Below are 70,493 nucleotides of genomic sequence, written 5' to 3' on the forward strand. Positions count from 1 at the left end.
GAAAACGCTTAGCACAGTTCCTAGCTTGATAAATGTGAGCTCCCTTTCCTAACCTCAAGCTCACCCGTTCCCTGGAGGGGATCTAAGCCTAGGAAAAATCCTGCTGAATCTAAGTTTCTAGTAGAGTCACCGGAGAGGGCCTCAGCCCAGAGCCTCCTGTTCCCCCGGGTCCCCTCTTACATGCACCTGTCTTCGTTCCATCTTCCCCCTGCCCGCCCCGCTGTGGCCATTCTTCTGGTGGGGCTATGGGGCGGGTGCGGCGATGGACCGGGCGGGCACAGAACAGGTGGGTGCAGGCTGGGTGTCCGGCGCTGGGACACAAGTGCTCTGTGTGTAGGGTGGGCGGAAGTCAGGGCGTTTGATCTGAATTCTAAAGGGCGTTGTTCAGAGCCCCACAAAGGTCCCATTGTGCAGACACTGGGTATAAAGCAGCATATGACTCCCCAGCACCGGGCGGTGATGAATTGGGACGCAGGCGCGGACCCAGGGACCACTCCCCCTGCACAGACATGAGACCATAGGGGACCTGTCTGGGTGGCCTCAGGGATAGGCGCTCCCCAAGGTAATGAGGCTTTGTTGGGTTTGCCCCAGGTCCAGACTTAAGGAGCTGGGGGAGGGGGAGCTAAAGAGGATGGGCCGACGACGGCAGAACAAGATGGGCCTGGCAACAAAGGGCAGGAGAGGAAAGAATGTTGGATAAAGGCGAAGAAGGGAGATGGGGCTCAGGGAGGTCAAGTCATCAAGTGAATGAGGGAGGAGGAGGAGAAGTAGGAGGAAGAGAAAGAGAAGGAGAGGCTAGCACGGGAGAGGGGGTGGTGAGGAAAGCTATGACTCTCCTTCTTCCTTTCTTGTCACTGGCTCTCGGAAGGGGTAAGGGGGTGTCAGGCAGTGTTATGGTGCCTGGCTCTCGGCCCCAGGTTCCTGACAGCTTGCTCTGTGGCTCATGTTTTGCAGGTGTGAATGAGGCAGGATGAATTGGACGGGTTTGTACACCTTGCTCAGTGGTGTGAACCGGCATTCTACTGCCATTGGCCGAGTGTGGCTCTCGGTCATCTTTATCTTCAGAATCATGGTGCTGGTGGTGGCTGCCGAGAGCGTGTGGGGTGACGAGAAGTCTTCCTTCATCTGCAACACCCTCCAGCCTGGCTGCAACAGCGTCTGCTACGACCACTTTTTCCCCATTTCCCATGTGCGTCTGTGGTCTCTGCAGCTCATCTTGGTTTCCACCCCAGCTCTCCTCGTGGCCATGCACGTGGCTCACCAGCAGCACATAGAAAAGAAAATGCTGCGACTTGAGGGCCACGGGGACCCCCTACACCTGGAGGAGGTGAAGAGGCACAAGGTCCACATCTCAGGGACACTGTGGTGGACCTATGTCATCAGCGTGGTCTTCCGGCTGCTGTTCGAAGCCGCCTTCATGTACGTCTTTTATCTGCTCTACCCTGGCTACGCCATGGTGCGGCTGGTCAAATGTGAGGCCTACCCCTGCCCCAACACAGTGGACTGCTTCGTGTCCCGCCCCACGGAGAAAACCGTCTTCACCGTCTTCATGCTGGCCGCCTCCGGCATCTGTATCATCCTCAACGTGGCCGAGGTGGTGTACCTCATCTTCCGGGCCTGCGCCCGCCGAGCCCAGCGCCGCTCCAATCCGCCCTCCCGCAAGGGCTCCGGGGGCTTCGGCCACCGCCTCTCACCTGAGTACAAGCAGAACGAGATCAACAAGCTGCTCAGCGAGCAGGACGGCTCCCTGAAAGACATACTGCGCCGCAGCCCCGGCACCGGGGCCGGGCTGGCCGAGAAGAGCGACCGCTGCTCAGCCTGCTGATGCCACAGACCAGGCAACCTCCCATCCCGTCCCCCACCCTGCACCGGCCTGCCCCTCCTTCTCCCCTGCCGGTGCACAGGCCTCAGACTGCTAGGGATTGCTCCATCAAAACCTCCCTTCTCTCCCAACTTCCCTTCCTCCCAGGGCCTTCTGCCTCAGGGGCTGAAGGGGTGGGGAACTGGAGGCCACCCACGCCAGCACTCAAGGCTACTGGGCGTGTGGGCCGCGCTCGTTGCCTGCACCCCTTCCACTTCCCTCTCCCTCTCCCTGGGACCACTGGGGACCAGAGGTAGGATGCTCTGACAACATCTCCAATTATGAAACTAATCTTAACCCCGTGCTGTCAGATACCCTATTTCTGGAGTCACATCAGTAGGGAGGGATGTGGGCAAGTGGAGTGGAGGGAGGGTGCTGTGGACGTGTGGGTGGAGAAGGGAGGGTAGCAAACGCAAGAAAAGGAGGAACAGTGCTTGCCGGCCCAAGGAAAAGGAGGACATGTCTGGGGTGGAGGAGGTAGGGAGGGAGAAACAGGCAGATAAGCTGGAGCGGGGGTTGGTCAGGGCTGCCTTTGCCTCTAGTCCCTAAGGCCTCTCTCTGCCTGAAATGTTACACATTAAACAGGATTTTACAGTAAACGAAGAGGTGGCTTGTGCGTTTGTGAAGTTCTTTCTCCTGCAACATCTGACCTCCCCCTGGATGAGCTGGCCTTGGCTTTTTGCTGATCAAGAAAGGAATGGGCAAAAGAGATAGTGACTTGAGTAGCTGAAACTGCCAAGGAGGGATCGCCACCCCCCAGGCCGGGCAAAACCAGGCCTGGGGCCATTCTCTCCTGTTTTTTGGTTTGGGGATCCCCCCCTCCCATTTTTTCATAACAGCTTTATTGGGCTCTAATTCACTTACCCCTTCCTCTGATGTGATTTTTTTCATCCATTTTAAGTATACAGTTTATTGAGTTTTGGTGATTGTGGGCGGTTTCGTAAACATGACCACGATCTATTATAAAACATCTACATTCCCTCAGAAAGTTTCCTTGGGCCCCTTCCTCTGATTTTAAAAAGATTAAAATGACAACTCCTCCTGGAAAGACAGGAAATGATAGAGAAAGTTCGCAAGTCGGAGAGGGTAGCCGGCATCCCCATGGCTCCACCCACATGTCCCCTGCACTCCTGGGAGAAATATGCCCTGCTCTTCCTCGAAACTCAGCGTTCACGGCTGACTGATGCCCCCAAGCCACCCATTGGATTGCACAGTGACTTGAACCCCTTTCCTCTGACATAGCCCCAGATTCTACCCTCCTCCCCAGTTTCTTTCCCTCAGGAATCAATGCCTCCCACCCCAGAGATGCCTCTAACACAGGTCAAACATTTCACAGCAGCGGCAGCAGTTTCCTTGCCAGCATCACTCGCCCAAGAAGCAGGTAGCCCCTCTCCCTCGGTCAGCTGTGGTAGGAAGAGCTCCAGGCTGGCACGTGATAAAGCTGGGTTCAACTCCTGGTTCTGTCACTTAGTAGCAAGGCATTCCCTTCCCCAAGCTTCAGCTTCCTTGTGAGCAGACAAGGGCTGGCCTAGCACATCTCTAAGCTCCCGTTAACGCTCTGGGCTCCTCGGATTCCCAAAGGACTCCCCCAGTTTCATGAGGGTTCCCCATCACAGAGTCACTGCCCTCACCAATGGCCCCTCGGAGTAAAAGTTTTCCCCACAGTCAGTTTCTCCCCTCAGCTTCCCTACCTCTTAATAGAAAAAATTATTTGCCACTCCCTCTCAGAGAATGCTGACTCCCTGTGGGCAATAGATCAGAAAGGAAGAGAAAATCGGGCATAATCTTATCAGAATTGTTCTCCAGAAACAGTCTTTTCCCTTCAGACAGAAAGCCTGGGAGGGCTCCTCATTCAAGGAGGTTTCTCCTTTAGAAAAGAAAGGAGAGAGTAAGTATTCCTTTCCCACACACTCAGCAATCCTGAGAGAGAGCTTCCCCCTCTCTTAAAAGAGAGACATTCCTTTCCTGCAAGAAATTTCCTTCCTCCTTAGAAACAGACGGCATACTCTGTCAGAGGAGAGGTCCCCACCCCCTCATGGTAGGGAGATTTCTTTTCTTATTGAAATCCACCCACCCACAACACAAACAACAGCATCTCCTCTCTGTCCAAAAGGCCATCGAGAGAAAGCTTTTCTTTTTAAAAATCCATCCTGGTTCAACAAAGGAACTTCATGCCCTTCTCACATTGAGAAATGTTAAATCCCTCACCTCAGACATCTAGTTTCTCTTCAGAAGATTCTACGAATCCCCCTTGGAAAGAGGTTCCATCTCCAGATCCAGGCTTTCCTCTCCAGGGGGCAGTGGTGGGACAATAAAGCTACCGGGCTGGGTGTTCCAGCCAAAAGGAGGACTCTCACTCTTGTTTGCTGTGAAGCAGGTGGGAGCAGGCCAAAGGAAGCTTGAGGGGAGCTGGTGTACACAAGATAGCAAGGAGGGTGTGGCAGGCTAACCCCAGGACTGACGTTTGTATTTGAGGCTCTGTCACAGTCGTGTAAGGGAGAAACAGGAGGCAAGCGGTGCTTAGTACTTGCCACACAGTAGACACTTGGAAGAGTGAGCGGGGTAGTGAAGGCGGCGATGGAATTCAGAAACCTGGCTCTCCATTCATTAGCTCTAGCCCCTTGGACACATCATACTTACCCTTTCTGAGTCTCAGCTTCCTCATCTGCAGTATAGGATTGATGATAACCTCTCTACCTCTTTCACAGAGCTTTTGTGAGAATCAAACAAGGTGTGTTCCAAAGCCGGTTACACACTGTAAAGTAAGGAATGATAGTATCACACGCACTGACGCCACAGCCTTAGGGCATGCTAGAACTCACAAAGAGCCAGAAAGGAGTGAGGCCGGTTCAGCTAGGCTGGAGATAGTGGAAGGAACTTGGCAACAGTAGGGTTGGCTCCCCGAGGGAATGGACAGCAGTCCAAACAGCAAAGTCCAGGAGATGTCGCAAACTTCTCTTGAGCATGATCCATTTAAGGGTCAATATTCAAGAGGTCTGATCTGGAGGTAGAAAAGGCCTGATAATAGGAGCTTCTTGCACTCTTTCTCATGGCACTGGTGCTTCTAGGGACATTTATGGTCTTTTAAAGGCATCTGTGCGCAGAGATACCAGGAGCTGGGGACAAAGGAACGGAGTCAGCTCCTGGATGAAGGGACTGGCCGAACTAGGAGAGTAGTCAAGGCCCCAGCCAACTGAGTTGGGATTTCAAAGCAGGCTGCAGTCTCCATAGAGAATTGGCATGGCAACCATGAACTGATTCAGATGCCCAATCAGACAGCCTGGGTGCACACAGTGGTGGCTAGAAGGGACTGCTTGCTCCATTTACTGATTCCACAGTACTTAAATGCCAGACCTGACCTGTGGGAGACAAGGGGCTATAAAAGCCCACCAAGCTGGGCTCTCTTTGATCCCTGGACTAGGCCAGTCTGAACCTGGCAGGTGGGGAAAGGACTGGGGCACTCTAGGGAGGGGGAATAAAGCAGGCAGAAACCACACAGATGTCTGAAAGTGTATGGTATTGTCTTCAGACTTAGACAAATAATCTGCTGCGCGGGACTTGAGGAGGGGAATGGCTAGAGGGGAGGTAGGACAGATAAACTATGACCATCGTATGATGGGCCTTGTACGTCACTATAAGGGGTTAAGACTGTCCTATGGCTGGTGGAAACCATTAAGGGTTTTGAGTAGGGGAGTGCCACCTTCAGAGTTGCGGTTGGGGAGATCACTCTGGCAGCTACAGACAGTGGATTGGGGGTTGGAAAAATAAGAGGCAGAATGGCCAGCTATGCAACTGGGGCAATAGCCCAAGTAGGGCCTGTGAGACTCATACAGTGGCAGGAGGAATAAGAGGAGACCAACGTAAGAGACACTTCGGATGTAGAATCGACACCAGGACTTGATGTCTGAGTGTGGGGAGATGGAGGAGCCAAAGATAACTCACCGGTTTCCTTCCCCTTCCTTGACTGGCAGACTCCTAATCATTCTAAGGCTCAGCTCAAAAGTCATTTCCTACGTGAAGCCCTCAACTCTCTTTTCCTCGCCCCCTCCCCCCACGTCCCTCAGGGAGAAGGAGTCCTCCCCCCATTCTGAATCCCCACAGGACGTTGTAGTAGTGTGGTTGAGTAGAGTGCTTGTCAAGCTGTGTGGTAATTACTTTAACAGCCCTAGCACACAATAGGTGCTTAGTCTGTTGAATTAAGGGCAGCAGGGAAGAGGATAGAGGCATATGCAAAGGCTCAGAGTCTTGAAGGAGTAGAGTGTGTTCTAGAGCAAAGAATGCCGGGCATGTGGGGTGGGGGGCGTCATAGGAGGTGAGACTGGCAAAGTAGGTTGGGGCCAGGTCATGAAGGGTCTCATATGCTGTGTGGAGAAACTTACACAGGAAATTGAACTCTCAGCTGTCGCAGGCAGGACCCTTCCTTTTTAAAAGTTAGGCCCCTACTAGACTTGTAGGCAATTCTGTACTCATCATGGTAGGCAGACTGTGGAGATCTTGAGGAGATCCAAGATCGATGCATTAAGGTTGACGGTGAACTGTGGAAGAAATGGCAGAGCGACTTGACAGTGGACTTCAATGGACTTCATAGAGAAAGGGTAATTTACTCAGGACGGTGACCGGATGACTTCCACGTCAGCTGAAGCCCCTGTGAAAAGTCGGTACGCCATAGTGACCTTCGCCAAGTCGCTTGGCCACTCTATGCCTCAGTTTCCTCTTCTGTAAAATAGAGATAATAATAGTACATATGTCAAAGGTCTGTAGTGAGGATCAAATGCATTCATTACATAAAAAGCACTTAGAATAGTGCCTAGTTGATAGTAAGCTCTATACAGGTGTGTATTTCTATTATTTCCTCTCACCATCTTTGCCACCCTCCAACGATTCACCAGCTCTTTGAAACACTGAACTAAACCCTTTGTCTCACCTAACGGTGCTTTCTTGACCGTCTAGTTGTCAATTGCCGTGTGTGTGCTGAAGTACGCAAGTCTGCATGTTTGCACACACGTAGTGGTACATATGGCCACATTCAGATATAAGTGGAAGGATGGCTGTCGGGGGGTGGTGGTCTTAATTCTTAATGTAGTTTTAACGAAAAGCATGTGTCTCAATCATAATAAAGTCTGAAACTTTATTCCCAGACTTACAAACAACTTAGGCGGATGAAAGGAAAGGAGGCTGCTTATGGAGCACCCAGTATGGACCAGATTTGGTGCCAAATTAAGCACTTACATACATCATCTCAGTAATGGCAACGTAGCTATTACTATACCTCATTGTAGATGAGGAAACGGAGGGTCAGAGAGGTTAAGTAATATGTCCAGCTGAAAACTGCAGCGCTAGAATGAACACTTAGGCCTATTCTAATCCAAAATCTGTGCTATCTCCTCTACACCAAAGTAACCACTCTAGGCTGCCTCAGGAAGGGTTTCATGATGGAGGGGTGAGGTGGGGGAAGCTCAGTACGATATGAAAATATTAAACTGCTGGAAAACAAGATGTGCTTTGTGGGGGCCCTAAGGTTAAGAGAGAGAAACGGTGAAAGCTGAGGAAGGGGCTGTCCTGTGTTCAGACGGGGAAGGGCAGTCTGGAGGGAGAGGGCGTCTTCTGAGATCTCTGCCTGGAGCAGGATGCAGAAACTGTCCATCCCTGGGAAGCAAGGCAATGTGGGGAGTGCAGCCAAGATGGGGCGAGAGAGTTATTCAGAACCCCTACCTTTCAACCCCCTAAATCAAGATAAGCTTTTGAAAATTCCACCATTTCTTTCCCTTAACCTTAGGGATCTCAAACACATGCTTGGTTTTCCAGCAGTTCCCTTGCCCCTTTCTCTTTCCCCTCCGCCTTCCCTTCAAGGTGACAAAGCCTTTCATTCCACAATTAGAGATAAAAGTCTTGAAAAGCAGATACTTTGGGGCATTAACGCCAACAAAAAAATCATTCATGCTAAAATATAATCAATCCACCAACGAAGAAAGTCTGGTAAGTCAGCTTCCCAAATCCTTCTCAAGTCCCTTTCCTCCTCAGCAGTCCCATCGTGCTGCTGCCTTCCTTCAGGCCTTGAAATGATCTCCTAACTGATAATGTGGACAATAAAAACTAATGTTTAGGGGGCTTCCCTAGTGGCGCAGTGGTTAAGAATCCGCCTGCCAATGCAGGGGACACGGGTTCGAGCCCTGGTCCGGGAAGATCCCACATGCCACGGAGCAACTAAGCCCATGCACCACAACTACTGAGCCTGCGCTCTAGAGCCCGGGAGCCACAACTACTGAGCCCGCGTGCCACAACTACTGAAGCCCGTGTGCCTAGAGTCTGTGCTCCGCAACAAGAGAAGCCACCACAATGAGAAGCCCGCGCTCCACAATGAAGAGTAGCCCCCACTCGCCGCAACTAGAGACAGCCCGTGGGCAGCAACGAAGACCCAACGCAGCCAAAATCAATCAATCAATAAATTAATTAATTTTTAAAAAAAGCTAACGTTTATTAAGTGCTTGCTGTGTGCTGGGCACTGTGCTAAACCGTATCTCCCTTAATCCTCACTATTCATGGAGGTAAGCACCATTATTGCCCCAATTTACAGATGAGGAAACAGGCCACGTAGTAACTTGGTCAGACCAAACATCTAGGAAAGAAAGGGCTGAGCCGGGGATCTGGAACTCATGTCTGCCAGAGGCCACAGGCAAAGCACGTACCCATTTCTGTGCAACTGGCTCCCTGTAACTGGCCTCCCAGGTTTCTTCAGCACCCAGTTCTCCTCCGCCCACCCAGACATGTTAGAGTCACCTTAAAACATGAAGCCTACCCTGCCAGTTCTTTGTGAAAATCCTTTAATGGCTTTCCACTGTTTTGAGGATAAGGTACGACTGTTTCAGTTTGCCAGGACAGGGTGGGGAGTTCCCGGGTTGCTGGGCTTTCATGGCTAAAACTGGGAAGGTCCTGGGCAAACTGAGATGGTTGGTCACCCTAGCAGGGCGTGGCATTGGATGCCTTTCACAACCCGATCCCTTCTTTCCCAGCAACAGCTCCCACCATTCCTCACCCCTTTTACTGTGCCCTCTCCACGTCCTCTGCAGCCCAACCACTCTTCCCTGAAGACACTCCGAGATCTTTTTTACCTCCATGCCTTTGTGCACACTGCACCTCTATGCTGCCTGATAAACTATCCACTCTTCATGAGAACCCAGCTCCCATAGCACCTCTGTGGTCTTTCTTGATTCCCTGCGACGGAATGAATAACAATTACCTTCTACCTTGACCATTTTATTGACATGTGAGTCTTCCCCAGGGTCAGACTAGGGTGAGGCAATCAAGGCACCTGGGGTGCAAGATTTAAGGAGGCATTCGCTCTCTGGGTTGCTCAAATGCCAACCCTATACTTGCCTGACCCCAGCAGTCAGTGCCTCCCTAAACTTTGCACCCTAAGTACCTTAATTGCCTCACCTTAGTCCCAGCCTTGGTCCTATCAGGCTGGGGAGTTCTCAAGAACAGACTCCAAGTTCTTACTCATCTTCATATCCCTAGTGATTAGCACAAGGGTGGGCACAGAGCGGAAATCTAGCTGCACAAATGACATCAAACCCTTCTCCGTTCCAGTAGGGGAAGGAGGTAGGAGAGCCAGATGGCTTTGGGCCCTGCTGAGGATGGAAGAAGGTGAAAGCAAATTAACAGACTTCATCCTGGCCTGGGGTATGAGGATAGCTTTTCATCAGGTGGTTTTACCCTTGGCACCTGGGAAATCTGGGGCTCTTCCTACTTCTCTGGTCTCTCCGTCTCAGTTCCTTCCGCCGGTTAACCGGAGATATTCTCCAAGGTACCATTTTTTTGTCCTTTTCTCTTCTCATTTTCCCCTGAATGATCCTGTCCACTCCCAGAGCTTCAGCTAGGAGCCCTTTGTAGATGACTTCTAAGTTGACACCTCATGCATTATGCTGAGTGAAACAAGTCGAGATAGAGAAAGACAAATACTGTGTGATATCGCTTATATGTGGAATCCAAAAAGCCAAACTCATAGAAACAGAGAGTAAAACGGTGGTTTGCAGGGGCCAGGGGGTGGAGGGGGGAGATGTTAGTCAAAGGGTATACACTTCCAGTTCTAATATGAGTAAGTTCTGGGGATCTAAGGTACGGCATGGTGACTATAGTTAACAACACTGTATCATATACTTGAAAGTTGCTATGAGAGACCTTAAAAGTTCTTACCACAAAAAAGAAACGGTAACTACATGACAGGATGGAGGTGTTGGCTAACACTATGGTGGTAATCATTTTGCAATATATAAGTGCATCAAATCAACACACTGTACACTTCAAACTTATACAATGAAATGTTATATGCCAACAACATCTCAATAAAGCTGGAAAAAAACAGACAACTCATCTCTCTTTTAAGCCTCAGACCCACATTTCCAACTGCCTAGTTTATATGGTAATATCTAGCATCAATATTGCTTTCATATCCATTTTCTCACCCGACCCTTGCAACAATTCTGTGAGAAAGTCAGGGCAGAATATGAACGTATTTTTTAGGGGAGACACAGAAATGTAGGTTTGCTCAAGTTTTAGTGGCAGAGCTATGATTAAAAACTCAAGTTTGGGTGTTCTTTCTGTTATGCCATGTTGCAGAGCCCACCACATGGATGTTTCAATGGAGTCTCAAACCCAACGTGATCAAAACCTCAACTTGGGGCTTCCCTGGTGGTGCAGTGGTTGAGAGTCCGCCTGCCGATGCAGGGGACACGGGTTTGTGCCCCGGTCCGGGAAGATCCCACATGCCGCGGAGCGGCTGGGCCCGTGAGCCATGGCCGCTGAGCCTGCGCGTCCGGAGCCTGTGCCCCGCAATGGGAGAGGCCACAGCGGTGAGAGGCCCGCGTACCGGAATAAAAAAAAAAAAAAATCTCAACTTGTTACCAACCTCCTCCTACCCCTACTCCCCTGAAAAAACAAACAAACCCAAAAAACAAAACAACGAAACCCTGCCTCTAATGTTTCCCAACTTGGTTAAAGGTGTCTCACCTTCGCTGTTTCAGGCATCTTGGAGCCTGTGGAGGCCTGCTGGGAACAGGACTTCTAAAACGACAAATATGTCTCGAAGGTTGTGGCCCAAGGCCACTTTTGCTGGCCATAAGCGGTGTCTCCAAAACCAGAGGGAGCCTACAGCTCTTCTTAAAATTGAAGGTGTTTATGCTCGAGATGAAACTGAATTCTATCTAGGCAAGAGATGTGCTTAGGTGTACAAAGCAAAGAACAACACAGCAACTCCTGGTGGAAAACCTAACAAAACCAGAGTAATCTGGGGAAACGTAACTCGCACTCATGGAAACAGTGGCACGGTTCGTGCCAAATTCCGAAGGAACCTTCATGCTAAGGCCATCGGACACAGAATCCGTGTGACGCCGTACCCTTCAAGGATTTAAACTTACTGAAAAGTAAATAAAGTGTGGATTTGTTTTCTTGTTTTTTAAAAAAAGTATCTCACTTTCCCAATCATCAAGGCTAGAAACCTTGGTTTCATGCTCGATTCCTCCCTCTCCTCCATAGCCTGCAGACTTGACCTTCACAATGTCTGAAACTCATTTTGAATTCATCCTCTCTTTTGCTTCTCTATCCCCATCGAGGCTCACAGAATCTCTTAGCCACACACCTTTCACTGCTGTCCTGGCCTTCAGCTCTACCCCACCCCCGATCCTTCATATTGTCCTAGGGATCTCCTCCCTAAAGCAACAGATCTGATCCTGTCCCTCCCGGGTTAGAAAATCGCAGCCTTTGATGGTGCTGGTCCCCCAACCCCTCCTACCTACTCTTGGAGGCCCGGGTCAAATGCCACCTCCCTTCGTGAACTTGCACACAACCCCCCTGTAAACTTGAAATGAGTTCCTTATTCCTCTGCTTTCCCATAGCACTAGGTATTTATTTCATTCTGCCCGTCTTGCAACTAACTGTGCACCGTTCTGTCTCCCCTCTAGCCCGAGAGCCTGCTGGGGATAGGATCCGGGTCTAGTTAATCTCTGTCTTCGCCGAAACATGGAATCTAGGTCCTTAAACATAGTAGGTTCTTAATAGACAGCGGCTGAATAAATTTTTCCCTTAAGTGTTTGGAAACTTGTTATAACGAGGCCCATACTCCTAGTGGGTCCATTCAGTGAGCTGGGTAAAAATGATTCTCAACCTGTGGTGGGACACCTCACTTCTTTATACCTTGAGAGATCTGAAGTGGTCCAGCATTGCTCCTCTATATCCCTCACCTCTCCATACACTGCTCTCCCTCCCCCAGTGAAGGCAAAAGACAATTTTAACTCTTTATTTGAAACAAACAATTCCAGAGACAGAAGGTTAGTCGTGACAACAGCTTCTCACTACAACACAAGGGCGGGCATGGCTCACTGAAGGGACAGGCCAGGCGCCTCAGAACAATATATACAATTTAAACAGTGGCTAAACTGGTGACAGTTATAAAAACACAAAAAGGAGGCGGGGGAACAGCAAAGCCAACAGGGAAAGAACTGGGTACCCCCTTTGCCAGATGCTAAGAGTTTTCTGGAACTACAGAGGCAAGATGGGGAAGAGAGGAGATGGAGGCAGTGGGGGCAGGACCCACGCCCACAGCTCCTCACCTATCCTTTGACTACAGATCCCATCCTGCATGACCCAGGGCCCACACAGGCTTGGCCTGGCTCTCACGATGGGGGAAGAACAAGAGTGGGGAACCCAGCCCCAACCCAAGTCACAAGGTAGTTTTTGCCTTGGGAACTCTGTCCACTGAACTAAAGGGAAGCAGTTACAGAAGGGGGCTAAGCATGTTGACACCATGGCTCATGCCAACCTAAGATGGCAGAGAGAGACAAAGACATAAACCAAGGGGACAGGAGTCTGCTCCCCGTACTTAAGAGTCATTCTCTGCCTTTGAGGGAAAGCATTTGGAAGAATTTTTTTTTTTTTTTTTTTTTTTTTGCGGTACGCGGGCCTCTCACTGTTGTGGCCTCTCCCGTTGCGGAGCACAGGCTCCGGACGCACAGGCTCAGCAGCCATGGCTCACGGGCCCAGCCGCTCCGCAGCATGTGGGATCTTCCCGGACTGGGGCACGAACCTGTGTCCCCTGCATCAGCAGGCGGACTCTCAACCACTGCGTCACCAGGGAAGCCCTGGAAGATTTTTTTTTAATTGCAGCACCAAGGGTTGATGCTTGCAGGGGTGGAGAGGGGGAACAAGGTGGCGAGGAGGTTCCAACCACCAGTTACCTCATGGGAGGGGAAGAGTGCCTAAGCTCTGTGTTTTAGGTAAATGGTCCCCTCGTTACTTTCATGGTTTCTCTCGTATCTTTCATACAAGACCCTTTAGCTTGGTACCGGGGAAGAGTAGAGAAGGGAGTGGGCGCAGGGCAGAGAAGGCAGCTGGGTTCTTCCCTTGGCCAAACCTAGGAACAAGGGCCTTTACCTTTGTGGGATGGGTCAGGAAACCCAAAGCCAACAGGATCACCAGAGCCATTAATACTCCACCCAGAGTCTGGCCCCAGGAGAAGGGGTTTACTCTGAAACATAAAGAAAATGGCCTAGCTGGTTTTTGCCCATCACTGGGAGACCAGTCCCTCAGTACAGAGAACTGGGGCCCTGTGGTTGTCAAGTGGTTTGGGAGAAGACAAAAGCCAGGGATTCCTAGGGAAGGCAGGGAATGGATGAGTAGAAAAGGGCAGTCAGGGCCCTTCAGAATGAGTAGCATTGGTTCCTGGGCCAATCGCCCTGTGGGACGTGGCCACGGGACAGACATTGGTGTGAAAGATGGATCCGGGCAGCACGTGGGCTTAGTCCAGGTCTTCCTCCCCGGGACGACCCAGCTCCTCATAAATCTCACGCACAGCCAGAATGCGATTGAGCATGCTCTCCAACATGCTGCGGTCCATGGGGATCACAGAATACCAGAGAGGTGACTCGGCGATGCAGGACCGCTCGGGTTGCAGGTAGAACACATCGTTGCGAGTCCGGAGGCTTTCAGGACTGCAATGGTGGGGGTGGGGGTGGGGGTGGGGCGGGAGGACAGAGATCAGTTCCTGGGCGAAGTAGAGCCTGTGGGTCCCCCCCACAACGCCATTCCTGCGAACCTGCCAACTCACCATTTTGAGAGATAGAATTCATAGAACTTGACAGGGCAGCGGAGGGGATTCATGCGGTTCTCACGCTGCTCTAAGATGGGGGCTTCGTCTTCTCTCTTCCGTTTCCCAGGACCAGTGTCTGTGGAGGAGACGAATGAACCAGACTCCTTAAAAGTGCAGTCCCAACGAGGCACTTCCAAGAGCACAGTCCAGGGCACGGGGGGGAAGGCCTCAGGACACAAAACAGTCTCGTGGAGAAATAAAGGCAGAAGAAGAGTCTGTCAGTCTCTCTGTACCAACCCAACGCTCTGCAGGGTGTTGCTCTGCAGTGTACCCTGGTTCTCACTGCTAAAGTCTCCATCATCTTCCCCAAGTTGATTTCCTGAAGAGGTGATCTCAGAAGTTACATGGAAAAACTGACAAAACAGACCCTACTGCAAGATTGGGGTTGCCTTCTGGGATAAACGGCGATGGCCCCAGCCCCTGGCACATTAGTCCTGCTAGAGGCTCAGGTTCAGAAGGGACCTTGGGAACTGATTCCAGGGCCAGAATGGAAACCAAGGTGCTGTGGCAGTTATGCTCACTAGCAAAGAGCGATGGAGAGGCTGTCATTCACTCCTGTCAACTCTTCCCCTCAGCCAAACACACCCAACAGTTTCCCAACTGTCCAACCGCCCCCCCAGCCCCAAAAGTAAACTGCCCTGAAATGAGGAAAAGTGGGAAACAGGCAGCTGGGTGACCTCCTATTTATGCAATAGCCACTGCCCATCAGATTGTTTTCATCTTTTCTGCAAACCCAGGAACGGAAGGATAGAGAAGCTGGGGGCAATGGAGAGGGCCAACCTGGTGGCACGGTGGGGCACGGAAGGGGAAAGCAGAGAGGGGGGAAAAGCAAAGGAGGGGGCAGCTTCGTACCTCGCCCTTTCCTCTGGCGGACAGGGGCGTAGTAGCGGATGCTCACCACCTTGGTGGTGCCCCGAGGGGTGGTACACTTGCGGGACTGCCGCACCACGTTGGTGAAGGAGAGCTGCATGTGTTCCTCAGCCGTCTGCAGCCCAAAAAACTTAGTGTTGAAGAACATGAGGGTGTTGAGAAGGACAAAGGGTGAGTAGACCCCCAGCTGCTTACACTCCCAGAGGTGCTCTTCCTCCACTCGGGAGAATACCGTATCTGCAACGGGCAAGGGGGAGAGGCTGGTCAGGAGGGACTGACTACACAAACCCAACCGCTTCTGCTCCCACATGTCCGGCTCACAAGCACTGGGCACGCCAGACTCATTCGGTGAGGGACCATTGCACGTAAAACCCTGATGCCTCGCTATACTGCACAGGAGGGCTGGATTTTGCGGTTTGTTTTGGTTCGGTTTTGGGTGGGGTTTTTTGGGGGGGGATATTTTTTTTAACAGTTTCCACCTGCATTCAGAGCTTCGCTCACCATCCTCAAGTTACAGGCAGGTCGACGTAAACCTTGAGGAGTCCCACAACTTCTTCCTTTTTTTCCCTTCACTTACCACTCAAACCCTGGTCACCATTTTGGGTCCCAGAGATAGCTCTTCAGACCTAAGTCCTGATCCCCTCCTTATGTTCAAGGACAGGGGCTCTGGCTCCTCTAGCTCTTAACCCTGAGGCACCCCACTACACACGTCTATGCTCAGTCCCTTCTGTGAAGAGTGGCAGACCCAAGAGCCCTGGGCTCGGAATGGTGCACTGGAAGAAAGGAGGAAAGGGCGGAGGGGTTGCTAAGTCCCTGTCCCTTACTGTTGGGGAGGAGTGTGGGCTGCCAGGTACTCAGAGACTTGTTGAGTTCTTGAACAAAAGTCAGGTAGTAAAGGTCCGTGAAAATGTTCACCATTCGGTTATTTTCCAACAAGTACTGGAAAAAGAAAAACAGACACACATAGAGCTAGACTCTGGGCCCTAGAGGAAAGACGATGAGGCCAAAGGCCCCACGCATGGCGACCTTGATGGTTAGGAGCCCGTGGGAAACAGTTGCTGGATTTAGTGATCCAGAGTGGTTTTCCCCAGGTATACCTACAGCTCTGAGGAGCTGAGGCCTTGCTGGAAGAGGAGGAAGCCTGGAAGAGATGTGTCACAGCCGCTTCTTCACAAGCCCAGACCCCCTTGTCAGCTGAGGCACGGCTGACGTCTCCCAGTGGGAACCAAACATTACCCCACCACTCAGGGAACCCAGCTCTGCCCATCCCTCCCCTCCTAAAGTGGGTTTCAGGATGACAAAGGGGCCCGCAGAGCAATGAAGACTGCTCCTTGGTCAAAAGTCCTGGAACACAGCTTTGATTTTAGAAGAGTATTCTCATTTCTTGTCGTGTCTAGAGTAGGAGATGAAAGGCAGGCTGCCTGCTCAAGGCAGGAAACAAGGTGAGGAACAGGGAGTGGGACAGGATCACTTCTGGTGGGACCCTGCCTGCTGTGTTAAGTGACGGCAAGTGAGGCAGGGTGCAAGGGGTACCTGTTGGATGCCAAGACACAGATAGTAGATACTGTCAGGTTCGTATCGTTCACCGTTGGGTCGAGTGATTTCTCTCACAAACTGGGCCAGACCGTAGTTGAGCTCAGCAGCTGAGCAGGCCAGAATATCCTCTTTGATACGCATAGGTTTGGCTGCAGTGATACACAGTGGAGGTGGCTGGCATTAAGACAACTGCACATTAAGAATTTCCTTTAGCTCCACCGTTAACCCCTCCACCCCTTAGTCACGTCCAGCTCCAGAACAAACCCACCAATTACACAAAGAGCCCTCAGCCTTGAAACCTAGATGGCATCTCCCCTTACTCTGCAACTCCTCCTCATCTTCACAGGATACCCTTAAGTGATCACAGCCTTATCACTTGTAGACATCTACAGCTGAATCACAGCCCTGCCCCTGCTCCCGCTCCCCTCCTCCTCCCCTGGGTACTTACGGCCAAAGCGCAGCTCATCACCCTTGCTGGTTTCTCCATTGGCGTATTTTGACTGCACCCAGCACTTCCAAGCATTGACACCATATGAATAGTTGAGTCCAGTACAGCTAGGCTGGCTGCTCATGGAGTCCCGGGAACAGCTCTCTGAAAGCACCAGCCGCTTTTGACCCTGGAGGGGAAGAGAAAGGAGGGAGTGGTGGAGGTAAGGCCAGGGCACCATGGAAGCTAGTCAGGACAGTGTTCACCACCAAGGGAGGTGGGGATTGATGAAAGAACACAGCAAGCTTCCACAGCGCAGAACCCCAGGAACAGCTCTTATAACCTCTGATGAACTGGGGAGAGAGCAGAGTTTGGCTGTACCTTAGCACTCACAGTGGTGGAGAAAGGAGGCTAGGGAAGGTGAAACTAAGGCTGCTGACTTGGCTACGAAAAGCCACCCCCCACCTCGCCCTTTGAGCCTCCATCCCTCTTCTGTGGATACAGCAGCCCCAGCCCTCACCTTCCTCATGGTTCGGGGAAGGTCTTGTTCAGTAGACACGTCCTCAGGCCCTACCAGGCCACAGTCAAACAGGAAATCTACGCTGGGGTTAATATCCAAAGGATCTAGAGGGGAAAGGAAGAAGAAATCAATTTTCTAAGACCTCAACCCTGTAGTCCTCACACCCCACCCTTGCTACTTGTTCACCTGACTCGAGATGAGCCTCCCAGGCAGCTTCATCGTAGTCACCAGGACAAAGCTATCTACTGAGGACGTGCTCAGAGGCACATACACACAAAAACTCACAACAATGGGAACGTTCCTAGCACTACTGAACCGTAAACTTTTAAACATGGTTAAGATGGTAAATTTTATGTTATGTGTTTCACCACAATTCAAAAACAACAACAGGGCTTCCCTGGTGGCGCAGTGGTCGAGAGTCCGCCTGCCGATGCAGGGGACGCGGGTTCGTGCCCCGGTCTGAGCCTGCGCGTCCGGAGCCCGGTCCGGGAAGATCCCACATGCCGCAGAGCGGCTGGGCCCGTGAGCCATGGCCGCTAAGCCTGCGCGTCCGGAGCCTGTGCTCCGCAACGGGAGAGGCCACAACAGTGAGAGGCCCGCGTACCGCAAAAAACAAACAAACAAACAAACAAAAACAACAACAAGATTCAAGCATAGAATAGTCTGCCTGTCCCGGTATCTCTGGTACCGCTCGTTGTGACGGTCTCCTGTTTAGGGTCATGCTTCGGGTAACAAGGAACACTCCTTTCCTGATGGCTCAAATGCTACTGTACACAGCGGGCACGCCCTGAATCCTACTCACTCTTGGGGAAGTCCGCCTCCAAGTCTTGCCCAGGCTCATCCAACACATTGGCCATCTTGACGGCCATGGCCAGGACATCATCCCGAGCTGGCCCAAACAGGTCGCAGTCTTCCAGAAGTCCCTCTGCACTCTGGTTGCTCACGAGATCTGGGAGGCAGAGAGGTTGGCTTAGTCCCTGCAGCTCCTACTTGGCGCCCTCAACTGGCTTTCAGGGGCTGATCCCAACTATTCCCCCAACCCGCCAGGCACCGAGATCACCACTCTCCGCCCCCTTAGGCAGAGACAGACTGGCAGCACCCTGTCTCCCTCACCGCCGCTGTCCATGGCATACCACAAAGGTCAGATGAGGCCTTGTCTAACTCCTCGGCCTCTGCAATCATTTCTGCCATAGCCAGGATGTCGGCCTCCAAGGGGTTAGAAGGGATCTTCACCTTCAGCTCCTCGATGGTCTCCACAATCTTGTCTGTGCTCTCCAAGGTAGTGGGCAGGAACATGGGCACAGGCACCTGGAGGCACGAATCCCAACTAAACGCCAAGAACCACACCAGCAGATGAGAGGAACGGCTGGTGAGAGGGAGGGGGCAGGGTGGGTCTCAAGCCTGGGAGGGTAAAGGAGGCCCCCACCAGGAAGGGCAGGAAAACTTACCGGGATAGGCATTGAGAAAGGCACCGGGACTTTCTGGCAGTACAGATGCATAGGCACTGGCACAAAGATGGGCACTGGGATGGGCAGCACGATCACCTGTGGCTTCCACTCTTCTGCTGACAAAAAAGGGGTCTTCTCAGAGCGCCTGCCAGATGGGTCACATCTGACCCAGGACCTGGTGCTTGTCACCCCCCCAAAGCTCTAACATGCGCTCAGTGTCACAAAACTGCCCTTGAACCAAATGTTGAGAGACAACTCTGGGATTCTAGGACGACAATATGCAGGACGCTTCGGCCACCTAAGAAACCCCGTTGTCCAGTTCCCAGGCACAGGGCTGGAGGCTCAAGACCATGGAGTACAGCCTGTGGCATCTCAGCACCCTCACTCACCTGTCTGACTCCCTTTGGACTTCATTTCCACCTTGCAGGAGACCCCCCGATTCTGCATCAGTGGTTTACACATGGCAGCTTTGTTTTTGCGGGGTGTTGCTGGGGGCGGTGGGGGTGGGGGAGGGGTGGGAGCAGCGGGGGCTGTTCGGATCTTCACAGGGATCTGCAGAGACAAAGGAATTTTAGTGCTGCTGACTACGGTGCCCTCCTCTGAGACCATCCTACCCCCTGGCTTTTGCCCTGACCTTGCCCAGATTCCCATTTTCCTCTGAGGTCTTTACAGTGTTGCTGTTCTCCACTTTGGTTTGAGAGGGTGTCTGGGGCTTCGCCTCAGAAGACTGACCTGTAGATCAAAGCAAACGAAAGCTCTCATCTCATCATAGAGCACTAGCTCTCCGTTTTCCTCACCCCTGCTCCAGGAGAGCTTCATTAAGAGAACACCAAATACGAATGGGAAGTCTCAAATTTTCCCTCCACCCCCACCCCCAGGTCTAGTCTTCTCTAGGTCCCAGCAATAGTGGCCAAAAAGATTCTTTGCTCATGGCTGCCAAGGATGAAAAACAGTGTGCCCCCAATGACCCATAATTTAAGGCCTTCCATTTAGATGGCCCTCAGGAGTTTAGTGCCCCTGGAGTGCGGAGGGGCCGGGGTAACATTCTAGAAACAACAGCCTTCACTCTCACTAAAGGCAGAGCTTATGCCAACACTTCCTTCTCTCTTAAAACTAACCACAGCCCCCATATGCCCCACCCTACCTGGGCAGGTACCCATTCCCTACAGTAAATCCCTTATAGAAAATCAGTGGGATCTAACTCTCAGAACCTTTAAACGAGACTCCTCTAGTACCTCTACAGTCCAAAAGCTGAAAGAGAATGCAGTACCAGGACATCTGGCCAGGGATGAGGTGAAAGCGGGAGAGGAAGAAGAAAGGGGCCAGGCCCAGGATCAGAAGAGTCCAGGCCAGTTCTAACAGACTGTGCCCCCTGCCCGGGACTCACTGTTCAGGAGGCTCTCGGGCCCACTCTGGGTATCCAGGTTGGGTTGGTTCTGCTGGCTGTAGAAACGCAGCAGACACTGTTGGTTGCAGAAATGACGGATCTGCCCACGCCAGTGGATGGTCTCCAGCAGCTTCCCCTGGCGCTTACAGGCATGGCACCGGGCAGCCTGCGGGTGTCAACAGGATGGTCAGACCTGCCTCCTTAAAATGTGCTGGGCCCTTTGCCCTGGGACAAGCCGTGCTGCTCCCCTCGGGGGCTGGGTAAGCCGGAGCCCCCTCCCTGGAGATCGGCCCACACCCTGATGGCAGCACAAGAGCCCGTGCTCCCTGCCACCTTTTCCCTCCTTTGTAACGTGCTGCCCCCCCTTACCTTGCAGTACCACAGCAGGTACTTGCTCTTACAGTCCTCGCTGCAGAAGTCCCAGGTGCTGCCATCCAGCTGCTCGGTGACTCCGCGCTGGCAGGTCTGGGAGCAGTAAGTACAAGTGATGCAACACAATCCCAGCTTCTTAGTGAAGTCCTGTTTGTACAGCAGCACACAGCCTGGAAAGGGGGTGAGAGGGAAGAGTCCAGAGACGCAGAAATCTCCATGGCCGTGAGACCCAACCTTTGCAAGGCGGTGCACCTGAAACCTCTAACCACCTCCCGTGCCCAAAGCCCGGGGACAGACGGGGTAGAGCGTCCTGAGCAGAAGGCCCCGGCCCCGCGGGCCACGCTGCGAGCTCTCCTCGCTTCATCTGCGCTTCTGCCCAGCCGTGAGGTCCAGAGCCCTCTGCCCCTTCCCCGTCTCCTTACCTTCGCTGCAGAAGCTCTTCTCCACCCCACTGAATCGGAGCTTCTCGTGCAGGAGTTTCTCCTGCCGGCAGTGCTCACACTGGGACACCACACCCCGAAGGCGCTTGAAGTCCTCACAGCAATCACGGCAGCAGAACTGGAACACCTGGTCCTGGGACGGGGGCACAGGGTGGGGAGGACAGGGCTGTGACATCTGGACCTGGCGAGAGCCAAGTGGAAGGACCCCTTCGGACAGACGTCTCTGTGTAGCAAGATGTGGGTGGGGGTGGGGATCTTACCTGCCAGTCCAAGACCTCAGGCTTGCCACTGAAGAGGCTGTGGCAGTAGTGACAGCTCAGGTGAATGCCCCCCTCAGGGCTTGTGCGCTGGAGGGAAGGAAGACAAGTAAGGGAGGGGCAAGATGTGTGTGGTGGGCGGGTAGGGGTAGGGGAAGTCAGGCTTTTTCTTTGCTCTGCCCAGGCCTACCTACCCCAAATCTCATACCCTCTCTACGTCGCCACACCCTTTATCCCTGGTCCAGGGTTTGGAGTACCTGGAACTTGGTCCAGCAGCTGGGGCTGCAGAACTGGTAGACTGTGCGATCAACCTTGTTGTAGTAACAGGGGTCAGAGAGGCTGCGGCGGCAGAAGCTGCAGGGTCGGGGAGGGCCTGGGGCATAGAGAGAAAAGGAGAGAGAGAAAGAGAGAGAGAGAGAAAGAGAGAGAGAGAGAGAAAGAAAGAGAGAGAGCACACACAGAAGGTGTAAGGCAGTGCAGAGATGGAACAGGAAACCCACGGGAAGATGTGGTTGGGGCTGAAGTCGGGCAGCAGGGGTTACTTTAGAAGAAGGGAGTATGGGAGGTGGAAGGAAGGCCAGCAGGGGTCTCAGAGAAGAGGGCTTTGCACCTACCAGTGAGCCCTGCCTGCTTCACTTTGTAAGAGGTGGTACAGCACAGGGAACAGAACAAGCTGGTCTTGCCATTACGGTCCACATGGGATAGCATCTCAAAGTTCTTACACAGGGTCTTGCACCAGACACATGGGTACACCCGTGTGTTTTTCTGTGAGGATGGGGAAGGAGAGGCTGAGGCTGGATTTGTCCCTTCACTTTTATTTTTTAAAATTTTTAAAACATGAAATATTTCAGGCATACAAAAAAAGTATAGATGATGAGATAACAAAGACCTGTGTATCCACCAGCCAGCTTCAAAAATAAAACATAACAGATACAATGGAAACCCCCTTTATTTGTTTTATTTCTCCCAGCCCTCGACCCGTCAGGCACCTTTATTTCTCACCCAAGGACCGCACCCCCTTCCACAGCCCTCTAATGCACTACTCCCTCGGCCCCACCTTCTTGTACGCCCCCAAGCAGGTTGTGTTGCAGAACCGCTTTTGTTGGCCCTCGTGGAAGAGGAGCTCGGGGCCAGGGCTCCCGGTCTTGGCGTAGATGTAAGCCCCACACTGGTCACAACAGTTGGTTTTCAGTCCCTTGTTGGCCCGGAATTTGGAGAAGCAAGAGTCGCTGCAGAGCCGGTGCACCACGCTGCCATTGCTGACCTCGTGCAGGACCTGCCACATACACACACACACACACCCTGAGCTGGGGCCTGGCCACCACCACCCACCCTAGTGCAAGGATGGCCCGCCCCGCCTCACCCTAGACCTTCACAGCAGACAGTGGGCCCAGGGACCCCCCAACCTGCACATCGGGCTGCCGACTTGATGGTGAGGTCCTGGGAGGCAAGGAAGGCCAGCTGCACACATCCTGGAGAAGCTCTATCCTTGAATACGCTCCCTCACGATGGCTGCTTCCCCTCCCCACTCCCCTCTTCCACAGGGCCTGGCCCCTGCAGCCCCAGGATTGCAGGGGCAGCTCAGGGCTGGCCAGGCTCTGTAAATTAGCCCCCATCGAGCTTCCTCACCTCTCCAGTCTTCTGGCATATACTGCAGCGAGTGGCATCGGCGGGATCCCCAGACTGGGGGATAGGGCGCTGCTGCTGGGCCTCATACAGAGAGAGACAGACAGACGTGCAGAACTCATGGAAGGAGCCTCCTGAACCAGTCTGCGCCACAACTGAGTCCTTGGTGTTCCAGATCTCCCTGGAGGTGGGGACAGGTTTGCACATCCACTCAGTACCACCCTCTCATTTCCTCAGCCTCCACCCCGCCTCCTCTGGGATCAAGGACAACAGAACCAAAATACTCTCGGACGCCCTCCCTAAATCACCTCTCTCCCAGTTCCACTTCGCTAGGTCCTTGCCAACAGAGTCTCTGTCTCACCCTTTACTCCAAGCCCGATCCCTGCCCTCCCCACAGCCCGGGACCCTCACGTACTTCTTGCAGAAGGTACACGTCTTTTTGCCGGAGGGCTTCTTGGAGAAGGTGGTGAGACAGGATGAAGAGCAGAAGAGCTGTGGCAGCCCCTTGCGCTGGTAGGCTGTCTGGCCCTTCTGCAGTGGTGTCCGGCAGTGGGCACAAGTCATCTTGGTGCCTACCGCTGAGCGCCCAGCCCTCTGTGCCACGCTCGAGCGTAGGGACATGCGAGGAGAGCGCCGGGGCCGGAACGGCACAAAGTCCTCATCGTTGGGGTCATCTACCATGGCATCAGAATCCTCATCTGACACTGGAACTGAGGAAGGGGGGGAGGGGCGGGGAGAAAAGGCTGAGGGACCAGGCCGCCAGCCATCACCTGACCAACAGGTAGCTCAGCTGATCCTGGGATCCCCAATCCCTGTAGTTCTTGGCTTTATACCCCGCCCCTATTACATTGGAATCTCAAGCCACCCGGTGTCACTCTCCCTTAGTTACTCTGTAACCTCCCAGGGAGGGGAAGGAAGGGATCCAAGTGAGAATATTCAGGGACAGGGATGGCAGAGCTGAAACAGGAAACTCCATTCTCACTGCTCTTGCTTTCAATTTCCCCCACTGCCCCTGGTTCCCATGCCAACCCAGAGCAGAGACAGGCGCTTTGCACTCTGCAGAGTGCAGCGCTCCGGGAGCCCTGAGATCCCTGGCCCGCCACATCCCACTGGGTCACACTTCCTCAAGGCCTACTCACTGCTCTCGGTGGAATCCACAACCTCAGGTTTTGGAGGCTCTACTCTTCTAACGCGCTCGCTTCTCTTCTGCACCTTGGAAACATGGGGAGGGGAGGAAAGCTGACACCAGGGGCAGGCTAAAGGGCCAGCTGCACTAGTACAGGGTTTGGGGGGGGCACAGAAATAGGAGGGGGAAGGGAGAGTAGGGACCCTTGGCCCTGCGCTTAGGAGGAGGGGAGAAAAGGAGGCTGGACTTTCTCCTTAAGAAGCAATAGACACAAGCGCTCCCTCCCTCCTCCTAACTCTCCTCACACACACCCTCCACAGAGCAACATCTGGGAGGGAAAATGAAGGGTCTGTCCTTCCCAGAGCTCCAGGGGGAACCAGACTCCTTCCAATCCCCTCCCCCCCTCACCCTCTCAGGCGGCTTCTCACTCGCCTTCCCAGTCAGGCCATCTCCTGCAAAGGAAGCAGAAAGCAACCTAAATCTTGAGCCTGCCTTCACCACCCCCTCCCTGGCCCAACCTCCGCCTCCATTCCTGGGGAAGAACTTACTCAAAACTGAAAGGGAAAACTCGAGTGCCTGTGGCTTCTTGGGGCCCCTCTCAGGGTTACCTTGAGCTCTGCACTAAGCGGGGGGGGGTGGGGGTGGGGGTGGGGGTGGGCGGCACGCAGCTATTCTCCATGAAAAAAATCCTACCTTCCCACCAGCTTTCTGTCCCAATCATTGGGAGTTAAGGCAATACAAGTAACACACCTTTCATCAAGCATTTATAGTTTATCAACAAAAACAAATGCAACCACCCAAAGGCAGCAAGGGAAAAAGGAAGCATTAATGTATGGGGAGGTTCCCCTGATCTCAGGTGGTTATATAAGCCCTAAGACCCTGGTCACAGCCTGGGAGAGGCACAACACTAGGCAGAATTGGGGAGAAATGCGAGCCTCTCAAGTCTAGGCTGGCCCTCCCCTATCAGAGACACAATCCTAGGCCCTGCATGTCTACCATTCCTCTGAAATCACTATGCACTTGGTGGCTCCAGAGCCTAGTTATCATTCATCAAACCCAGAAACCCCAGTCTCATCTAGAACAAAACAGCTAGAAAGATCTTAGAACCAAGAAGCCTGGGGTCCTCCCCAAATCCCGAAGGAAGGAGGACCCTGGTACCAAAAGCCCACTGGGGGAAGAAAAAGGGAACCTCTGCCACCGAACCCAGTCTTCTCAACCCACCCCCTGAAACCTCACCCCTATTTCTCCTCCACAGCCACTGAGCTCCCCCTACCCCTACTTTCCTTAACCTTCCTCACCACACCCCCACTCCTCCTTCCAAACTCCCAACTCCTCCATACATATCCCTACTCCTATCTCTCCACCCTCCTCCCACAACTTCTTCCCCAAACACACAGCCACCCTCCTTACCCCCACCCTCTCCCCATCCTTGATCTTCCAGCTGATCAGGCAACCTACCTGGCAAGGAAGGGTGTGCAGGGGGGCTAGGGCCCCCAGGTTTAGTCTGAGAACTGTTGATTCCATCCCCCAGAGTCTCTCCCACTGAAGGGCTGGGGGGGCCATTTGGGCTCTGTGGCTGCCCTTGGGGAAGCTCCTCCTCCTGCCCAGGGGAGCCCCTTCGCCCTGTAGCTATGGAGGTGGTCTCCTCCTCTTCAATATGTGGGGACTGCAAGGTTATTGGAGAATCTGGAGCCAAAGGCTCTAGTAGCCCCTCAGGTGAAGAGGGGTTTGCCCCAGCCCCTGGGTCAGGTGGCACCACCTCAGGGGTCTGGCCCCCTGGTCCAGGCTCTAGGGTCTGATCTCCTGCATCCCATGCAAGGGTCCCCTCAGGACCATGGTCCACCTCTGGGGGGGAGGGGGCTTTATAGAGCAGCCCCCCCAGCCCCAGCAGCTCAGTGGCTCCATCCAGGACTCCAGGGTCTTTTTCCAGGCCAGCAGGGGTATCAAGCAGGTCCAGGGCTCCTGAGGATGGAGAAGGGCCAGGGGGGGCCCATCCTCGAGTTGGGGCAGTCTGGGATTCCAGTAGATCCTCTCCAAATTCCATGTCTACTGGAAGGTCTCCAGCCAGGGGCTTCTCTGGCAGGGTCAATGGGTCAAACGGACTGGGGAAATCACTGGGGTCCATGAGGATGACTGGATATGGGCTGTAGGTTAGGGGTAGAAAAGAGGACAGAAGAGGTGGTCTTCGCCAGAATTCCTTCTTATATAGGCTCTGGGACACACCCCATCATCCACTTGGATTTCTCCTGAATCGCCCCCACCACAACCGACAAGCATTTCCACAGGCTTTACTGCAAATGACCACTCCCCCCACCAACATACAGCGCCCCCTGTGGGGAGAGGCGTTCCCCGCCCTGGCCCTGTGCCCCACTCGCCAGGCAGTCCGTCGTTCCACCCGCCCGCCTAGCCCCCGCCACCCCACTGCAACTCCCAGTTCCCCTCCCCCCTCACCTTTCACTCCCCCCCACAACTCGGGCTGAACGCCCCCTTAGAGTCTCCCAGGGCCGCTGCCAACAGAAGCCTTTCCCGCCCCCGCGATCTCAGTTTCTATCCCCTCCCCTCTCTCCTAGAGCCCCCCAGTTCCCCAGTCTTTACCCACCCTGTCTGGCCCCACCCCCCCTCCCCGCGTTGCATGGTCCTCCCTCAGCCCTTCCCTCGCCCCCACAAACTGCCCTTCCTAACCCCTCCCCCCCAGTTACCTTTCAGGGTCGCCCACTTCCTCAGCCCAGTCCCCCTTTCCTATTGCTCCCCCAGTCCTCCTTCTCCTGTTGCCCACCCCCCACCTCAGGCATTTACAGGAAGACATTTTGGAGCTACGATCTCTCCTTAGACCCCCCTCCCGGCTACTGCGAGAACCCGCCTGCAGGTTCGGTTCGGCTCGATCAGGCTCGACCCCTACCTGCGGCAGGGTTAGTGTAACGGCTACAAGCCTAGAACTGCAGACAGCGACGGCCCCGCGCTCCTTCTCCACCTCCCTCCCTAGCAGCCGGGACAGGGGTCGCGGCCCCTTTAAATGGCAGCGCCGCTCACAGCGCCCAGCGCTCTGCACCAGGCGGGCGGGCGGCGCCAGCAACCAACCCCATTGGCTGGCTCGAGGAGGGGGCTCGCGAGACAGCGCCGGCCCCCGGCGCGAGACTCCCAGCCCAGTGGACGCCTGGAAATTGTGGAGTGGAACGTCGGCACTGGAGATGGAGCTTGAGCCCCCGCCCGGGGCCCCGTTAGTTGAGGAGGAAAAGCTAGCCTCCGGAGCTTGGAAGCCCGCCCCCGGGGAAGGCGGCACCCCCTCTCCACCAAAGGGCCGAGTACACTGACCCACAAAAACCAGATCTACGCACCTGCTTCCCTTACCTGGCTTGAGAGTCTGGCCCCCGTCAACACCCGTGCCCGCCCTACCTCCTGGAGCCCACTCTACCCGTGATCCCCTCCTCTCATTCAAATGGTTCCCGGTCCCCTCCCCCTCCCCGTGTCTCTCTCCGCTTCCCACTCGTGTTCAACCCCCCGGCGTCCGCCCCCCTCAACAGTCCCTACCTACGCCATGCCGCAGGCGCCTGCCAAGATTACCCTCCCCCCCCAACCCCACCTCTTCGGGGCCCGCCCCCTGGGCGACTGTTGGGGTAATGAGTGACAGCGAAGGGTGGGGGGAGGCAGTGACCCAACCCTCACGTGCCCCTCCTCCCCTTGTCTGCAGCCTCGGGCCCCCCTAACCATTCTGAGACTCAGAGTTGTGGGGTGTCTTAAGCCTGGTCTCCAGCCACCCAGGGCGAGTTAAATGGCTCTGGCTCAGTGACAACGCCTATGCAGTAACCGTTACTGCCTGATGACCCCAAAACCAGGTCCTGCAAAGACACTCCCCCACTCCTTCCACGGTCTTAGGGTAAGTTCTGAGATCTTCTCCCTGAGTCTTCGCGCAGGAGCCCCCCAGCGTTATCTCCTCAGTAGTTTTCCTCACCGAGGCCGACAGCTCTCCTTCCTCCTTTCTCTGTCTCTCTGTCTCTGTCTCCCTCCCTCCCTCTTTCTGTCCTTGTCCCTCTCTCTCTCTTCCCCCCCGCACTCTGGCGCGCACTCTCTCTCTCCCGGTCTCTTTTTGTCTCGTCTGTCTCTCAGGCTCTCTTAGGCACGAGCACGCACGCGCGCGCGCACACACACACTCCCCCTCCTGGATGGTCCTTAGCGTGTGGGTGTGGCTGGGGTTGAAGCTAGGGAAGTGGGGTAGGGGGAGGGGGCCATTAGCATTAGGCCTACTGGCTTTAAAAAATGTGTGCCAGGATCCATTCTCAGTCCCCATTAGAGTTAGAGCACTTTACAATCCCCGCTCTCTTCACTTTCCCCCTCCGACCCCTAAGTGCTGGAGAGTATTTAGTATCTGAGATACTAGAGGAGGCTCAGGCTGGAAGGGAGTCCCATCACATTTTTAGGTTTGGTGTCCAGTGCCTGCTCTGGCCTGCCTCTTTGCCCTGGGCCTTTCTTCCTTCCCACACTAAGCCTCTCCTAGCCTTGTAGTCCTCCGGAGTTTTATCCTCCCTTGTCTCATTCACTTTCTCAGAAACCTTATCCTTCCTGGCTCCCCCCCCACCCGTGGCCTTGAGGTTATCTTTGCTCTCTCCCATATACAGAGATAAAAGCAAGAGTTTTCCCCTTTAGGTTTCCCAAACGCAGCTTTCTCTTTATCTTGACCAGTATACTGTGTACCCATCTCACAACTTCTGCTTATTTCTGTGTCCCTGTACCTCCTTTTGCATTTTCAATTTGTTCCATCTCAGTTGGGTCACGTCGTTCTTTTGTATTGCCTGCCCTTCTCGACACATGCTTGGATCCTTGACTGCTCTGGTTGTGGAGAATGCCTGGTTTCAAACTGAGGGGAGACAATCTAAAGGGGGCTGATGGTGTATTCAGAGGCAATGTGTGTGAGTTCTGGAGACAGATAGACCAGAATTCTAATCTCAACTCTGCCTGCTTTTTAACCAGTTGACTTTGTCTCTTGTCAAGTCACCAGGTCTTATTTTTCTCATCTTTAAAACAGAAGATAAGAAAACTATCTAAATGTACAATAGAAAATTGGTCAAATCAATTTTGGTTATATTCATACAATGGATGTAGTAATTAACAACCATTACTACAAATTACTATTTTGCTGCAAACCTAAAACTACTCTAAAAAATAAAGTCTATTAAAAAAGCAAATGAGACATGAAAACGCTCCAGATATAATGTTACATTTTTTTTACAGGAGTTAAAATATGATACCAACTTTGTAGAGCAATTCTATATACATGTATACTTAGAAAAAGACTGGAAAGAAATACTGGGGATAATGATACCGCATAGCAATACTACTAAGATTGAGGTGTGCACTTGCCTGACATATAGCAGGTGTTCAGTAGATACTTGTTACTATTATAAGAGAAATAGAGCTGACTTATGAAAGGTTTGGGACTTCACACCCTGGAACCTTCATGTCCTTAAAATAAATATCTACTTTTTCTCTTTGAGTAAGCCAAGAGTGCCCATAGTTGATAGATTTGAGTATGTATCAGCCACAGATGAAAAGCTCTAACAGAAATGGGCTGATGGGGGACGACAGGGAAGGTGTTGAGTAAGAGTGTGGCCTGCAATTCAACACTCTCATTTTCAATTCTGTTACTTGTTATTCACCATTTATAAAGCACTCCTAAAGCTCTGTAAATACTATAAGACAGGTAAAAACTCAGTCCCTGTCTTCATGAGAGTTCTTTCATTTTAATTATATATAGACTTTTCTGATTACAAAAATATAAATGTTCACTGTAAAATTTTTGGAAAGCATAGAAGGTCTGAAGAAGAAAGCAATGATCACTTTTATCCTATCCATCATGCCTGGAGATAACCACTACTCTTTCTGATGTATATCCTTCCAGTCCTTTGTTTTCTTTTTGCATACTTTTTTTTTTTTTTACAAAATTGGAATTATCTTGTACAATATGTTCTACAACATAATTGTAATGGCTGTATATTATTCCATCATTTGCATGTGCCATGCTTTACTTAACTACGCTGGGTGTCAAACTTTTATTATTTTTTATGACAGGCAAGGCTGCGTGTAACTTGATCAAACAATTGGAGATACTATTTGGCAGCCATTTGATTAGAGTGAAGTTCACCCTTTAGAACCAACTCTGGAAACATATGGATTCTTATTTAATGTCTTATACCATTCTAAAGTACCATGGAATGAAGAAAAGGAAATATGCATTTAGAGAGACTTTGGGGAAATGCTAGACTGTGAGCTCCTCAACAATAGGGACCAGTTCTTACTCATCTCTATCTCCAGCATCTAGCATAGTCCCTGATACGTTTGTTGGATGAATTGGTGGACGAATGAATAAGGGAGAGAGAGGGGAAAAAAGCCTCAATGAACTCAAATTGTAGTAATATTTCTATAATATAAGGAAAGAGGTAAGAGTGAAGCAAGAGGGGAGCAAAGGCAGGCAGGCAAAGATAAGGAATCTTCATCTTTATCTTTAAAAAGAATACTACTCAGCCATAAAAAAGAATGAAATAATGCCATTTGCAGCAACATGGGTGGACCTAGAGATGGTAATACTAAGTGAAGTAAGTCAGAAAGAGAAAGACAAATGCCACACGGTATCACTTATATGTGGAATCTAAAATATGATGCAAACAAACCTATCTATGAAACAGAAACAGACTCACAGACATAAAGAACAGACTTGTGGTTGCCAAGGGGGAGGGGGTTGGGGGAGGAAAGGAGTGGGAGTTTGGGGTTAGCGGATGCAAACTATTATATATAGAATAGATAAACAAGAAGGTCCTACTTACTGTACAGCACAGGGAATTGTATTCAATATCTTGTGATAAACCATCATGGAAAAGAATATAGGGACTTCCCTGGTGGCACAGTGGTTAAGAATCCACCTGCCAATGCTGGGGACATGGGTTCCATCCCTGGTCTGGGAAGATCCCACATGCCTCGGAGCAACTACGCCCGCGAGCCACAGCTACTGAAGCCCTCGTGCTCTAGGGCCTGCGTGCCACAACTACTGAGCCCGTGTGCTGCAATTACTGAAGCCCGCGTGCCTAGAGCCCATGCTCCACAACAAGAAAAGCCACCGCAATGAGAAGCCCGCGCACCGCAACGAAGAGTAGCCCCCTCTCACCGCAACTAGAGAAAGCCCGCGCACAGCAACAAAGACCCAACGCAGCCAAAAATAAATAAAAATAATTTTAAAAAGAATGTAAAAAAGTGTGTATATATGTATAACTGCATCACTTTGCTGTACAGCAGAAATCAATACAACATTGTAAATCAACTATACTTCAATAAAAAAATTAAACAGAGAGTCAATAACACTGCTTCAGTGAAAATTATCAAACGAATATTCTATTGAGAGCAAAATTCTTTTTGTATTGCTAAGAAATTTTTAAAACACAATATTATTTGAAACTTAAAAAAAAGGAAGAAAAATGAGTGAAATGTAGCGAAAGCGCGCCTATTCCTCCTTATCAGCAAGTCCAATGGTGGCAGTCTGATTTAGTGTGATTCTGACTACACGCCACTCTTTAACATTCACTCTCTCCTGTCCAAACATCTCTCCCAATTTGGGAGGCAACATATCCTAATTTACTCCACAGGAGGTCAACTGACTTTATGAGACACACACCCTAGGGTCTATATGGGTTCCAGGATCTCTACAGGACTTTCTGCTATGGTGCTGTCCCTTGGGAAATCAACTTAGGTTATTGTTACTTCTTTAGGTCCCACTTATACTTTCTTTTTTTTTTAAATAAGAGCTTTATTGAGATAGAATTCATATACTATACAATTTGCCCATTTAAAGTGTACAACTTAATGGATTTTAGTATATTCACGGATATGTGCAACCATTAATGACCACAGTCGATTTTACATTTTCATCATTTTAAAAAGAAACCTTGTACCCTTTAGCTATCTTCCCCCATCTCTCCATCTCCCAAAGCCTTATGCAAGCACTGTTCTACTGCTTTTCTCCATAGATTCCCCTATTCTGAACATTTCATATACATAGAATCATATAATATGTGGTCTTTTGTGACTGGCTTTTTCCACTTAGCATGTTTTCAAGATTCATCCATGTTGTAGCATGTATCAGAACTTCATTACTTTTTTATGACTGAATAATATCCCATTGTACGGATATACCGTATTTGCTTAACCATTCATCAGTTGATGTACCTTTTGGCTATTATGAATAACGCTGCTGTAAACATTCACTTTTACAAGCTTTTATGTGAACACGTTTTCAGTTCTCTTGGGTAGGTAACTGGGAATTGGGACTTCCCTGGTGGTTCAGTGGTTAAGAATCTGCCTGCCAATGCAGGGGACACGGGTTTGAGCCCTGGTCCGGGAAGATCCTACGTGCCGTGGCGCAACTAAGCCCGTGCACCCTAGAGCCCTGCGTGCTGCAACTATGGAGCCCATGCGCCTAGAGCCCATGCTCCGCAACAAGAGAAGCCACTGCAGTGAGAAGCCCACGCACCTCAACGAAGAGTAGCCCCCACTCGTCGCAACTAGAGAAGACCCACGTGCAGCAACGAATGCAGCCAAAAAAAAAAAAAAAAAGATAACTGGGAGTGGCATTTCTGGATCATATGGTAACTTTATGTTTAATTGTTTGAGGAACTGCCAAATTGTCTTCCAAAGTAGCTGTACTATTTTATATTCCCACCAGCAGAGTTCCAGTTTCTCCACATCCTTGCTAACACTTATTTGATTAAAGTCCATTTATTTAGATCTTCTTTAATTTCTTCCAACAATGTTTTATAGTTTTCAGAGTGTATTTTTGCATTCTTTTGTTAAATTTGTCCCTAAGCATTTTATTCTTTTTCATGTTATTGTAAATAGAATTGTTTCTTAATTTCATTTTCAAATTGTTCGTTGCAAGTAAATAGGAATTCAATTGACATTTGTATATTGATCTTGTATCCTGCAACCCTGCTGAACTCATTTATTAGTTCTAATCTTTTTTTAGTGGATTCCTTAGGATTTTCTGTATACAAGATCATGTCATCTACAAGTACAGATAGTTTTACTTCTTCCTTTCCATTTTGGATACCTTTTATTGCTTTTTCTTGCCAATTACCCTGGCTAGAACCTCTAGTACAATGTTGAATACAGGTGGCATCCACTTATAGTTCTTGTACACTAGGCCATTCCGTTTTTCTTTTTTTTTTTTTGATTGATGTTACCTGTTTATCTAGTTACTTGGTAATTTATTGAGGACAGAAGTCCTCCTTAGTACTGAAAAACCCCATATTATTATGTTCAGTATCTTGAAAATATTCAATAAGTATTATGTGATTGATAATGATAATTAGAAAAAAAATGACCTCTCAGAGCCTTGATTTGAACCTTTTCATCTGTTGCTTGGCTGGCTCCTCTCACCTTAAACCAAAATGCACTGATTGACTTACCCTCTGCCTCTATTTCCTACCCTGGTTATAACCAGACAACCAGGCACCCAAACCAGAAACCTTCAAATCATTCTAGTCTTCTACTCCTTACCTCCTACGTTTAATTGATTAAGTCCCCTTAATCCTACCTTCTAATTATTTAGATTTGGTTTCCTCTTCTGTATCCCTACAACCACTGTCTTAGTTCAGGCCTTCCCCACCTTTCACCTGAAATTATTATTATTATTATTTATTTATTTATTTATTTATTATAAATTTATTTAGTTTTTAGTTTTTGTTGCTTTGGGTCTTCATTGCTGCGTGCGGGCTTTCTCTACCTGTGGCGAGTGGGGGCTACTCTTTGTTGTGGTGCACGAGCTTCTCATTGTGGTGGCTTCTCTGGTTGCAGAGCATGGGCTCTAGGCGCGTGGGCTTCAGTAGTTGTGGCGCGTGGGCTCAGTAGTTGTGGCTCGCTGGCTCTAGAGCACAGGCTCAGTAGTTGTGGCACACGGGCTTAGTTGCTCCGTGGCATGTGGGATCTTCCCGGACCAGGGCTCAAACCCATGTCCCCTGCATTGGCAGGCTGATTCTTAACCACTGCGCCACCAGGGAAGTCCCTCACCTCAAATTATGATTGTATTCTAGCCAGTGCCCTTATCTTCTAGCTTATCTCCTCCAATCTTTTCTATATACTGTTGCCAGGGTGATCGTGGTAAGCTGAGTAATGCTCACCCCCCCCCAAAAAAGAAAAGATATCCATGTCCTAATTCCTAGAGCCTGTGAATGTTACCTTATACGGCAAAAAAGTAGGACTTTGCAGATGTGATTAGGTTAAGGATCTTTTTTTAAAAAATATTTATCTTTTGGCCGCACCGGGTCTTAGTTGTGGCATGTGGGCTCTTCATTGCCACATGCGGGATCTTTAGTTGTGGCATGCAGGATCTAGTTCCCTGACCAGGGATTGAACTCAGGTCCCCTGCACTGAGCACGGAGTCTTAACTGCTGGACCACCAGGGTGGTCCCAGGTTGAGGATCTTAAGATGGGGAGATTTTCCAGGTGGTCCCTAAATGTAATGACAAGTGTTGTTATAAGAGAGAGGCAGGACTTCCCTGGTGGCACAGTGGTTAAGAATCCGCCTGCCAATGCAGGGGACACGGATTCAATCCCTGGTCCGGGAAGATCCCACATGCCATGGAGCGACTAAGTCCGTGCGCCACAACTACAGAGCCTGTGCTCTAGAGCCCGCGAGCCACAGCTACTGAGCCCACGTGCCACAACACTGAAGCCCATGTGCCTAGAGCCCGTTCTCCGCAGCAAGAGAAGCCACCGCAATGAGAAGCCCACTCACTGCAACGAAGAGTAGCCCCCGCTCACCACAACTAGAGAAAGCCCAGGCACAGCAACAAAGACCCAATGCAGCCAAAAATAAATAAATACACTTATTTAAAAAAGAGAGAGGCAGAGGAAGATTTGACATACAGAGAGGAAAAGGCCGTGTGACTACAGAGGGAGAAATTGTAGTGATGCAGCCACAAGCCAGGGCATGCCAGCAGCTACCGAAGCTGGAAGAGTCAAGAAACACACTTCCCTAGAGCTTCCTGAGGGATCATGGCCCTGCGGACACCTTGATTTCATCCCAGTGATATTGATTTCAGACTTCCGGCTTCCAGAACTGTGAGAGGATAAATTTCTGCTGGGTTTTTTTTGTTTGTTTGTTTTTTGTTTTTTTGCGGTACACGGACGTCTCATTGCTGTGGCCTCCCCCGTTGCGGAGCACAGGCTCCGGATGCGCAGGCTCAGCGGCCATGGCTCACAGGCCCAGCCGCTCCCCGGCATGTGGGATCCTCCCGGACCAGGGCACGAACCCGTGTCCCCTGCATCGGCAGGCGGACTGTCAACCACTGCGCCACCAGGTAAGCCCTAAATTGTAACTTATTGTGTGGTGATTGATGTAAATGAAACGTATTATGGTAATCATTTTGCAATATATATTTATATCAAATCATTAAGTTGTACACCTAAAAGGAATACAATGTTATGTCAATTATAGCTCAAATAAAAAATAAAACTTAGGGGCTTCTCTGGTGGCACAGTGGTTAAGAATTCGCCTGCCAATGCCGGGGATACAGGTTCAAGCCCTGGGCCGGTAAGATCCCACATGCCGCGGAGCAACTAAGCCCGTGCACCACGACTACTGAGCCTGCGCTCTAGAGCCCGCGAGCCACAACTACTGAGCCCATGTGCCACAACTACTGAAGCCCGCGTGCCTAGAGCCCGTGCTCCACAACAAGAGAAGCCACCACAATGAGAAGCCCCCGCACCGCAATGAAGAGTAGCCTCCGCTCGCCACAACTAGAGAAAATTGACAGGCAGCAACGAAGACCCAAGGCAGCCAAAAATAAATAAATAAATAAATAAATTTATTTTAAAAAATAAAAATAAAACTTAAAAAAAGGAGACGAAAGGGCTTCCCTGCTGGCGCAGTGGTTGAGAGTCCGCCTGCCGATGCAGGGGACACGGGTTCGTGCCCCGGTCCGGGAAGATCCCACATGCCGCGGAGCGGCTGGGCCTGTGAGCCATGGCCGCTGAGACTGCACGTCCGGAGCCTGTGCTCCGCAACGGGAGAGGCCACAGCAGTGAGAGGCCCGCGTACCGCAAAAAAAAAAAAAAAAAAAAAAAAAGGAGACAAAAAAGCAATCTGTTTCATGAAATCATATGATTTTTTTTAACATCTCTGTTGGAGTATAATTGCTTTACAGTGGTATGTTGGTTTCTGCTGTATAACAAAGTGAATCAGCTATACATATACATGTATCCCCATATCTCCTCCCTCTTGCGTCTCCCTCCCACCCTCCCTATCCCACCCCTCAAGGTGGCCACAAAGCATATGATTTTAAACAGAGGTAATTTACCAGTGATAAAATATGAGACCTATAAATGTCTTTTAATTCATTCCCTTTACCAATCTATTCATCCTCAACATGAACAATATGCTTCAGTATACTGAGTAGTAATGAAAAGAAAAACCGTAAGTATGAGTATATTATTCTCAGCTGACTTCCTCAATGCATTTTCCAGTGGTATCTTTTTTTTTCCTAGCATAGATTAGCAATGAATCCACGCCAGGCAAAGGATCTTCTTGTGCATAACATAAAGTGTGCTTTTGGTGGGGGGACACACAGCATCAGTGAAAGCCTCATAAAATAAGGGCTTGCTATTCTTTGGGATTTCAGTCAGTGCACATTAAAAAAGTATCTGTAGTTGCTAGCACTTTTATAGCCTCTCAGTGGAAGTTAACAGTGGCCAGAAGGGACTAACTTTATTTTGCTTTTAAAAGAAGGCATGAAAACACGTCCACCAAAACTCATGGACCACATCTATAGAGCTGATAAGGGACTAGTTTAAAAAAAAATTCAACACCTTGTTGACAAGGCTCTCAGGGAATTTAACCAGGAAGTTATTCTCTTTTTCTTAACCACTGTGCCACCAGGGAAGCCCAATATACTTCTGTGTATTTTTGAATGTTTCCTTCAATAAGTATATATTACTTTTAAAATCAGAAAAAAACGCATTATTTTTACAAAACCCTCCATCATCTACAGATTAAAGTAAAAAATTTTAAGCATGGCACAGGCCCTTAATTGTTTGGCCTATGTCTATCTCTCTAGCCTAATTTCCTGTCACTCAGCCTCCCCACTTCTCTTCAGCCATGACAAATTACATAAAACATAGGTCATTCTGTCTCTGACCCTTTCCACACTGATCTCTCTGACTTCAACCTCTTAGTTAAGACCCAATTCAAAGGTGCTCTTTTCTATGAAGGCATTCGTGATCCACTCAAGCAGAGCTACCTTTACCTCTAATATGATACTATTATTTTATTTGCCTACAGTATTGAAGTTATTTGTTTACATTAACATTTCTCTGCTTATGTTGTTATTGCCTTGAGGAGCTAATACAACAATTTTTCTTTTCATTTGTTATTTTAGTTTTTCAATGGTGTAAACAGCTGTCGTGATTAGCAAAGTATAAGTTCATTAAAATGGTATTGAATCCATAGTAGCTTTATTTATTTATTTATTTATTTATTTATTTATTTATTTATTTATGGCTGCATTCGGTCTCCGTTGCTGCACACAGGCTTTCTCCAGTTGCGGCGAGCAGGGTCTACTCTTTGTTGCGGTGCGCAGGCTTCTCATTGCAGTGGCTTCTCTTGTTGCTGAGCATGGGCTCTGTGCATGCAGGCTTCAGTAGTTGTGGCGTGTGGGCTTCAGTAGTTGTGGCATGCAGGCTCAGTAGTTGTGGCTCATGGGCTCTAGAGCGAAGGCTCAGTAGTTGTGGCACACAGGCTTAGTTGCTCCACGGCATGTGGGATCTTCCCGGACCAGGGCACAAACCCGTGTCCCCTGCATTGGCAGGCAGATTCTTAACCACTGTGCCACCAGGGAAGTCCCATAGTATCTTTTTTGTAGCTATGTATTTTTTCACTTAACAGATACTAGAAACCATCATGTTGGAGTCTCTAAAATATTAGATATGAAAAGTCCTCATAGATCTTTATGCATTTATATGGAAAGATAGCTAAAGTGTTTTAAGTGAGAAAGTCATGGCTCAGAAAAGTATGTATAGCTTAATCCTACATGTATAAAAAGGTATGGTTTTCCCTTTCACCAGGACAGTACAAACATAGAAAATAGAAATGCAATAATGTCATAATTGTAATCACTGGGATGAATAGAAGGAGAGACTTTTCTCTTTTTACTCTTGGATATTGTTTGATTTTTTTTTCTGTAAGCAAGAAAAAATGGCTTTTTCAGAATAGAGGAATTCTTTTTTCATAATAGAGGTGTTATTTATTCTCAAAAATAACAATTCCATTGGTCTAGATATGTCCAGTATGGTAGACACTAGCCATATGTGACTACTTAATTTTAGCTAATTAAAATGAAATGGAATTAACAATTCAGTTCCTCACTTGCACTCGTCATATTTCAAGCCCTCAATGGCCACATATGGCCAGTAGCTACTGTATTGAACAGAGCAGATATAGAACATTTCTGTCATTGCAGAAGGTTCTAGACAGACTCTAGATCACTGTGTCCCCACATAAGGTGGCACCAGTCGGAACATCCTGAAACCTTGAGTGTGAATTAGTTAATTAGTGGGAATTAACTACAAACACCTATCACTTGAGTGTCGTAGCCCTTGATTAACCACAGGGCTAGTTAGGCGTTACTGAAAAATGAAGGTGATTACCTAATTGGCATCCTTTGGAATATAGGATCAGTCTGATCTGGAGGCCTACAATGTATCCATGGCAATGATGACACCTGTTGAGTCTCTCTGTAAATCATGGGAATAGTGATGTTTGGACTGCTGGGTTCCCTGGTTACCATGGAAATGAGGGTACTGGTTACAGTTCTTTGTAATCACACAGAGACTAAAGTATCGATCCCCCCTCCCCCATCCCTTTCTATAACCATAGCCATAGTGATGACTATTTCAGCTGGGCTTTAGGAGTAAACCTGGCAGCAGGAAAAGCAACTAGAAAATCAGATTAAGTAAGGAGTGTCAGAGTGCAAGCCCTAATGAGGAAGTGTGAAAAAAGAAACATGGCGGGGCATTTTTGCAGTAGGAAAAGTCTAGATATACTACACTGAATACAATGACATTGTTACTCTAGCTGCTTATACAGGCGCAGTGCAGGAATTCTCAGAGCACGCCTACGCGCACATTTTCTCCCCTTCTGTTTCACTCTCTTTCCACTTTCCTCTCTCTCCCTTTTTTCCCCTCTCCTTTCCCCCTCCCATCACTTGGTCTTTCGGTCTTTCAGTCAGTCCGTTGATGTCTCTCCTTCCAACCCTTTATCCCCCTCCCCCCTTCCTTTTCCGCCTCTAGCGGACGCAACTTGCGCATGCGCACTCGGTACAAAGCCTCGCTCTTTGTCCCCATCTGTCGTTCACACGAACTCAAGTCTTTCGCATTCGGCAGCCAATAAGATCGAAGAAATCGTGGAAAACCGATTCCGCCTCTGGAGATAAACGTTGATTGGCAGGTCAGATAACCAATAGAGAACGCCACTTTGTAGCCCTTGGGAGCCACCGAGCTCCGTCGTCTGGTTTCCGGCGGTCGCGCGCTCTTTTCTCGGGACGGTAGAGGCCGTGTAGCGTCGCCTTTACTCTGAGGAGAAAACTGTCGGTAGAGGGTGAGTTTGGGGACGACTTAGTTCTTGTTCGAGAGGGGAGTAGGATTTTTCGCGACAGTGGTGAAGACAGAGGCGAGAGCGAGGCTGGGTTTGGAGGGAGTTGGGCCGTTCGTTCCGAGGCCTCTTGAGGCCTTGTCCCCGCCGCCACACGGCCTCCTCAGCCCACCCGCGGGGGCCCATCGCTCTCCCCTCGCCTCACCTTCGGCTTTAACCTGGTTCCCGTTTCCCTTCCCGCCTCTTTTCTTTGTGCGACACATCTTGGAATCTGAGCCCTGTCAGTAAGTTCCCCGGCCCTTGAGCCGACCTGGGCCTGAGGGTGTGGGGTCTATTATCCGAGAGCCCTGAAGTCGCGGCTGCAGGAGGAGGCGCTTTGTCGGGTGCTCCTCCTCTCGACCTCTTGAGGCCATTAATTCCGGAGGAGAAAGCGCCCCCCCTCCCAGCGATGTTTTTTTTGGCGAAACTCTTAGCTGGGAAGTTCATCTGCTAGTCCAAACCTCGCCGCTTTCCTAGGCAGGTTCCTGGAGGCTTTTTTTTTTTTTTTTTTGGTCTTGTTGCCTGGCTACTCGACCCATCTATGGCATCACTTTTGAAAATGAAAATGAATGTTATGGATTTTCTATCGGGTATTTTACATTTGGAAAAATTATTGTCGTAAGTTGATGCTTTTCTTTGTGTTCTTAACAGAGAAGTCGAGGTTAGAGAGGACTGGGAGGCACTTTGCTATCTTCAGTGGAAGTTGAGGTAGGTGTAGGGGGTAGAGTTGCCAGATGAAATATAGGACACCCCGTTAGATTTGAATTTCACGTAGGCAACAGATTATTTTTTAGTATACGTTGCATGGGACTTATACTAAAAATCATTCATTTTTTAACATCTGAAATTCAAATTTAACTGTAGCGTGTTTTTATTTGATACGTCTGGCAACTCTAATGGGAGAGTACTGGTTGCACTTACATTGCTTCTTTGTCTGACTTCCTTATTACTAAAGGTCCTAAGAGACTCTTAGGAAAGGACCTTACCATGCCAGTGCCTCCTACAGCTTTCAGGCTGGTCCACATCCAGGCAGCCATCTCCGTCTGGTAGATTTTTACTAGATTTACCCCCACAGTTTCCACTTAAAAAGTTGATCCTTTTCCTGAAAATTAAGGGGACATTTATTTAGATTTCAGCTATATGTGATGTAATGTATGGTCCTGTACCTGAACAACATTTGTGCAGTTGTGTTGCAAATAGCACCAGTTTTTCTAACATAGATATGTGTTTTCTCTCAAGAAAGTCCATCAGGGTTAGACTTAAGGGCAGATAAGTAGACAGAAATCCTTACTGCTGACCTTTATGCTTTGTTCTTTTCTCAGAGGCCCAGTGGTTAGGGGGCAGTGAATTTATTACCAAGATACCTGCACATACTTTCAAATTATATTGGTGGTCATCATCAGAAGTACATTATAGGGACAACACTTACTGAGTACTTGCTACTTTGTGGGCACTGTTTTAGGTGATTTATACAATATTTAGTGTTCACCGTTGAATGCCTGCTTGGGAAATAAAAAACTGAAGGGAAAGATTATAAAGATTGGCATTATGGAGACATTTATTCAACACAGAGGTAGGCAGTTTGGTTGTAAAAATAATTTTTGCTAGAATGCAGAAGAGCAGGGGAAGAATGTAATTGATGACATTTGTCTAACTGGAGCACCCACCATATGTAGAAATAGGGGTAGTGGTTGCCAGCAGGAACAAGTGACTGCTGTGTTACGTGACCTCATTTAGTCAAAATAACCAGCCCTGTGAGATAGATGTTACAGGTGAGGAAACTGAGGCTCAGAGGTTAAGTGATATTTTAGTAAGTTTTTTGGATTCTGAACTCTAAAATCAAGGTGAGCTTGATTACACAGTTTGTAGCATAGGGATGAGTATGAGCTTTAGAGGTCAACAGACCTGAGTTCTACTCCATGCTCCATCACATTTTTGTGTGACCTTGGATGTGCATCAGTTTTCTTATTCAGAAGAATGATAGTTAGGAGCATTAAATGAGATAATACGGACTTAGCACAGTGCCTGACATATAGTGGTCAATAAATATCTGGTATTATCATCTTAACTACCAGGCTACACTTCCTAAAACCAAAAATAACCTCCCTTAGAGTAATTCTAAATGGTTTAGGACATCCCAGTGCTCAAGATCATTTCTACTAAGTTGTAAAATGGCCTTTTTTGAAATGGAGTGGTGAGGTGTGGTTAGGATGTAAATATAGAGTTTTTAATATTTCAGTTTTGAGTGGCTCTCTATAAGGATTTCTGTTAACATATACATTGTGGGTTCCTGAATGGGATGCAGGGTATTGAGGCTGGGGCCACTGACTCTTAAATTAAAGGCTGGAGGGAAAAAAAAGAGCCTCCTTGGATTCTAGCCAGAGGTAAGAAGAACTAGTTGGAGAAATGGCTGTGGATAATTCAGGTTTCTGCTGTAGGCCACTTTGGGGTCAGGGGAAGGGAGGTGTTTGATTCATGGGACTCAAATAGGAAAAGATCTGATTCTAATGCCCACTTACCTGTCCTCACCTGTAGCTGGGGTAGACTTTAAATTTTGTGTTTTAATTTCCTACTTTTATATCTTGTTTTTAAAAAGCATTTTTTAAGGTATCCCATTTGCTGTGGAACTGGTACACTTATTCATGGTGTTTAAAGTTGTTACACTATGTGGCAAGAGTCACAAAGGCATTTAATTACTCTGTTTTTAAGAATTTATCCTAAGGAAATAAACAAAGCTATAAGCAAGAAGGTATTTATTTCAGCATTGTAATAGGAAAAAGCTGAAAACAGCCTAAATGTCTCATAGGGAGTAGTTTAGTAAATTAGTGTACATCCAATTGGACTTTATGTAGCCATTAACAAGTATAATTAAGTTGACACTATAGAAATGGGGAAACGGTGAATATACAACAATGCATTTATGATTGCAGTTTTGAAATGACAGTGTATGTTTTGAAGGTAAATAAGCAAAAATGGAAATTGTGGGAGGAATATATAGTCATGGAGGTGCCCCAAGATTTAGCTGTGAGCATTGTTTATAATGGTGAAAAGTTAGAAACAGCCCAAGTGTCCCAACACAATAGGGGCTTGGTTGACAGCTGAATACTTTGTCCGCTAACAGTAAATGTAGAAGATTTAGTGACATGCAATATACCATTTAGAATACATACAAATGTATAAATCAGTGACTGAAAGGGTATACCAAAATGTTAACAGTGACTTTTGTAGTGGTGGGTCTTTGGGGTTTTCTTTATTTTTGTTTTTATTTCTACGTTTTCTATGTTCAAGATGTATTTTGGACCTTATTAATGAGAAACAAAAGATTGATGAAATGATACAAATGAGAATTCAAGTCTTGGCTTAAATGTCAGGTTTCTAGTGAGGCTAACCTCACAGGTCTATTTAAAATTGCAATCTTCCCCCTTCCACTCCCTGTCCATTTTTCCCCCCTCCGCCCCCTTTTCTTTATTTTCCCCTACACTTAACCTCTTCTTAAGTACTGTGTAATTTAATTATGTATATTGTTTTCTCTCACTGGAAGGTTATCACTGCTGAAGGCAAGAATCTGCTTTTGTTCATTGAGGCATCCCAAGCACCTAGAATAGTGCCTAGCAAATAATAAGCATTCAATGAATATTTGTTGAATGAATTAGTTTAAAAATTAGTAAAAAAATTATCAACTTACAACCAGGACAGATTTCATTTTTGCCCACCTTCTGTTTCTTATCTACAGTCATGCATTTATAAAAACACTTCCCCTCTTAAAGCATCAAACATTTTTTCATGTTTACATGGTCTTTATAATTTTTAATGCTGTGTAACATTCCATTGTATAGATGTAGCACAATTTATTAAAAACACTGCCCCTAATTTTGGGTACCTAAGTCATTTTTATCACTTTTGTTACCAGAAAGCCCATTACAGTGAGTATTTCGTGGATGTAGTTTTAAACTTTAAAATGATATTCTTAGGATAAATTACTGGAAGTAGAATTCCTGAGTTAAAAGGATAGGAACATCTTGATAGCTCTTGTTACCTATTGTCTTATGAAACAACTTTTGGATACAGAACTTAATTGCAGATAGTGGGAAGCAGCGGCATAGCACAGGGAGATCAGCTCTGTGCTTTGTGACCGCCTGGAGGGGTGGGATAGGGAGGGTGGGAGGGAGGGAGACGCAAGAGGGAAGGGATATGGGAACAGATGTATATGTATAACTGATTCACTTTGTTATAAAGCAGAAACTAATTTAAAAAAAAGGAACTTAATTGCACTGATGTTTTCAGTTTTGGTGGGATATGATATGTATTAGAAAGTTTTTATACACATAGAAGTATTCTTATATACCCATAATCCAAAATCAACAGTTATTAAGCCTTTGTCACATTTTTTTTGTCTGAGGAATATAATTTATTTTAAAGGAATCGTGATGTTAATAATGGAGTATTCAGGGAAAAGGTCCTTTTCTGCATCTTTCCTTCAGTTAAATTTGACTGGAGGGTCCTGTGTTGAGGGGAAAAGATTCAGGATTGATTTTGCCCTTTAATTTACTGAAGAACTGCCTTTGGATGAGGAAGATGGTCCTCACTTTGTTAACCTGATCCATTAGGAAATTTCCATTTTAAAACCATCAACTTTTGTATTCAGTCTGGATTTTACCAGGAGTTTTCATTTAATGTTATGCTGATTTGATTTTTTTTTTTTTTTTTTTGGCCACACGGTGTGGCTTATGGGATCTCAGTTCTCCAACCAGGGATTTAACTCAGGACACAGTAGTGAAAGCCCAGAATCCTAACCACTAGGCCACCAGGGAACTCCCTTATGTTGATTTTTAAATGACAGAATTCAAGATTTTATGATTGTATAATTTTGTATTTGCTGCTTTTATTGCTTTGGTAGTCGTTAATTTTTCCATTGTGATTAATAGCAGTATTTACCAAGTGTTTACTATACGCCAGTACAGAACTAGTGTTTTCACATACTCATTAATCTTTATAGCTACTTTGAGAGGTAGGTATTTTTATTATTCCTTTTATAACAGCTTAAGAAACTGGTGCAGAAGTAATTTACTAGGTAGTACATGGCTAGTAAGTAAGTATTAGGACCATGCTTCAAATCTAAGTATATCTAACTCCACAGCCCATACTTTGCCTGCTGTTCATTCCACAGTATCTACTGTAGGCTAGGACTGCAAGGTACCAGAGAAGAACAAGACTTATAATTAGTCCTTGTGATAACTAGAATCTGTTTCAGTCATTGTGTTTTAAAGTGTGCTTTAATATTATGATAAGGCCAATTTTTAGGGAGTAGATTCTTTTGGGAAAGTAGTTTCCTATTAATGCATATAGTTATTGAACTGTAAGTTTCCTCAAGTCATTCTAGTGCAAGCTGTTCTTATCTAGTACTTGTCTAGTTTCTATGTACAACATAACTGCTAGTGCTGGTGGTTTTTAGATCTTTGAATTGTAGTCCTTTGCCATACTTGTTAAAAATAATACCAAAGGTGATTAATGACATACAAGTCATCAGGAAGATGGCTGATTGTGTTCTTAGCACTGAATGTATTTGACCTTCTACCGTTTCTTTTTAGGGTGCAAAAATGCAGAGCAATAAAACTTTTAACTTGGAGAAACAAAACCACACTCCAAGGAAACATCATCAGCATCACCATCAGCAGCACCACCAGCAGCAACAGCAGCAGCCACCACCTCCACCAATACCTGCAAATGGGCAGCAAGCCAGCAGCCAAAGTGAGTACATGCTAAGTAATGGGGTAGAAATAGGTCCCTTCTTGGGAATAGTTTCTTGATTTTTAGATTAGATTCTTGGGATTATAAAGTAATGGGCCTTTGTAGCACACCTTTGTTGTTCTTTTCTCTATTTATCTCTTAATACTTAGGATAGAAAAAGGCTGATTCTCTGAAATAAGGAGCAGACATGTAGGATAGCAGTTGAGTACAGGTTGCTTTGCTGCATTGGCACATTCTGTTGCTAAACAGATGGCTGCATATTTTACCTCAGAGCTTGGTTCTTAGAGGTAATCATCAGATGACTAGTACATAGAGAAGATATAGAAAAGGTCTTTAAGACTTAATGGAGAAGAAGTCTGGTGTTAAGTATTATACTTTTATCTTAGGGTCTGTGCCACCACATTTGTAAAAAAAATATTTATTTATCTGTTTGGTTGCACCGGGTCTTAGTTGCGGCAGGCAGGCTTCCCAGTTGTGGCATGCGAACTCCCAGCCTCAGCATGCATGTGGGATCTAGTTCCCTGACCAGGGGTCAAACCCGAGCCCCCTGCATTGGGAGCCCGGAGTCCCATACACTGCGCCACCTGGGAAGTCCCTGTGCCACCCCATTTTTAATCAGAGTAAAAGGTCTTTAAAGGTATGTTTCCATCCATTCAGCAAATTTTGAGCACCTGTTGTGTGCCTCTAAGACTACAACCAACCTCAACCCTCTTTATTTCCAGAGATTCCTACAAAGAATACTCTTCCCTAACTCATTCTTTTCATTCCATTACCCCAAGCCTGAAAGAATGGGAACTGTTAAGGTTATGAAGATTAGTGAGGGATTGGGAAATGGAACAATTATGTTTTAAATGTAAAAATCTGATCCCTTCTGACCTAGGGCTCCTTGACTTGCTTAATTTTCTCTTTCTGTCTCTGAGTTAGTCCAGGGTGGCTCCTGGCCCATAGTAGAGTTGTTGAGAAGTCTCCCCAGATCTCTGCCTACTGCTTTCACATTCTAAGGTGCAATTTACTGATAAGTGGTTAGTGGATAGATTCCATTATTGGGAAATGGTGTTTGACTTCTCTACAGCAATTATATTGCCCATCTAGCAGCAGTTGTAACTCTTTGAGAATGTGACTGTGTGTCTTCTCTCAGATGAAGGCTTGACTATTGACCTGAAGAATTTTAGGAAACCAGGAGAGAAGACCTTCACCCAGCGTAGCCGGCTCTTTGTGGGCAATCTTCCTCCTGACATCACTGAGGAGGAAATGAGGAAACTATTTGAGAAATATGGGAAGGCAGGCGAAGTCTTCATTCATAAGGACAAGGGCTTTGGCTTTATCCGCTTGGTGAGCAACTGTGGGCTTTTAGAGTATGTGCTCTAAAAGGTGGGGAAGCTGGGGAATGATGGATATGGAAAGTTAGGCAGTAGAAATAATCCTCAGATGACATTAAAAGCTTATAGTTACAGTTGGCGGAACAGGACAAAAATGCAGATTTTATTTTTTCCTCATAGGTTTTTGTTTTGTTTCAAGGACAACATAGGTTTATTTGCCTAGGACTCTGGGGCTAAAGTATGCCCTTTGGAACTTCTTTTGTTTTAACTTGGAAATTTCAAACATATAGAAGTGGAGAGAATAGTATAATGAACCTGCACTTACTTGTTACCCAGCTTCAGTAACTATCAACTCATAGTTAATTTTGTTTTATCTCTACCCTTCTATTTACTGCCCCCCACAAATATTTTAATAAATTAGATTTTTTTCCAAAAAATGAAAAAAGGTTTTTATTTTAGTAATGATCAAGGTTTATATAATTTATTTCCAAAGCCCTTACACGTTATCTCACTTAAGATTCGTCAAAACCTTGAGGGAACAGTTTTATTTGTATGTATTTTTAAAAAAAAATTTAAGTGTAGATCTTTTTTTTAAAAAATCTGACTTGATTTAGGAAATGTGTTTAAGTGCATGGGGGAAACGTTTCTGGGCATTATCTATCTCCATAAATGAGGGACATAATGTGCTAGCAAGATCACTGGATGTTATGGTCAGAACTAGTCTTCATTCCAGATCTACCACTAACTATATAGGCAAGTCGTTTTTTCTAGGGCTCAGCTTCCTCTTCAGTAATGTGGAGGGTCCCATCAAGGTCTGTGGTTCTAAAGAGGCCTCTTGTAGGGCATAGTGATTCTGGTTAAACTTGTATGTAGCTAGCAAAAATTAAAATAATTCTGGCTGCTCTACTGTAAGGGTAGGCTTTATGATGGTCATTCTTGTCCAGATGATCTGTTAACACTTCAGAGAATAGCCTATGATACCAGTGACCATGTAAGTGGTATTAACTCTAGAATTTCCAGTTGATATATTGCAAGGCCATCAGAGCAATTAGGCTAACCAAAGAGTTATCTGAAACACCTGACTCCATTCTTCCAGTTCTATCCATGTTTCTTTGTATGCTTGTTGCCAAGGGGTTTTTTTTGGGTTTTTTGGAGACATTGAGCTATTCTTCTTGAGCCTCTTGATGGCTGTGTAGGTGATCTTTGTCCAACTGAGTTATTCTGACTTTCCTCTGCTTCCTAGGAAACAAGAACCCTAGCAGAGATTGCCAAAGTGGAACTGGACAACATGCCGCTCCGTGGAAAGCAGCTGCGTGTGCGCTTTGCCTGCCATAGTGCATCCCTTACAGTCCGAAACCTTCCTCAGTATGTGTCCAATGAACTGCTGGAGGAAGCCTTTTCTGTGTTCGGCCAGGTGGAGAGGGCTGTAGTCATTGTGGATGATCGAGGAAGGCCCTCAGGAAAAGGCATTGTTGAATTCTCAGGGAAGCCAGCTGCTCGGAAGGCTCTGGACAGATGCAGTGAAGGCTCCTTCCTGCTAACCACGTGAGTGAGGGGTCATTTTCAGAAACATACCTTAAATGCTACTTCCTTCTGTGGCCTGGGGAGTTGGCCTCTAAGAACCATGTTCCTGTGTTCATTTAAAGACTTTTGATATAATTCAGCTCTAGTAGAGTTTTCAGTGTACTCTTAAATTAATGGAAATGGAATGAGGATTAAAAAATAAACCTTTGCAGTCTTTCAGTAGGTTGTCATTTAATCAGTGTTAAGTCTCCCCTTATGGTGAAGTTTTAGAACTCTAAAAAGTTGTTTTGTGCATGTAACATCTCTCTTAGTATTTACCCCAAGTCGTTACCTTGAGTTCTGTAGATACCATATATAAAGGCTGCACTTGGAACGTCCCTGGTGGCCCAGTGGTTAAGAATCTGCCTGGCAATGCAGGGGACATGGGTTTGATCCCTGGTCCGGGAAGATCCCACGTGCCGCGGAGCAACTAAGCCCATGCGCCACAATACTGAGCCCACACACCACAACGACTGAAGCCCGCGTGCCTAGAGCCGGTGCTCTGCAACAAGAGAAGGCACCATGATGAGAAGCCCCCGCACCGCAATTAGAGAAAGCCTATGCACAGCAACAAAGACCCAATGCAGCCAAAAAATAAATAAATAAATAAATAAAGGCAGGCTGCACTTAAGTCCTCCACCTACTTAAAGACTGTATTCAGAGAAATGAAACCTGACTCTATCCTGTCAACCCCAGATTCCACATAATGCCATTAAAAGGGCGTGGTTACTTAGGACTGCATATAGAAACCCCTTCAGAAGTATGTTTAATTGTCCAATCCTGACCCCTAACTAGTTCCCTGTGCCGGTATAATTTGATTAACACTGAGCATCTCTCGCCCAGATTTCCTCGACCTGTGACTGTGGAGCCCATGGACCAGTTAGATGATGAAGAGGGACTCCCAGAGAAGCTGGTTATAAAGAACCAGCAGTTTCACAAGTATGTGGTCCTGACAGATTCCCTGTTAGGTATTGCCTGTTCTTAAGGAAGCTTGTAAAGAGATGTGTAAAAGAGGCACATCTTTGCTGTATGTGTTCACTGGCAGCCATTGTCTTGGCCCTCGGGAGGAATGTAGTGTTTCGTTGGGAAAATCTTGGACAAAAGTTTTAGTAACCTAGGAACCTTGTGTATAGGGAGCGAGAGCAGCCACCCAGATTTGCACAGCCTGGCTCCTTTGAGTATGAGTATGCCATGCGCTGGAAGGCACTTATTGAGATGGAGAAGCAGCAACAGGACCAAGTGGACCGAAACATTAAGGAAGCTCGTGAGAAGCTGGAGATGGAGATGGAGGCTGCTCGCCATGAGCACCAGGTCATGCTAATGAGGCAGGGTGAGTATCGGCCTGTAAGTCTTAAAACTAGAAGAAGGACAGAGTAACTTTTTTCAGGAGTTTCTTTGTATCAATCAGTAGAGAAAGGCCTAAACTTCAACTTTTATTCTCTGAAATATTTTGTTGATCTTGGTAGGCAAATGAGCTTGGAGATGTGGCAGAGGATACTGGATTCTGTGGAGAAGGAAATAATAGGTTTGACTTCATTTTTGGAATCTGGATACCTCGGATGGCCACTCAGGGATTAAATATCCCCTTTGCTTTCTGGATCTATCTTTATGGAAAATTACTGGGCCTATGTACTCTCAATCAGTCTGTTGTTTTCATAGATTTGATGAGGCGTCAAGAAGAACTTAGGAGGATGGAAGAGCTGCACAACCAAGAAGTGCAAAAACGAAAGCAGCTGGAGCTCAGGTAGCTCTTTTCTCCAACCCTTTTTATCTGACAACTTTAAAATGTAATGTCTCTCTCCTGTTTCCTACCACCATGCTACCTCATGCATTTGTAAATATGTCGGCAAATATTTCCTGGCTGCTTCTCAAGTTCTCCCTTTAGATTGGAGATGTTTCAGGTACCCATGGTTCTAGGAATTCCTGGGACTGTGCTAAAGAGGAAAGCAGCTGAGTGCTGGTCTTATGAGACTGGCTCCTTTGGGAAAGAACTTTTTTCCCTGAAGGACACATCTGGGTTGTTTTAGGGCTGGGCACATTTAACAGTGAGTTTCCTGGAGAGCTATGATAGTTTTCAGTAGGCTCTTGATCTCCTTGGCTGAGTCCCCTGTTAAGATAATCTGTTCGAGTTTTGGAATGCCTCTGCTTAAATATCTTGGTGACTTCTCTGTAGGCAGGAAGAGGAGCGCAGGCGCCGTGAGGAAGAGATGCGGCGGCAACAAGAAGAAATGATGCGACGACAGCAGGAAGGATTCAAGGGAACATTCCCTGATGCGGTATTATCTCCCATGTGCCCATGATATGAAAAACTCATCATGAATTGTCCATTAGGACTATTAAAACACACTAGGCTATGACCAATTTTTCCATTCTATGACACTCCTTATAGAAAGAAGCATTCATAGGAAGGAAAGGTAAGGTTTGAAGAGGAGCTCTTCTTGCCTCACAGGCAATGTAGGATGAAAAGCTGGGGGGCCAGTGTATGCTGTTTAAACTCAGTGACTGCAGGATCAGATAGACCCCCAGTCCTGTAGCAGCCTTGACTGGTCTTCTGATGTCCTTGGCAGTTGTACAGGTTGGAGCCCTAGAAGAAATCAGCTATGTCTTTCCTTTTCTTTCATCTTTCCTTCTGTTCCTAATAGGAAACTCTGACTTGTGTCCTAGTAGCTCTAATCTTGAATTCATTGTACAGCTGTAATGAGTTCAAGGAGCTGTTGTTGATGTTCTTCCTCAGCTTGGTCTCGGTGCACTTAGGATGTGTTTTCACTGTCTACTTCCCTTCGTATGTGGGCCTCAGTGGATTGTGGTAGAATGAATGCAGTGCTGTCGTGGACTGTCTTGAGTGTTTTTTGTTTTTCAGAGAGAGCAGGAGATACGGATGGGCCAGATGGCTATGGGAGGTAAGGACTTAAGGGGTTAATGGCTCTGATTTCCTTTTTTGTCTTGTCTCTGGTAAACTAGGTAGCTTCTCCTACCTAGTCCAAATTTAAGAGGCTTGACATTTCTGGGAGCATCATTTTGGTGAGAGGGTAACATGTCTTAGGCCAGAGATCTTGAATTATTTCCTTTGGCATAGAAAAAGACTGACAGTCTCTGTCTCCTATACTGATCACACTGCTCTGCTTTAGGTGCTATGGGCATAAACAACAGAGGTGCTATGCCCCCTGCTCCTGTGCCAGCTGGTACCCCAGCTCCTCCAGGACCTGCCACTATGATGCCAGATGGAACCTTGGGATTGGTAATAAACTGCAGGGCCTTATAGTAACTCTAAATGGTAATAGGAGGAGGAAGGACTTTGCCTTCGTGGTCCCTGGGTCTGCCACAATTTTGCTACAGATAACAGTTTTTAGGATCACTGTTATCCATAAAATATTACCTCAAGATCTTTGTTTGGAGTCTTGTGCAAGCCCAGTCTCAAACTATATTTTACCCAGGAGTTAAGCAAATAACTGTCTGACTGGGTAGTCTTGATTGACTGTTTAGTTGCTACCCTGGGTGAACAGGATCTTCTTTGGAGGGAAAAGGCTAGGCATTATCACATAAAATAGATGTGAGTCCAAAAGCTTTATGGCTCATACAGTCCTGAGGTGGTTTTAGTTCTACTGTCAAAATGTTTAAATTAGATAGGCTTAAGGTTGCTGAGGAGTGATGGCCTGCCCTCGTCCATGTACCTGGTTCAGGAAAAAGGACTTGGCTAGCACTTAACCAGCCTAGGAGTTGAGTATGTAATATTGCTTAGCATGTAGAAATACGGATAAAAAGTTACAGGTAGGATGGTTGGGTAGGACTGTATTTCAGGCTACTTTCCTTTTAGGGATAGCCACTAGAGTTCTAAACAGGCTTGGTCAACCCTACCATCAGGAGCCTTGAATAGTTGGGTGGAAATGGCCTCCGGGGAGGGACTACAGATGGGTGGGAAGCTAGGGCATAGGTTCTCTTATAACATTGCTCTCTTTCTCTTTAAGACCCCACCAACAACTGAACGCTTTGGCCAAGCTGCTACAATGGAAGGAATTGGGGCAATTGGTGGAACCCCTCCTGCATTCAACCGTGCAGCTCCTGGAGCTGAATTTGCTCCAAACAAACGTCGCCGATACTAATAAAATTGCAGTGTCTAGTTTCCCAAAACCCTTAAAAGAAGGACCCTTTTTGGACTAGCCGAATTCTACCCTGGAAAAGTGTTAGGGATTCCTCCCAATAGTTAGGTCTTCCCTGCCTGTAGTACTCTAGGGAGTATGCTGGAGGCAGAGGGTAAGGGAGGGGCGATATTTAACAAATCAGTTCTGTGTGGTATATCCTTTAACTAACCAGTTCTGTGTGGTGCATTCCTAAAGTTTCATGTGATTGTTGAGAGCCTGAGGGGCGGGGAGCCATGGTAAAATGGATCCAGTTAGGGCCATTAATCTTAATCATTCCACTCTTTGTCCACCCTGTTCTATTTGCTTTCTTGTCCTTACACCCCCATCCCAGAGACACTGCCACATATACCACAAAAACCAAACATCCCCCAATGACCTTGGCCCCATTGCTCCATTCGCTCCCAGGTGGGAATTCAGGCAGATGTCCACAGAGGTCACAGACAACATACATACGGTTCTGTTATATCCCATATATTACCCCTTTGTGTCCTAAGGAAGACATTTTCTCTTAGAGATTTTCATTTAGTATATCTTTAAAAAAAACTCTTGTGTTAAACTTGCCTCCATCTTTTTCTTGGGTAAGGACAACTCAGAAATGGCCCTTTTGTGTCTATGATATTGCTGTTCACAGCTTTTCTTGATAGGCCTAGTACAATCTTGAGAATAGGGTTGCTGTATGCTGAAGGTCAGACAGTAGCTCTTAGCTTTGCCTATCTTAGGTAGTTATGCTGTGCATTTTTTATTGGTGTACCATGATTGATTTGTCCCTGATACCTTTGGAGTTTTTCTGAGAAATGAAGTAATGCAATGTCAACTTATTAAAATACATTTTAAGCCTTTTAATTTTCTGTGCTGTTTTTGAAGGGGCAGGGAGGGAGGGGAGTTCTGTCTCAGATGAGCACAAGGCTATAAGAATAATCCTTTATGACCTTTTGCTTAAAGTATTAATCATCCATCTAGGCAAACATGGGGAGGTTGGATGCATACTATGACCGAAGTGGTTGACAAAGATTGGGGGCTATTGGTGGTACACAGAAGTAATGAGGATGGGAGGAAAGCTGCTCTGAAAGGGAGAAAATGGGCTGGAGGAATTGGGGTACCTTCACCAAGCTGGGAGGGGGCTCAAAATTGGTATTCATTTCTGAGCAGCTGCTGGTATGTCAGAGGCTTGGAATTAGCATGGTAAATCTAAAACCGTCTCAGCAGTGGTTAGCTGACCTCACCCAAGTTCCAAGCCCTACTCGATCCTTTTTTCTTGAGCCTCAGAGCTAAAATGTTCCTGAGCTCTTTCCTATTGGCTGGGAAGACCAATTGAAGTTCCCTTGCCCATGTTAGGAGGTGTACGCCTCCTGAACTAAAGATAGAAACAGCTGGCCCTTCCAGGCAGCTAAAAGCCTCCAGACTAAGAGGTGTTCCCCACTCGACAGCCAGACTCCTTGAAACACCCTTTCAGTAATTCTACCAACGCCTCCATGTCTCTACTCTGCTATAACAAAGGCTGTGGGCAGCACTTTGACCCCCAAACCAACCCTCCTGGTGAGTAATCCTGACCTTGCCAGGAGCTCTGTGAGTGCTGGGGGAGTTGTCAGCTGTGGGCAGTCTGTTAAAGGAAGAAAGAAAAGAAAAATTTAGTGTACCTGCCATAGTTCTGAGTGATTTTCAGTCTTTACTGATTTTTTTAATATCATACGGAAAGACTAAGCATATACACCTGGAAAAAAGGTAAGAAGTGATGTTTTGGTATAGTATCTTTCCTTCCTTGATCCTTCTACCGGTATCCACAGATTCCTGTTGCCATCACCCTGGGGTCCCAATCTTCCATGATGCACTTAAGGTGAGGAATAGGCAAGGGGGGATAGCAAGAGCATTTCGCAGAAGAAATACAGCCAGGAATCTAAGCTGAGCTGGATCTCTTGTTATCAGGGTTGGTCCTGCTGCCGGAAGCGAACTGTAGATTTCTCTGAGTTCTTAAACATCAAGGTAAATTCTTTACTTCCTGGGATTCTGCCCCTAATAGAAGGATTCTATCCCTAATCCTCTCTCCTTATCTGTACTAGGGCTGTACTGTGGGACCACACTGTGCTGAGAAGCTCCCTGAGACCCCTCAACCTGAGGGCCCTGCCACAAGCAGTTCACTTCAGGAGCAAAAACCTCCGAATATGATTCCAAAGTCAGCAGAGACTTTGCGCCGGGAGAGGCCCAAGTAAAGAGGAGGAGGTCCCTGGGTTTTTCCTACATTAACGGAGCTTACTAGGAGTGATTAATGGGTCATTGAGGTTTGGGGACTAGTGACTAGAGATGTGAGGAGACCCAAGGATCAGGACTTGGTGTAACTTTGGTGCCTTAGGGGAAATTTGTGTCCAGAAATAATGTCCTTTGTGCTAAAGTGGTACGGAGTGATGGGAGAGGTATTCTGTGGGGCTTTTTCGTTTTGTTTTTTTTGGGGGTTTTTTTTGGCTGCTCTGTCTGGCATGTGGGATCTTAGTTCCCTGACCAGGGATTGAACCCGTGCCCCTGCAGTGGAAGCACAGTTAACCACTGGACCGCCAGGGAAGTCCTGGGATAGGTATTTTGAATCAATAGAGTAGATAGCCTCTCATGAATATATACTTAGTTATAATACAAGGGGGATTGTTGAGAATGACTTTTTTTTTTCTTTTTGGAAAAGAGCTTTAAAATAAGTTTTGCATCGGGCTTCCCTGGTGGCGCAGTGGTTGAGAGTCCGCCTGCCGATGCAGGGGACACGGGTTCGTGCCCCAGTCCGGGAAGATCCCACATGCCGCGGAGCGGCTGGGCCCGTGAGCCATGGCCGCTGAGCCTGCGCGTCCGGAGCCCGTGCTCCGCAACGGGAGAGGCCACAACAGTGAGAGGCCCGCGTACCGCAAAAAAAAAAATAATAATAATAAGTTTTGCATCAAGAACAGGATGTAGTAGTATTGGCAGCCAGGAGACTGCAGAGAAGAATAAGTTAATTTTGTGGAAATAGTATGAGCAACAGAAGAAAGTCATATTAGGTCTACGACTAATTAGATGAAGAAGAAGAGGGAATGATGCGGTTCTGCAGAGAAATATGGTTGGATTTAGAGCAACTGAATAGATGGGCAAGAGGAGCCCTGGGGAATTCCCCAGGGTTCAAGGATTTGGCATGTCCACAGAGAAGAAAATTGGCAATGGGATTGCTACCCATCTTCTCTAACCCTGCTCCCCTTTCACCAGACTTCTTCGATTCCATTACCACTGTTGGGAAGGTTGGCGCTGTTGATCACGTTTAGTGGGTCAGGACTAAATCACCCCACCCATACTCCCTAGGTCAGAGTTGCCTCCAAAGCTGCTTCCGCTAAATATATCCCAAGCCCTGGGAATGGCACTGGAACAGAAGGAATTAGACCAAGAACCTGGAGCAGGTAAGTGGGTCTTTAGTAGGACAGGCTTCACAGGCAGGAATTTAGTGAAAGTGGCAGTTGGGTGGGGGAAATGAATAGGGTTCCTGACTCTGTTTCCTTTGCCCAGGACTTGACAGTAGTCTGATCCAGACTGGTGCCAGCTGCCAGAACCCAGGATGTGATGCTGTGAGTGAGAGTTTGTGGAGGACTCAAGCATGTGGTTGAGAGATGCCACGCCTGAGGGATGACTGGGTATAGATATGAGGCTGCATAGGGTACATTTTTAAATGACCCAATTCTTTTCCTGATTCTCCTTTATCTGTCTTAGGTTTACCAAGGCCCGGAGAGTGATGCTACTCCATGTACCTACCACCCAGGAGCACCTCGATTCCATGAGGGGTGATGGAGGGGACTGGGTGGGCTGTGAGACAGGTTTCTCCCAATGTTGACCTTAAGATGGAAGTGGGGGCTTGTGGGGAGGGGAAAGGAGAGTCAGTTGAATTCTGTTCCTACCTCAGGATGAAATCTTGGAGTTGTTGTGGTATCCAGACCCTGGATTTTGGGGCATTCCTGGCACAGCCAGGGTGCAGAGTTGGTAGACATGACTGGGGGAAGCAGGTAAGCCCCGACTTTCCTGAACTCTTGATTAGAACCCAATTCCAAAATAATTTCTTCTCCCTATACCTCATGGCCAAGCTCTGTATCTTCTCCCTTTTGCATGGATCAAATAAGATTCTGCTCCTTATCCTTTACCAGCCCAGTGGTTTTGCAATATGAGGTAGTGTTAATCTTTCTGACACTCTCTGTCTCTTCTCCACATATACCATGAGAACGCCCCTTGGGTTAAGAGTTCATCCTTACCACCCACTTTTCACGTCTTCTTTTTAGCTGCCAGCGTCTTGCCGTCATGATTGGCACCAGACAGATTCCTTAGTAGTGGTGACTGTATACGGCCAGATTCCACTTCCTGCATTCAACTGGGTGAAAGCCAGTCAAACTGAGGTGAGGAACGTCTGATGCTGGATGGGAAGCCAATGAATTGGGTGATATTATAATCTTACAGGCAGAGTCATCGTAGGCAGTAAACATGTAGGCTCCATAGTCCTCTGAGAGGAAGGTAGACCTGTTAGGTCAGGGTTATCTGGCTGACCCGTGGATGTAGGGATTACACCACTGGCCGGCTTCTCTGTCGTAATGACTTGTTCTGACCTTCTGGGATTGTTACTACCCCTGTAATTCTTTTCTCTCAGCTTCATGTCCACATTGTCTTTGATGGTAACCGTGTGTTCCAAGCACAGATGAAGCTCTGGGGGGTAAGTGAAGATAAGGGGGCACAGGAGGGGGAGGCAGATGGGGTAAAAAGAAGGGCCAGACTGGAATGAATAGAGGGTGTCTTGAGGGAAGGAGTTGTAGTGGGAAAGTGGAGGTTTTCTCTTCATTTGCTTTGATATTCTCTCTCTCTCTCCCTCTTCCTCCCTCTTTTTCTCCCTCTCCCCTCCAACTCCCCTTTCTTTCCTCTTTCTCTCTCTCCCTTACTTATTCCTTCCGTATATTTTTCCCCACCTTGCATTTTTTATTTTTCTCCCTGTCATTCATCACCATCCTACCCTGACCCCAATCCCTTTGATTTCCTCATTTTCTCTTCTGTGTTCCACTATCTTTCCCTCCTCCTCAGGTCATAAACGTGGAGCAGAGCTCTGTCTCCTTGATGCCATCTCGGGTTGAAATCTCCCTGGTCAAGGCTGACCCAGGATCCTGGGCCCAGCTGGAGCACCCCGATGCACTGGCTGAGAAGGCTAAGGCAGGGGTTGGGTTAGAGATGGATGAGGAAGAATCTGAGGATTCAGATGATGACCTGAGCTGGACAGAGGAGGAGGAAGAGGAGGAAGTGATGGGGGAATAGTGACACCAGACAGTCAAGTGTCTAGATAGGACCTCAGTGACTCCCTTAGGATCTCAGAGACCAGGATATGGTTGGCCATGTGGTGTCATTGAGCAGCAGGAGGCAGAAGGAGGGGAGAACAAAAGTGTCCCAACCATTCTGTTTTTTTCCCTTAAATAAATCTTGTATTCTGCAGTTTCACATAGTGTCGTTCTCTCACCTCACTATCTAAGATTGTATTCATTCCCTCCAACTTCCGTGTGTGTGCAACACACGTGTGTGAAAAAAGCACATGTAATCAATTCTTCACAACCACCAAGTATTTACTGAGTACTTACTATGTGCCCAGTTATATGTTAGGTGGTTTAGAGGTATCTGAGAAACAGAAGACTCATTCATTCCTCTCAGGAAAATTGTAGTCAGGCTGACAAGTCAAGGCTCTACATGAGATAATAATAAATATTATCAGGTAGTTTAACTGAGTGCTAAATTGTGCAGTACAGTTTTGAAAAGCTGTAGGAGTTGAGAGAATGGAGTGATTAATGTGGACTGTAGTAGAAGGGGAAAGCTCCATGGAAGAAGTACATTTTTTACAGCTTTAATTAGGTACAATACACATCCCATACAATTTGCCCGTTCAAAGTGTAAAATTCAGGGGTTTTTTTTAGTGTGCTCAGAGTTATACAACCACAATCAATTTTACAATGTTTTCATCACTCCAAAAATAAACTCTGTACCCATTAGCAGTCATTCCCAGTGTCCCCCCAAACTCATAGCCCTAGGCAACCACTTATCTACTTTCTGCCTCTGTGGATTTACCTATGCTGGATATTTCATATGAATGGAATCATACAATATGTGGTTGTTTGTGACAGGCTTCTTTCACTTAGGATAATGTTTTCAAGGTTCATCCATGTTATAACATGTATCAGTACTGCGTTCCTTTTAATGGCCAAATAATATTTCACTGTGTGGATATACCACTTGTGTTTATCTCTTCATCAGTTGAGGTATATTTGGGTTGTTCCCACTTTTTGGCTATTATGAATAACGCTCCTGTAATAATGCTCCCATGCACTCATGTTCAAGTTTTTATGTGGACATATGTTTTCATTTCTCTTGGATATATACCAAGTGTAATTGGAATGTAATTTCTGGGTCAAATGGTAACTTTTAACCTTTTGAGGAACTGCCAGACTGTTTTCCAAAGAGGCTGCACCATTTTACATTCCCACCAGCAGTGTATGAGGGTTCCAATTTCTCCACATCCTCAATAACACTCTTGTTACTTGTCTTTTTTTATTACGACCATCCTAGTGGGTGTGAAGTGGAATCTCATTGTGGTTTTACTTTGACTTTCCCTGATGGCTAATGATGCTGAGCATCTTTACATGTACTTATTGGCCATTTTTGTATCTTATTTGGAGAAATGTCTATACAAATCCTTTGCCCATTTGTTACTAGGGTTGCTTGTCTTTTTATTGAGTTGTATTTTAAAAATATATTCTGGAGACAAGTCTCTTGTCAGATATATGATTTATAAATATTTTCTCCCATTCTCTGTGTTGTCTTTACACTTCCTTGATGGTGTCCTTTGATACACAAAAGTTTTTAATTTTTATGAAGTCTAATTTATCCATTTTTCCTTTGGTTGCTTGTGCTTTTGATGTCATATCCTAGAAACCATTGCCTAATCCAAGGTCATGAAAATTTACTCCTATGTTTTCTGAGAGTTTTATAGTTTTAGCTCTTACATTTAGGTCTTTGATCCATCGAGTTAGTTTTTGTATGTGGTACGAGGTAGGGGTCCAACTTTACATTTTTGCATATGGATATCCAGTTGTCCCAGCACCATTTGTGGAAGAGACTATTCTGTCCCCATTGAATTGTCCTAGCACCCTAGTTGAAAACCAATTAACCATAAATGTGAGGATTAAGAAATATATTTTGAATGGAAATTTGAAGAATGAGAAATTTGGATAGATATGGAAGAGTAGGGAGAGCCAGGCTTGGGTAGGAAGTTGTTCTATTTTACTTTTTGTGTTTTATTATAAATTCCAAAGCAATACATATTGTCACTGTAAGAGACTCAATGCAGAAGCATATGGAGTAAGAATCCTCTTCAGATTCTCTCCAAGCTTAGTCCTTTTGCTGTTTGTAACCACTGCTAACATATCAAAGGGTATTGGTTCCCAGACCAGGGATTGAACCCATACCCCCTGCAGTGGAAGCACAGAGCCCTAACCACTGGACCACCAGGGAATTCCCTCAGAAGGGTATGTTTAAGCAAGGGAACAAAAAAGTCAAGTGAAGTGTCGCTAGATTGGCAAGAGCCTAAAATGCTAGATCAAGGACGTTGAACATGATTTAAAAGAGAGTTAAAAAGGCATTATAGGCCTTTTTTTTTCTTTTAATTGATTTTTGGCTGCGTTGGGTCTTTATTGCTGTGCATGGGCTTTCTCTAGTTGCGGCGAGTGGCGGCTACTCTTTGTTGCGGTGCAGGCTTCTCACTGCGGTGGCTTCTCTTGTTGCGGAGCACGGGCTCTAGGCGTGCGGGCTCAGTAGTTGTGGCTCGCGGGCTCTAGAGCACAGGCTCAGTAGTTGTGGCGCACGGGCTTAGTTGCTCCATGGCATGTGGGATCTTCCCGGATCAGGGCTCTAACCCATGTCCCCTGCGTTGGCAGGCGGATTCTTAACCACTGCACGACCAGGGAAGCCCGGCCTTTTCTTTTTAAACGTAGATTTTTTTCTTTTTGGCTGCACCATGTGGCTTGCAGGATCTTAGATCCCCAACCAGGGATTGAACCCAGGCCCGTGGTAGTGAAAGTGCCGAGTTCTAATCACTGGACCACCAGGGAATTCTCTTAAATGTAGATTCTTAATTAGAGGAGTGATATCTCTTTTTTGAGTCTCTCTTGAGTCAGATTTACTCCCTCAGCTGCCTCGTGGCTTGTAGGATCTTAATTTCCCGATTAGGGATCGAAGCCGGGTCCCAGCAGAGAGCACCAAGTCCTAACCATTGGATCACGAGGGAATTCCCTGAAAATAGGATTTTTCTTGACAGCCAGGTTTTGCTAGTCTATAAAGTGATAACATATTTACCATACCATTGCATCAACTTTAGGATTAAGGAAGATTGTATTCACCTGCTGAGGGAGTAAAGTATCATGTATAGAATGCCACTGTGTGGGGCACTTCTACTCACATTATTTTATTTAATCCTCACATCTGCTCTGTGAGGTAGGTATTATTATCCCCAATTTTTTTTGTGTGTGTGTTATGCGGGCCTCTCACTGTTGTGGCCTCTCCCGTTGCGGAGCACAGGCTCCGGACGTGCAGGCCCAGCGGCCATGGCTCACGGGCCCAGCCACTCCGCGGCATGTGGGATCTTCCCGGACCGGGGCACGAACCCGTGTCCCCTGCATCGGCAGGCGGACTCTCAACCACTGCGCCACCAGGGAAGCCCTATCCCCAGTTTTTACGGATGAGGAAACCAAAGCTCAGAGAAGGACATAGCTAGCCTGAGGTCACATGGCTACTGATTAAAACCTCAGTCATTGTTCTAGAGCCATCTGAGAATATCCAAAACCTAAGGACCCAATGGGGATCTTAGAAGAGGAGCTTGATATCGCATCCCTGTAGCCTAGCAGAGTCCCTTCGACAAGCCTATCTGGGAACCAGCGAGGCCCTTAGTTGATCAGTGATATCTCACACTGATATAACGCTTTCCCAACCACTTTTTGTCTCTAATCACCTCGTTCCTAACCTAAGTGGGACCCCTGGGTACTTTACCTGTCACTTCATCCAGATCAGTAATTATCTCCCAGTTACACCAGATTTAGTGTTACTGACTCTGGGACCCCTGCCTCCACTGTCCTCTTTCTCCCTTTCTGAGTCCCAGAACACTGCTAGAGGGAGAACCAAGCAGACCAGTATGAATTCACGCTGTTCAATTTCAACTTGGCCCTTGCAGCTGCTCAGCAACCCTTTTATTTGTCTCATACATTCCCTGGCACTCTCCCCACAGAGGCTGTTCCAGAACTTCTTCTTTCTCCTCAAACTACAAATTCCAATCTCCCTGCTTCTACTTACACAGATTTCATATTAGACACTTTCATCTGATTAACTGTCCCTCCTGCAGCAAATCAGTAATATCTTTCTCCCTTCCAGCCCTGTCCTCTAGCCATCCAGTTTCCTTCCCGGGAAAGCAATCAACGTTCTTGATCTCTTATTTATCCTTTCAGAGATACTTTATGACTCTACAAGCAAAAATACGGAAAGGAGGGAACTTGCACTGGTCGTTAAAGATAAGTAGGATTTGGATAGGTGGAGAGACAGGAGATGATATTCCAAGCAGCGGAAACATCCGGGGCAAAGGCACAGAGGTGGAAATGAGTACGATATATTTAGAAAACAGGGTATAGCAAGTAGAGTAATCCCCTGAGAAATAATCCCACCTGCTGCCTCAAGTGCTACCTCTCCTTTTCTAGTTCTGACTTCAGCGTGATCTGCTTCCCTGACTGTCCTGCTCTACATACCAGCAGAGTAGAAATCTGACACTACATGGCCCCTCACCCATCCTATCTTGCCTGGACCTCCGTTACTATTTATCGAGCCATCTGTTTCAGTCCTGCTAAAGAGGTCCTAGCTCCTTCCTGAGTAAGTCTCCGGGCCAGACACCTTCCATTTCTTTGGTCACATGGACAATTTCCTCACACCATTGAAAGCAGGACAATGAATATAGAACATGCATGGTACAGACATTATTGATCTTACCAATATACACAACAAACGGAGGTCAAGGAAACATGTTAATCTATACAACAGAGATGGAATTGGCAAAACCCAGACTGAAACTACTGAAAAACAGTCCAACTTCCTCAACAAAAATATTGCAAGGAAAAAAAGAGATGAAGGGGAACCTTCAGTTTAAAAGTGACATATAATACATATCCACCAATCACAATGTGTGGACTTTATATGGATACTAATTGAAACCAAAAAAGCTGTAAAAAATTCTTTTGACATTTATGAAACTATTGGAAATTTAAATGCTGACTTGGTATTTGATGATATTAAGGAAATATTGCTTGTTTATTTTATGTGTGCTAATGATATTACCATTATGATTTTTTAAAAAGGATCCTTAACTTTTAAAGATACATACTGAAATATTTAGGTATGGAATGATGTCATGTCTGGGATCTGCTCCAAAATATTACAGGACGGAGGAAATAGATGAAACAAGAGTGCCCAAGAGTTGATACTAGTTGAAGCTGAGTGTTTGGTAAATGGGGATTCATTATACTATCCAGTCTACCTTTGTACATGTTTTAAATTCTCCATTAAACAGCTTTTAAAAATGTTACTGAATTGTCAAACATCTGATGAAAGTTTGTGTACTAGTCTGAAGGAGTGGAACAGGAGGAGCTGGAATATGAGAAGAGGAAGGTCTGGAACAGCCTCTGTGGGGGGAGTGCCAGGGAATGTATGAGACAAATAAAAGGGTTGCTGAGCAGCTGCAAGGGCCAAGTTGAAATTGGACAGCATGAATTCATATTGGTCTGCTTGGTTCTCCCTCTAGCAGTGTTCTGGGACTTTGGGAGCAGAAAGGGAGAAGGAGGACAGTGGAGGCAGGGGTCCCAGAGTCAGTAACACTAAATCTGGTGTAACTGGGAGATAATTACTGATCTGGATGAAGTGAGAGGTAAAGTACCCAGGGGTCCCACTCAGGTTAGGGATGAGGTGATCAGAGACAAAAAGTGGTTGGGAAAGCGTTGTATCAGTGTGAGATATCACTGATCAACTAAGGGCCTCGCTGGTTCCCAGATAGGCTTGTCGAAGGGACTCTGCTAGGCTACAGGGATGCGATATCAAGCTCCTCTTCTAAGATCCCCATTGGGTCCTTAGGTTTTGGATATTCTCAGATGGCTGTCAGACAGCTCTTAGCAATGACTGAAGTTTAAACAGGTGGGATTCATCACTAAAACTGGAAATTCTGCAAGACACATGCTGGGAGGAGTAATTACAAAAAAAAATACTCTTTACTATGATCTAAGCACTGTAATAAAATATGTATATATATATATACATTTTTCCTGTTATCTCTATATTATATATATCAAATGAGATTTTATATTCTCATTTAATTCTCACAAAAATGTATTAAAAGCATTATTATTTTTTTAATAGATGAGGAAACTGAGCTTCAGGGAGGTTATGTAATTTTCTCTAGGTCACATAGCTATCAAGTGTCAGAGCTGGGACACAGATCCAGGTTTGAGTAGAAAGCCTGTGCTCTTTGGTGTCCAGCATACTTTCCAGCAAACACCTCCTTCCATTAAATCACTGTTATTTTGCCGGTGACATCCGTTAATAAAATTATAGATGTGTTCTCACCAAAAGAATTATACACTGAATTGAAAGCTTTTGGTAGGTAAGAAGTTAATTGACTAGGGTGGAAGAGATAGATACTTGGAGGCAGTGAAACCAGTTGAAGATAATCACAGTGGTGCAGGGGAGAAAGAGGAGACCTCAGACTAAGTGGGTGCGGTAGTAAGAATGGAGGAGAGAATAATGGATTTAAGAGATATGTCTTAGTTCAGGCTGCTGTAACAAAGTACCATAGACTTGGTGGCTTATAAACAGCATAAATTTATTCATCACAGTTCTGGAGGCTGGAAGCCTGAGATTAGGGTGCCAGTATGGTCAAGTTCTGGTGAGGGACATCTACCAGGTGGAGAGCAAAGACACGAAGCAAGCTCTCTCATGACTCTTACAAAGGCACTAATCCCATTCATGACCTCATCTAATCCTAATTACCTCCCCAAAGCCCCATCTCCTAATACCATCACAATGGGGGGTAGGATTTCAATGTATGAATTTTAGAGGGACACAAACATTCAGTCCATAACACAGGTAGGAGTGAAAGTAATGTGGCCATTGCTGGTCTTCTGTGTTCCTTGAACTTATGCAACTCACTCCTTCCTCAGTGCCCCTGTACTGTCTGTTCCCCCTATCTGGAATATTCTTCCTCCAGGTCTTTGAATAGCTGGCTCTTTCTTGTCACTCACAAGTCTCAGCTCAAATATCACCACTCATGATAGAGAAACAATTCATTATTTCAAAATTTAATCAATAAAGAGAGAGAATCAAGCATTTATCCATCCTTTCCTAGATGAACTGGGTAACAAAATAGTAGATGAAAGGACATGTTTTCCAAAACGATTCCAATTAATAAAAAGAAATGAAATTAGAATATCACCATTTTGCAATCCTTGATAAATAGAGATAGTGAGCATCAGCAGCTTCTAAGGTTATAAAAAGACATCAGACATTATGTCTATCCTGTAGTCATACAAAAGGAATGGAACCTCAGTTTGATCTAGTCTTTGGATCCAGCTGCCAATTTGCAGGAAATACAGACATAGTAACTGCATGATGCCTATGCAATTGGCAAACTGCTGAGTGAGAAGTTTCACAGGTCAAACTTGAGCTCTTCCATAAAAAAAGGTCAAGCCTTTCTTGACCATCTTCTCTAAATTAGCACCCACTCTCCAAGTTACTATCACATTACCCTATTTTATTTCCCCCATATCCCTTATCATCAGCTGAGGTTTCCTTACATGAGAAGCAATATAGCATAACAGTTAAGAGGACAAACTATAACATCAGGCTGCCTGGGTTCAAATCTTGACTACTTACTGGGCATGTGACCTTAAACTACTTAAGAGCTATGGACCTCAGTTTCCCCAATTATAAAATGGGATTAATAACAGTGCCTATATCATAGGGTCATTAGGAATATTAAATGAGATAACATATCTATCTCATAGCTTATCACAGTGCCTAGTACAGGATAAGCATTATAAATGCTAACAATATTATTGCATAATTATTTTTTGCTTATATATTATTTCTCTCTTTAACTAGCATATAAGTCTTTCTTCACTATACCCAGCACCTAAAACTGCCTAGCACATATATAATATGTGTTTAATAAATGTTTGTTGAATGAAGGGCCTGAATTAGGGTGGCAAATAAAGATATGAAGGAGACATGTAAGGTATTATTTTTTTAAATAGATCTTTATTGGAGTATAATTGCTTCACAATACTGTGTTAGTTTCTGTTGTACACTAAAGTGAATCAGCCATATGCATACATATGTCCCCATATCCCCTCCCTCTTGAGCCTCCCTCCCATCCTCCCTATCCCACCCCTCTGGGTCATCACAAAGCACCGAGCTGATCTCCCTGTGCTATGCTGCTGCTTCCCACTAGCTAACTATTTTACATTCGGTAGTGTATATATGTCGATGCTACTCTCACTTCGCCCCCGCTTCCCCCTCCCACCCCGTGTCCTCAAGTCCATTCTCTATGTCTACATCTTTAGTCCTGCCCTGCCACTAGGTTCATCAGTGCCGTTTTTTTAGATTCCATATATATGCATTAGCATTTGGTATTTGTTTTTCTGAGTAACTTCACTCTGTATGACAGACTCTAGGTCCATCCACCTCACTACAAATAACTCAGTTTCATTTCTTTTTATGGCTGAGTAATATTCCATTGTATATATGTGCCACATCTTCTTTATCCATTCATCTGTCGATGGACATTTAGGTTGGTTCCATGTCCTGGCTATTGTAAATAGTGCTACAATGAACATTGTGGTACATGTCTCTTTTGGAATTATGGTTTTCTCAGGGTATATGCCCAGGAGTGGGATTGCTGGTGGCACAGTGGTTGAGAATCTGCCTGCTAATGCAGGGTACACGGGTTCGAGCCCTGGTCTGGGAGGATCCCACATGCCGCGGAGCAATTAGGCCCGTGAGCCACAACTACTGAGCCTGCGCGTCTGGAGCCTGTGCTCCACAACAAGAGAGGCTGCAATAGTGAGAGGCCCGCGCACCGCGATGAAGAGTGGCCCCCGCTTGCCACAACTAGAGAAAGCCCTCGCACAGAAACGAAGACGCAACACAGCAAAAATAAATTAATTAATTAATAAACTCCTACCCCCAACATCTTAAAAAAAAAAAAGCAGCCAGCTGAAATGTCCGGACCAAGAAAGACATCATTTAAAAAAAAAAAAAGTAGTTCTATTCTATTTTTAGTTTTTTAAGGAACCTCCATACTGTTTTCCAGAGTGGTTGTATCAATTTACATTCCCACCAACAGTGCAGGAGGGTTCCCTTTTCACCACACCCTTTCCAGCATTTATTGTTTCTAGATTTTTTTTTTTTCTTTTTTTTCTTTTTTTGCGGTACGCGGGCCTCTCACTGTTGTGGCCTCTCCCGTTGCGGAGCACAGGCTCCGGACGCGCAGGCTCAGCTGCCATGGCTCACGGGCCCAGCCGCTCCGCGGCATATGGAATCCTCCCAGACCGGGGCACAAACCCGTATCCCCTGCATCAGCAGGCGGACTCTCAACCACTGCGCCACCAGGGAGGCCCTAGATTTTTTGATAATGGCCATTCTGACCTGCGTGAGGTGATACCTCATTGTCGTTTTGATTTGCATTTCTCTAATAATTTGTGATGTTGAGCATCTTTTCATGTGCCTCTTAGCCATCTGTATGTCTTCCTTGGGGAAATGTTTATTTAGGTCTTCTGCCCATTTTTTAATTGGATTATTTGTTTTTTTGATATTGAGCTCCATGAGCTGTTTGTATATTTTGGAGATTAATCCTTTGTCTGTTGTTTCATTTGCAAATATTTTCTCCCATTCTGAGGGTTGCCTTTTTGTCTTGTTTATGGTTTCCTTTGCTGTGCATAAGCTTTTAAGTTTAATTAAGTCCCATTTGTTTTTTTGGTTTTTTTAAATAAATTTATTTATTTTATGTGTTTATTTTTGGCTGCATTGGGTCTTCGTTGCTGCGCACGGGCTTTCTCTAGTTGTGGCAAGCGGGGGATACTCTTCGTTGTGGTGCTCAGGCTTCTTATTGCAGTGGCTTCTCTTGTTGTGGAGCACGGACTCTAGGCATGCAGGCTCCATAGTTGTGGCTCACAGGCTCTAGAGCACAGGCTCAGTAGTTGTGGTGCACGGGCTTAGTTGCTCCGTGGCATGTGGGATCTTCCCAGACCAGTGCTCGAACCCATGTCCCCTGCACTGGCAGGTGGATTCTTAACCACTGTGCCACCAGGGAAGTCCCCCCATTTGTTTATTTTTGTTTTTATTTCCATTACTCTAGATGGTGGGTCAAAAAAGGTTCTTGCTGTGGTTTATGTCAAAGAGTGTTTTCCCTATGTTTTCCTCTAAGAGTTTTATAGTGTCTGGACATTTAGGTCTTTAATCCATTTTGAGTTTATTTTTGTGTATGGTATTAGGCAGTGTTCTAATTTCATTCTTTTACATGCAGCTGTCCAGTTTTCCCAGCACCACTTATTGAAGAAGCTGTCTTTTCTCCATTGTATGTTCTTGCCTCCTTTGTCATAAATTAGGTGACCATATGTGTGTGGGTTTATCTCTGGGCATTCTATCCTGTACCATTGGTCTATATTTCTGTTTTTGTGCCAGTACCATACTGTCTTGATTACTGTAGCTTTGTGGTATAGTTTGAAGTCAGGGAGCCTGATTCCTCCAACTCCATTTTTCTTTCTCAAGATTGCTTTGGCTATTCGGGGTCTTTTGTTTTTCCACAAAAGTTATTATTTAAAAGGAAGAAAAAAAAACTTGGACTTGATTTGTTTTTCTGTTAGGGGAGGGAAGGGTATAAGATAATTACTCCAAGGCTTCAAACTTAAGTAACGGTAGAAGGCTAGTACTTTTAACAGAAACAGGAAAACCGGGAACTAGAACTAATATTATTTGAATAATCTGCTAATGAATTTTATCTTAGGTATGAGTTTGAAATGATGGCAAAGCATAAGAGTGGAAATGCTAGCAGGCAGTTAATTGTAAATGCAAAATTAGAGTTCTGAGAAAAGTCAGTGCTGAAGATAGATTTGAATATCATCTGCCTCAGTGTGACACTTAAACATTCAACTTACTTTGTATGAATTCCCTTCATCTTTAAAAAAACAAAAAACTCGCAGATGTGAAAAAAAATGGAAAATACAATATTTGAACCCTTAAATTGTTCTCAGGGGAAGTCACTGTTAGCAGTTTGGTGTGTATCATTACAAATATTTTCTATACATTTACAAACAGATATTGGCATACAACATGTAGAGACAGTAAAAATCTGAGCAGATACCTGCATTTATATGGAGAAATTTGTTTTTACTTTTTGGCCAATTTGGAATCATTCTATAATATTTTTCTGTAACTTACTTAATCATTAAGCATATCACTTTACTGTCCTTTAAGATATTTCCATGTCAATATATATAGATCTCTGACATGCTTTTTTGTGTTACATAGTACTTTATTGTATGGATATGCCATGATTTATTTAACTATTCCCCTATTGGTGAACACAAGTTGTTTATAATTTTTTATTGTTACAAATTATGCAGCAATGAAAATCGTTATACATGTATCTTTGAACATTTATGCTACTATTTTTTTTTTTTTTTTTTTTTTTTGCGGTACGCGGGCCTCTCACTGTTGTGGCCTCTCCCGTTGCGGAGCACAGGCTCCGGATGCGTAGGCTCAGCGGCCATGGCTCACAGGCCCAGCCGCTCTGCGTGTGCTACTATTTTTTGAGGATAGATTCCTAGAAGTGGGATTGCTGGAAGGAAGGTATATACATCTTTACACATCTAAAGTGTTAATAGATACTGCTCAATTTCCCTCCACAAAGGCTGTTTCAATTTATATGGTCACCCAACAGTGTATGAGGTACCATTTTCCCTAATACCCTCATCAATACTTTATGTTATCATTAAAAAATATTTTTACCAACCAGATATGCAAATAATGGTATCTCATTTTTATTTTGCACTTCCTCTGGTTACAGGAAAGGGTAAGCATTTTTTACTGAATACAGTAGTCCCCCTTATCCATGGTTTCACTTTCCACGATTTCAGTTACGCTCAGTCAAATGTTGTCTGAAAATATTAAATGGACAATTCCAGAAATAAGCAATTCATAAGTTAAAAAATATTTTATTGATGTATAGTTGATTTACAATGTTGTGTTTAATTTCTGCTGTATAGCAAAGTGACTCAGTTATACATATATATATATATATTCTTTTCCATTATGGTTTATCACAGGATATTGAAAACAGTTCTCTGTGCTATACAGTAGGACCTTGTTGTTTATCCATCCTATATATAATAGTGTGCATCCGCTAATCCCAAACTCCCAGTTCTTCCCTCCTCCACCCTCCTCCCCCTTGGCAACCACAAGTCTGTTCTCAATATCTGTAAGTCTGTTTTTATTTTGTAGATAGATTCATTTGTGTCGTATTTTAGATTCCACATATAAGTGATATCATATGGTATTTGTCTTTCTCTTTCTGACTTACTTTGCTTAGTATGATAATCTCTAGGTCCATCCATGTTACTTCTTTATCCATTCATCTGTCGATGGACATTTAGGTCGTTTCCATGCCTTGGCTATTATAAATAGTGCTGCTATGAACATAAAGGTGCATGTATCTTTTCAAATTATAGTTTTGTCTGGGTATATGCCCAGGAGTGGGATTGCAGGGCCATATGGTAGGTCTATTTTTAGACCTATTTTAAGGAACCTCCATACTGTTCTCCATAGTGGCTGTACCAATTTTCATTCCCACCAACAGTGTAGGAGGGTTCCCTTTTCTCCACACCCTCCAGCATTCATAGTTTGTAGAACTTTTAATGATGGCCATTCTGACTGGTGTGAGGTGGTACCTCACTGTAG

General features: G+C 46.6%; 4 protein-coding genes and 1 pseudogene across 9 annotated transcripts; 4 read left to right on the top strand and 1 right to left on the bottom strand.

Moving 5' to 3' along the window:
* Positions 1-970: 970 nt before the first annotated feature.
* Positions 971-1,825, top strand: GJB1 (gap junction protein beta 1; the record flags this gene model as incomplete). The annotated part of the gene is made up of 1 exon (XM_079727007.1): positions 971-1,825. One exon carries the CDS (start codon positions 971-973, stop codon positions 1,823-1,825), a length of 855 nt encoding a protein of 284 aa, XP_079583133.1.
* A 9,110-nt stretch (positions 1,826-10,935) lies between these two features.
* Positions 10,936-11,268, top strand: LOC307068909 (large ribosomal subunit protein eL33-like; annotated as a pseudogene). The gene has a single exon. The product of its transcript is annotated as a large ribosomal subunit protein eL33-like (transcript).
* Positions 11,269-13,649: 2,381 nt separating this feature from the next.
* ZMYM3 (zinc finger MYM-type containing 3) lies at positions 13,650-26,149 on the bottom strand (the record flags this gene model as incomplete). 5 transcript variants are annotated; one of them, XM_079727000.1, is made up of 24 exons in its annotated part: positions 13,650-13,842; positions 13,959-14,076; positions 14,853-15,107; positions 15,695-15,809; positions 16,404-16,555; positions 16,855-17,023; positions 17,354-17,457; positions 18,156-18,302; positions 18,487-18,661; positions 18,802-18,914; positions 19,191-19,353; positions 19,436-19,533; positions 20,189-20,354; positions 20,558-20,730; positions 20,983-21,133; positions 21,261-21,347; positions 21,515-21,630; positions 21,872-22,022; positions 22,315-22,533; positions 22,887-23,064; positions 23,299-23,593; positions 24,023-24,095; positions 24,418-24,461; positions 25,468-26,149. In XM_079727000.1, the coding sequence occupies 24 exons, from the start codon at positions 26,132-26,134 to the stop codon at positions 13,650-13,652; spliced, it is 4,122 nt and encodes a 1,373-aa protein (XP_079583126.1). The 5 variants fall into 5 exon arrangements, with proteins under 5 accessions (XP_079583126.1, XP_079583124.1, XP_079583123.1 ...); XM_079726998.1 differs by having other exon boundaries at positions 19,472-19,533; positions 24,023-24,089; positions 25,468-26,134; XM_079726997.1 differs by having other exon boundaries at positions 24,023-24,089; positions 25,468-26,134.
* A 19,121-nt stretch (positions 26,150-45,270) lies between these two features.
* On the top strand, positions 45,271-52,403 carry NONO (non-POU domain containing octamer binding; the record flags this gene model as incomplete). Its single annotated transcript, XM_079727006.1, has 10 exons — positions 45,271-45,421; positions 46,560-46,753; positions 47,984-48,285; positions 49,147-49,242; positions 49,437-49,633; positions 49,963-50,047; positions 50,477-50,579; positions 51,164-51,203; positions 51,432-51,541; positions 52,269-52,403. 10 exons carry the CDS (start codon positions 45,271-45,273, stop codon positions 52,401-52,403), a joined length of 1,413 nt encoding a protein of 470 aa, XP_079583132.1.
* Positions 52,404-53,914: 1,511 nt separating this feature from the next.
* Positions 53,915-57,728, top strand: ITGB1BP2 (integrin subunit beta 1 binding protein 2; the record flags this gene model as incomplete). The annotated part of the gene is made up of 11 exons (XM_079727008.1): positions 53,915-53,978; positions 54,227-54,276; positions 54,366-54,422; positions 54,500-54,645; positions 55,752-55,846; positions 55,953-56,011; positions 56,154-56,224; positions 56,344-56,443; positions 56,714-56,827; positions 57,076-57,138; positions 57,501-57,728. The coding sequence occupies 11 exons, from the start codon at positions 53,915-53,917 to the stop codon at positions 57,726-57,728; spliced, it is 1,047 nt and encodes a 348-aa protein (XP_079583134.1).
* Between the last annotated feature and the right edge of the window lie 12,765 nt (positions 57,729-70,493).

This window comes from Hyperoodon ampullatus, assembly GCF_949752795.1.
Source record: "Hyperoodon ampullatus genome assembly, chromosome: X".
In the NCBI taxonomy this organism is placed as follows: domain Eukaryota; kingdom Metazoa; phylum Chordata; class Mammalia; order Artiodactyla; family Ziphiidae; genus Hyperoodon; species Hyperoodon ampullatus.